The 59,752-nt window shown below is 31.4% G+C and overlaps 6 protein-coding genes across 7 annotated transcripts; 3 read left to right on the top strand and 3 right to left on the bottom strand.

Moving 5' to 3' along the window:
• The first annotated feature begins 24,547 nt into the window (after positions 1-24,547).
• LOC132742703 (cyclic GMP-AMP synthase-like) lies at positions 24,548-27,442 on the top strand. 2 transcript variants are annotated; one of them, XM_060731169.1, is made up of 4 exons: positions 24,548-25,501; positions 25,739-25,970; positions 26,166-26,566; positions 26,755-27,442. In XM_060731169.1, the coding sequence occupies exons 1-4, from the start codon at positions 24,734-24,736 to the stop codon at positions 26,983-26,985; spliced, it is 1,632 nt and encodes a 543-aa protein (XP_060587152.1). In that variant the 5' UTR covers positions 24,548-24,733; the 3' UTR covers positions 26,986-27,442. The 2 variants fall into 2 exon arrangements, with proteins under 2 accessions (XP_060587152.1, XP_060587151.1); XM_060731168.1 differs by having other exon boundaries at positions 24,548-25,507.
• A 132-nt stretch (positions 27,443-27,574) lies between these two features.
• LOC132742704 (uncharacterized) lies at positions 27,575-31,790 on the bottom strand. The gene is made up of 5 exons (XM_060731170.1): positions 31,427-31,790; positions 30,684-30,798; positions 29,881-29,969; positions 29,417-29,516; positions 27,575-27,767 (listed from the first exon to the last, which is right to left on the bottom strand). The coding sequence occupies exons 1-5, from the start codon at positions 31,430-31,432 to the stop codon at positions 27,622-27,624; spliced, it is 456 nt and encodes a 151-aa protein (XP_060587153.1). The 5' UTR covers positions 31,433-31,790; the 3' UTR covers positions 27,575-27,621.
• Positions 31,791-33,013: 1,223 nt separating this feature from the next.
• Positions 33,014-36,242, top strand: LOC132742701 (uncharacterized). Its single transcript, XM_060731167.1, has 3 exons — positions 33,014-33,238; positions 34,277-34,807; positions 36,037-36,242. The coding sequence occupies exons 1-3, from the start codon at positions 33,090-33,092 to the stop codon at positions 36,194-36,196; spliced, it is 840 nt and encodes a 279-aa protein (XP_060587150.1). The 5' UTR covers positions 33,014-33,089; the 3' UTR covers positions 36,197-36,242.
• A 5,901-nt stretch (positions 36,243-42,143) lies between these two features.
• LOC132742700 (uncharacterized) lies at positions 42,144-44,547 on the top strand. The gene is made up of 3 exons (XM_060731166.1): positions 42,144-42,413; positions 42,666-43,196; positions 44,026-44,547. The coding sequence occupies exons 1-3, from the start codon at positions 42,265-42,267 to the stop codon at positions 44,183-44,185; spliced, it is 840 nt and encodes a 279-aa protein (XP_060587149.1). The 5' UTR covers positions 42,144-42,264; the 3' UTR covers positions 44,186-44,547.
• A 5,383-nt stretch (positions 44,548-49,930) lies between these two features.
• LOC132742697 (uncharacterized) lies at positions 49,931-52,912 on the bottom strand. The gene is made up of 5 exons (XM_060731163.1): positions 52,756-52,912; positions 52,024-52,141; positions 51,175-51,263; positions 50,584-50,683; positions 49,931-50,172 (listed from the first exon to the last, which is right to left on the bottom strand). The coding sequence occupies exons 1-5, from the start codon at positions 52,768-52,770 to the stop codon at positions 50,027-50,029; spliced, it is 468 nt and encodes a 155-aa protein (XP_060587146.1). The 5' UTR covers positions 52,771-52,912; the 3' UTR covers positions 49,931-50,026.
• Positions 52,913-55,023: 2,111 nt separating this feature from the next.
• LOC132742696 (uncharacterized) lies at positions 55,024-58,106 on the bottom strand. The gene is made up of 4 exons (XM_060731162.1): positions 57,987-58,106; positions 57,446-57,534; positions 55,694-55,793; positions 55,024-55,211 (listed from the first exon to the last, which is right to left on the bottom strand). The coding sequence occupies exons 1-4, from the start codon at positions 58,099-58,101 to the stop codon at positions 55,066-55,068; spliced, it is 450 nt and encodes a 149-aa protein (XP_060587145.1). The 5' UTR covers positions 58,102-58,106; the 3' UTR covers positions 55,024-55,065.
• Between the last annotated feature and the right edge of the window lie 1,646 nt (positions 58,107-59,752).

Here is a 59,752-nt window from a genome sequence, read left to right as displayed (position 1 = left end):
AAATTGACCCAATAGTCCGGGATTTATGTTTTTCATGTTTTCTAAGCTTTATCATGACGTCGGTTTAAAAAGAATCTTACAATTTGTGATTGTTTCATTACAGGTTAGCTTTATGGCACTTTTTCAGACTTGGGTTTAACTGTACCCTACTGTAACCCAAAGTGAAATAAGCCATTGCCACCAACTTTTATGTACTACATGGTGAAGTCGACCAGGCAGTGTTGGCTCACTCACTTTAAATTTTTCAAACATGATATCCCCTTTAATTTTGATTAATGGACAGTTTTTCCAAATATGACAGCTGGACAAGTTCCATTTTTTAGAAATTTTGCAGGTTAACATTTATATTTGAAGAAAAAAAAAACAACAACTTTATAATTCTATGAAACTTTAAAATGATTTATTTCTTTTTCAATGTCAGCACTTAATGATTGGGAAAATTCTCCCTTTCTCTGAGCAGCTATAGGGAAACTTTTCTTTCTTCTGTGGTGATGGGATAATGCTAGGATAATATTTGATGGGTTTTAACAATGTAATATTGCTCTTTTTTTAATTAATTTGCTATCTTTTTAATCTACTAAATTATAATATCTGTAGAAAACATAATCATGCATAACCAATAATGTATAAACCACTAACTTTAATCATACTCTTTCTTTTTCTCTTTTTTTATTTTTAAATTTATTTAACGCTATTATGCAGTGGCCAATTTGCAAGGAAAGATTTTGGTTTATATATATACATGTAATATCGTATATATTTCTTTGACATTCGGTTATCAATATGTATTGGTTTAGCTACTTATAGAGAGTAAATATCGTAGAATTTTTATTTTCGCTAGATTTTTTTCTTTTGGGGGACGTGGTTTGTTTGCCTTTCTGCCTATGAGTCTTATTTAGTACATTTTCAATATACATGTATTGAGCAGTCAATTAACTTTTTTTCATGCAAAATAAAAACTTAGCAATGTTTTCTATAAGAATTTCAATGCGCTGAATGCTGTAACACTTATTTAGGAAAAAAATTGTTTTTTTCTTGGGTGCAAAATTTTCCCTGACAGGGTTTCAACATATTATCTGGTAAGACCCAGTGTTATACACAGAAGAAAGAATAGGTTTCTTTTTGGCTGTTAAGTTTTTTTTTTTTAGCTTATATCTTTGTTTTGAAGTAACACAAATAGAACATTTCTAGATTGATTTTCATTTTTCTTCATTAAGTTGATGTATACATGGAAATTTATATTTTATGTGTGAATTACTTGAAAAAAAAAAGACATTTGTGTAATACTGATTTCAGTGAAAAAAAAATGTGGATTTTGTTACAGTTCTGATAATGTTTTTTCTTGCCAATGTCATTTTATTCATGTTTAAAAATTAATTGGTTTTTTTTTTTGTATTTTATGTAAAAATTTATTTTTACTGATTAAAACTATTTTCATTTTCACCGTTTTCAATTTCCTTCAAATTCAGAAAGCAAAAAATTTATAAGTCTTTAAATTAATTAAAAAAAAGGGAAAAAAAAAAATGTTTAAAAACAGAAAATTAGTCTTTTTTTAAAAAAAGGGTTTATTTTTTTTGGTTAAAATATTTTTTAAAATTTTCCCAAAACATGAAATATTTATTTTTATACCATTATGAAAATAATTCTTTTTTATAGAAAAAAATGGGAAAATCCTCTTGGGACCCTCCCTTTATAAATGAATTTTCAAAATATTTTGCTATTTCATAAAAAAATGTATTTCAAACCTGTTGATATGTGATTTGAACCTGCCTTGTGTTATCATTGTTAGGGCAGAAATTCATGGAATTATTGTACTTGATATCTGATAATAGACCAGTCTGTGTTGATGTTTTATTTTTCTGAATATCTATTAATTTCTAATGTTTATCTGTGATATAAAATAACTGAGAAGTAAATTTTCTGATATAACTGCCAGTGTTTTTTTCTTTCCATATTACATTGTCATTCAAGCCAAAAAAAAGTAAGATTTTAATTCTTGTTTCAGAATTACTGAATTCCTAGGAAATAGCCAAGCAATTACAAACATGAATAAAACTAAATTTGAGAGCAGCTTTGAAAATTTTGCACTGTAAAAATCAAGTCATTTCTATGACTTCACGTGCCTGATTGGGAGTGAGGAAAAAATTTATTCATGTTTTTTCATTTTTATGTGTTTCTTGCTAAAGTGGAGGCTTGTGATTGTTGACTTCTTACCATTTTCTCACACAAATATAATGTTTGATTTTGTAAATATGGCAAAATTTATAGTATCAAAAAGAGATGGAAAAATTGGTTATTACGACTTCAGTCCTGGGTGTGCCTTTATCGTTGCATATAGGGGCATCTGGCATCTCAGTGTCATAAAGTAAACCTGGATTGTGTTTATATAAAAACCATGATCTAAAAATTTTTGATGACTGGATTTAATACCAACAAACCTGGTGGTCTGAGCACTTCTAAATTTTTGATCCTATAAGAATTGAGTTTACCATTTTGCGAGTTGTATACAAGAATATAGCTGCCATTTATTGCAGTCAAGAAATGCAGGAGGAGAAAAAGGGGGCAAATAATGCTGGGCCTAGAAACTACTTGGTAAAAAAAAGGTAGGGCAAGTTGCACATGAGGTGTGTGGTTGTGATGGTGTTATAGTGCTAGAGCTAGATGCAGTTGCCATGAAAATTTTTTATATATAATAATTGAGCCGCGACACGACAAAACCAACATAGTGCGTTTGTGACCAGCATGGATCCAGACCCAGCCTGCGCATCCGCACAGTCTGATCAGGATCCATGCTGTTCGCTTAACAAGCACTTCTATTACAAGTAGAGAAAACTGATAGGGAACAGCATTGATCCTGATCAGACTGCGCGGGATGTGCAGGCTGGTCTGGATCCATGCTGGTCGCAAACAGCCCACTATGTTGGTTTTGTTGTGACGCAGCTCATTTTATATATAATAATTATTGTTTAATTAATTAACTGTGGAGATAATAAATACCCTGAGAAATGCAAAGTCAAAAACTGGTTTATAGAATGAAAATGCATGACTTAAAAAAGATGTGTATATAAATTACGTAACACATTTGCAAATAATTTTCTTTTTTTTAAAAGTTTTTCAGAATTTGAAAAATAAAACAAAATATTGTTTGTGATAGACATATATGCACCAATGCATTGTTCTAGAAGCAAATATATTCTGTAAAAGTTTAAGCAAAGCTTTTTTTATTGAAATTTAATCATTCTAAAACCTATAATTGCACGTGAAAATGAATTTCAAATATACTTTTACTTATCATATTGTTTTAACTTTGCATTTCTTTAAGCTTTTTGCTTTCAGGAAAAATGATTTTTACCATTTAAAATTAGATGTTATGATTTTTAAAATGCTTGTGCAATTGTGCAAAGGTACTCATTTTATATTAATGTTAAAGTGATATGGAAGATCTTTTAGAAACTTTGAAAACTGAAAAATACCAGAAAAACTAGTTTAATAGAAAGAGTGTATAGTTTAACATAGCTAGATTAGAGAATGATTTAGGCAGTGCACAAAACTGAAGTGAGTTATAGAAAAAGATTTAACCCATTTCCATTTGGAATTCCTTTATCCAACTAGAAATCCTTTTAATTTGAACCTTTGAATGTAAGTGGTGATAAAGAGCTAAAAGTATGCTATGCCATCACTATAGCGTCAGTTCAGCCTTCATCTTTGTGCCATCTGACTAGGCTCTAGACTGTTTGTCATTCATTTTCAAATATCCATCTTAATTTACGATAATTGACAGGTCCAAGAATGTGAACCAGACATATTCATTTAAGAAATTTAGACGGATAAGGGCCAATTAAGAAGAAATAAGACTAAGTTTTCATCTAACATAGAATGATTAATGTTTTGGTTTATTCTCTATGCTTAGAAAAGCTATATTTCAATAATATTGTAGTTTAAATGGTTGATGCATTGTGGGAAAAATAGAGCAATTTTTTATTCAATTAAAAAAGAAAGATCTGCAAAAAAAATCTTTTAGTGATGTTTTGGACATCAGGAGGGGCAATTTGAAAGAAGCAGTATGATTTTAGTACTGAATTGAATGCATGATGATTATACTTGTTAACATCATAGTGAAAGCTTAGATTATAGTATCCCTTTAGAAGAAAAGGACAAATCAGTTTTGCTTATCTTTTAGAGTTGATGATGATGGCAGAATTGATTGTCATTCCATTGGCAGTGATTGGATTTCCCCATGCAAACAGTGCAGACAAAGTTCCGTTGGCACATCTTTGCCATCTGATCATGTTTTCCTCTGTTCACTATTCGATCAGTCCTCAAATTGTTAATTTTCTGATGGTTTGTCTAGAATAAAGATGGACAAGTCCATTTATGATATTTAGCATTGTGAAGGTTAAAGGAACTCCACTGACTTGACAAGACTGGAAATAACTGTTTGATATTAATGTCAAGATTGATGTATATCTAGACCAATAACTTCTGTGCAATATTTCAAATTACTCACTCACTCGTTTTTCCAGAAAATTATTTTAAGTGTGAAAAATAACCCAGAAAAATAACCCAAAAGTGGAATAGCATTGCAATGCTTTTCACTCAAATAGGGCTAAAAATAACTCTTAAATATGATTTTGAATTTCTTTTTGAGTATATAAATTGATTATCCTTGAGATGCATATCTTCTTTGTTTTTATTGCCTGGGCTGATCTACATAAGAAATTCAAAATTTATGTTTTTAGGATTTTGGACCTAAGTGGAGTTCCTTTAAGGTGATTGTAGCTATGTGAAAATTGCTGAACTTTATATGATAGTGAAAAATATAAAAAATTTGACACAGTAAATATATATAACGTATCAACTTGTAAGTAAATTGAAATAAAGCTTTTTTTTTTGGTGGAAGACGAAAGTATTCTTTCATTAGATTTTTTCTTGAAATTATTTTTGCAGTTACCACTCTCTGTGTGTTTTTGAAGGGAAAGTAGATTGGATTATTCTTTTCTTTCTTGGCTGAGTTTTTTCTTCAGTATTGAATTTTGAGGGTAGTTATTTTTTGCACTTTTATTCCAATGTATAGGACTTTGTGATGTATTGATTTGGTGATTCAGTGAATATTTTATGACTAGCAATGTATATCTTATGAGTGACACTATAGGCACAACTACAAAGCAAATTAAATAAGATGCAGACACTAATAAGAAAAATCAAATTATTGAAACAGCTCAAAATGAGTGATGTACAAGTGTTTAAGACCTTGAATTTTTTCTTAAAAGCGTGTAACTAATTTAGTTGTTTTACTTTACTTTACATAGGCACAGATAGTGTTTATCAAGACAGACCAACATTTAAATAAATGATTAAATAAACTCTATTGAGGATAGTTTTTGGGAAATATTTTAAATTTAGACTCATTGGATGAAAAAAGGTCAAAGACTAAATGTTGTATTGTAGCTTTCCAAGTAAATTATGTTCAGGTGTTACAAGGTATCAGTATTTAAAACAAATTAATAGGAAGCTAATGGGATTGTCCATATGGTGTCGGTTATTGGCGCCTTTAAGTAGATTTGTTTTCTCTTATGACCATAGTTTTTTCTTAGTTTGTTGTATTTCTAAGGTATATTTCAGAGGAATCTTGTGGTAATTTTGGTATATTTCAGAGGAATCATTTTTAGCTGGCTAAGAATCAAAGTCACAGGGTTAGCTGTTAGTTTAATCTGTATTATTATCAAACTGCGGAATTCTAAGAATTGGTTCTCTGGCAAGTTTGCTTGAATACATTAGGTTTGCCTTTATAAGTATTAGATCCTAATTTAACATGATTCTGTGTTTTTAAATATACATCGATTGTTACTGTAAAGCACTTGCAGGCCAGGGATGCACGTGTTTACACAATTCTGGATATGGGTAGCTCATTAGATCTATAGAGAATTTGTTTCTTTAATGAAAAGAATAATGTTTCTCCATTACCTTGAATAACTTGGAAATTAGCTTTTACATATTTGGCTAGTAGGATTTTCTTAAATTTGTTTTATGTAATTATATTCTTTATACGGTAAGATTGTATACTAAATTACCAGTAATTGTTACATTTTAAATACCATTGCGTTCTTCATATTGTAGGGTGTTGGTAGATATTTTTTTGATATGATGATGTCATAGAGTATTCAGAGATTACTAAAATAGCAAAGTGTTTACCCTTAACTTGCTGATGGGCCTAGATTTGATTTTGAAATAAGTGCTGAGACCATTCAAAGTGAAGGGTTTTCAATTTCAAGATACTCAAAAGAGAGAGCTACCAACAGTATAAAGCCTGGTCGACTGCATGGATGTTTAGGCTGGCCTGGCTCTATACTTATGGCAAATGCAAATTATTATCATTCTGTTTCAGCAAGTTAAGGGTTAATTTTTGTTGTATTTGTTTTCGTGATGTGTATAAAGGTAAATATCTTTAAATACATTAATATACATTGCTACATTTTCATGTTTATTTTATATATTTCATGTATTTAATTTGTGTTGGTTATGTCTATTAGTTAAACATTTAAGTTTGATTTACATAGATAAATATGTACATTTACAATTATTAAATTTATATAGGTAATCATGTGCCATAATTTGCATGAAAAAATGTTTTACATTGTATTTTCTTAGGTAAATAGGAACATGTAGCTTAATATTTACATGAAGATAAACTTATATATGTAAAAACTTAGGGCCCAGTTACACAGACGGTCGGTCCCCAATCGGTCATTTAATTTTAAATTTACTCGCTGTTATGATCGGTTGTCATGCGTGATTTTATTTCTGGTTTTCTGTGTAAACGGCCATCGGTGACAGAAAGCAAACTCAAACAGGAATTAGTCGATGATTAAATGCTGAAATACTTTTGGTTTTTATCGTTTGTAAATCGGAGCTAAATCGGGCGTAACGCTGATTAATCGGTGTTTGATAGCTAGTCATCAGTGGTTAAACACTTTCCGTCAGATATGGCCGGTGATTCATATTTGGTTATCTTTGTCCGATCGGTGATATCGGTGATTAAGAGCTTGCATATCTCGTGATATAGGTTGCCGTCGGTAATTTTTAAAATATTTTCACCGATCGAGAATTTTAAACGTCTTTAAAAATCCCAATCGGTAATTTTTCACCGATGAAACTTATCTTTCACCAATAGCAGTTGATAGGTGGAAAACAGGTGACCAATAGGTGATATCGGTGATCAATACGTTGTCATCGGTTCACTCCATAATTTGACTAAAAAAACTACCGATCAATCACCGATGGCTCTGTGTAACTGGGGTGTTTATATTAAATCTACCAAAGTTAACATTTGATATTATATTTACATTGGTTAACTTTAAAGTTTATATTATTCTGCAGTAAACCATTGTACTGTCACGAAATACAGCGATGGATTTTCGCTTCCTATACAAACTACATGCATCACAAAAAAGTCGGCCTTCTTTGAGTGTTTTGGTTGTGAGTGAAAATTTAACCTTAATTTTTTGTGATCACTTAAAGTACTTTAAGTAGGTTATGCTGGTCACAAAGTGCACAGTTATTGCATGCTGTCAGAAATTTTATTTTCAAGAAATAATAGTATAAAGGGTCAATTTGAATAGCGAACAGCATGGATCCTGATCAGACTGCGCGGATGTGCAGGCTGGTCTGGATCCATGCTGGTCGCAAAGGCATAATGTTGGTTTTGTCATTGCGCGGCTCAAATGCTTGTGACGACATGGCTGAGTGGTGATGACTGCTGAATTCTGAATTTTAAACTTGACATACTCAAAGTTTCATCTTTGTGATCTCCATTTTCTCACCCCTTACTCTGCTTGAATCAAAAGTTATTAGCAAGCCAGTCTGCACTTCTGTCCAGGTTCTACACTGTTGGCAAATCAACTTGAAATTTTTATCTAGATATCCCTAAAATTGATAATGACATTGTCAAAAATTGGAGCTGCAAGTACTTATTACACAAATTCATCATGTTAATGAATAAGTGGGACAGTTATTTCCATGACAGGACTGGCAAATCCTGGTCTACCTGACAGAACAGCAGTTGTTCTGTCAGTCACCTGAAATAATGCATTGATAGATTAATTAGGGTGTTTTCAAATAAGAAAATGGTAATTTTAAAAGATATATGAACAATGAATAAGATAAATTTATGCTTTTTTTGTTAATTCAACAAATATTCCTGATTTATAACTTTATAATATTTTCCTAAGTATTTAGATGCTTATGCAATTTGTTATGGTAGATTCTACTGTAAACAACAGATTCTTGTGTTGGGTTTTTTTAATGTTTTTCTCTTCTCATGTGAGAGAATGATAATTGATTACCAGTAGAGAATGTTTATCACTTTATATTTTATCAAGTACATGCTTATAAATAAAAAAAAAATTTTCATTGAGGTAAGTAATATATACAAACACCATGCATGTTACAAAGATAATTTGAGCCGCATCATGACAAAACCAACATAATGGGTTTGCGACCAGCATGGATCTAGACCAGCCTGCGCATCCGCACAGTCTTATAAGGATCCATGCTGTTTGCTTACAAACCCTATAACAAGTAGAGAAACTGATAGTGAATCAGCATGGATCCTGATCAGACTGTGCAGATGCGCAGGCTGGTCTGGATCCATGCTGGTCGCAAACCCATTATGTTGGTTTTGTCGTGACGCTGCTCATTTATTTTAAAAACAGTTCACTTGATTGTAGCAATACTTTAGAAACTATTAGATAAACACTAAATTTTATACATCCTCCTATCACTTAGCAGTAGATTTAAAACCATATAAATGCACCAAAAATTATAGAAAGTTTTCACTTAATTATAGATATTATTGAAGGATAAACCATACTTTCTTAATTAATCTTTGCAACTTATTCTTTATTGCCAAAGTAAGTAGTAAAAGATATTTATTTTCATAAAAAAGCCATGGTAACTTATAATATTACCAAAGTTTGTCAAAAAAGATACATAGAAAAAGCATGATAATTTACAATATTGCCAAAGTTTGTCATAAAAAACTTAGAAAATCCATGATAACATATATTATATTGACAAAGTTGAGCTTTTTATTTTCACAGAATGTCATGATAACTTAAATACTTATTTACTATAAGTATCAAAGGGGGATGCTCCGGCGTCCGTCGTCCGTCGTCATGCGTCAACAATCGTCTTCTTCTCTGAAACTACTGGGCAGATTTACTTCAAATTTGATCTGTAGCATCCTTGTGACAGTCACACTTGAATTTGCTCATGTCATTTCAATTGGCCCCTTTTAGGGGTCAGCAGAGCTAAGAATAGAAAAACCTTTAAACATCTTCTTCTACAGAACTAATGGATGGATGATCACCAAACTTTGTCTGTAGCATTCTTGGGTTGTGTTTTATCAAGTTTGCTCATATTAATTTGATTGGCCCTTTTTAGGGGTCTCTAGGGCTAAAAATAGAAAAACCTTTAAACATCTTCTTCTACAGAACTAATGGATGGATGATCACCAAACTTTGTCTGTAGCATTCTTGGGTAGTGTTTTATCAAGTTTGCTCATATGAATTTGATTGGCCCCTTTTAGGGGTCAGCAGAGCTAAGAGTAGAAAAACCTTTAAACGTCTATTTCTGGCTACAGAACTAATTGATGGATGATCACCAAACTTTGTCTGTAGCATTCTTAGTTAGGTAGTCTTTTATCAAGTTTGCTAATATTATTTTGATTGGCCCCTGTTAGGGGTCTCTAGGGCTAAAAATAGATAAACCTTTAAACATCTTCTCCTACAGAACTAATTGATAGATGATCACCAAAGTTTGTCTGTAGCATTCTTGGGTAGTGTTTTATCAAGTTTGCTCATATTATTTTGATTGGCCCCTTTTAGGGGCTGCAAAAGCTAAAAATAGAAATACTGTTAAATGTCTTTTTCTAGAGAACTAAATGATGGATGATCACCAAACTTTTATCTGTAGCATTGTTGGGTAGTTTTTTATCAAGTTTGCTAATATTATTTTGATTGGCCCCTTTTAGGGGTCTCTAGGGCTAAAAATAGAAAAAACCTTTTAACATCTTCTCCTACAGAACTAATTGATGGATGATCACCAAATTTAGTCGACAGCATTCTCAGGTAGTGTTTTATCAAGTTTGCTCATATTAATTTGATTGGCCCCTTTTAGGGGCTACTAAAGCTAAAAATAGAAATACAGTTAAATGTCTATTTCTAGAGAACTAATTGATGGATGATCACCAAACTTTGTCTGTAGCATTGTTGGGTAGTCTTTTATCAAATTTGCTAATATTATTTTGATTGGCCCCTTTTAGGGGTCGCAAAAGCTAAAAATAGAAATACCTTTAAATGTCTATTTCTACAGAACTAATTGATGGATGATCACCAAATTTTGTCTGTAGCATTCTTGGGTAATCTTTTATCAAGTTTGCTCACATTAATTAGATTGGCCCCTTTTAGAGGCCTCAAAAGCTAAAAATAGAAAAACCTTTAAACATCTCCTACTTCAGAACCAATTGATGGATGATCACCAAACTTTGTCTGTAGCATTCTTGGGTACTCTTTTATCAAGTTTGCTCATATTAATTTGATTAGCCCCTTTTAGGGGCCACAAAAGCTAAAAATAGAAAAAAACCTTCAAACATCATTTCCTACTGAAATAATTGATTGATGATCACCAAACTTTGTAGCATTCTTAGGTAGTCTTTTATCAAGTTTGCTCATATTAATTTGATTAGCCCCGTTTAAGCTAAAGCTTAAATGCCCCAGGTCATGGCATTTCTTCAAATTATTGTTTAAACATATTCTATGCTCAAGTTTAATATGAGAATATATTGACATTCCAACACTGAAAAGCAGTTGTTTTTGGTGAGTGACTCAGGGCCATCATGGCCCTCTTGTAATTAGTTAGTCATACTTGAGTGTAAAAAAAGAGGCAATTTGTTAGTGTTCAAAAAAAGTGGCAATTTGTAAGTGTACAAAAAAGTGGCAATTTGTTAGTGTTCATAAAAGTTGTAATTTGTAAGTGTACAGAAAAGTGGCAATTTGTAAGTGTATAGAAAAGTTGTAATATGTAAGTGTACAGAAAAGTGGCAATTTGTAAGTGTACAAAAAAGTGGCAATTTGTAAGTGTATAGAAAAGTTGTAATTTGTAAGTGTACAGAAAAGTGGCAATTTGTAAGAGTACAAAAAAGTGGCAATTTGTTAGTGTTCATAAAAGTTGTAATTTGTAAGTGTACAGAAAAGTGGCAATTTGTAAGTGTATAGAAAAGTTGTAATATGTAAGTGTACAGAAAAGTGGCAATTTGTAAGTGTACATAAAAGTTGTAATTAGTAAGTGTACAGAAAAGTGGCAATTTGTAAGTATAATACTATACATGTACATATATGTTTCAGTTACTGGGATCAACTTAAAATAGTTTTAAAAGATAACTTATTTGTTTTACTGTTTCACCTAATATAAATTTTATAAAACAGAAATGATTATTTATGCAAGGGGAACAAAGCAATGTGACTCCTTCACATCTTTTTCTTTTAGGTTGAAACTTGTGTTTGTAGCTAAATGATTGACATAAAATGAATAATACCCTTTGAAAAATGATGACACAAAGATTTCTGTTCCATTAACATAAAAAATCATTTAATATTTGCTGCTTCAGCTTTTGCTTATATATGCTAATATACATGTATTTAACCTTATTTTAATATGTGTAATATTTCTTTTTTGTTGTTCTGTCAGTCATAAAATCTGTTCCTTTGAACTGAATGTTGGATTGAATATGTTCAAACTAATAGTTTGTTAAATCTTTTTAGCTGAGACTTAAATTTATCTTACACATTTAATGTAGCAGTATTTTAACTTACTTGTATTTAAGGACATGTAAGGTAGTGAGTGGTAATTATTAACTTATTTAGGTATATGTAGGTTACCTTAGCCTGCTTGATCTAAGAGTGACCAGCTTCTGTCAACCATGTAGATCCAACTGCCTGACCAGGCTCTTTATACAGTTTGTTTATTAACATCAAATTTTCATCATGATATCCCTGTCAATAAACTAAAGATTGTTTACCCTTTAAAACATTGATTAATTTGTTTAAAAGAGAATTATCTTGTCAGAACTTAAACTGTTCCATTTCTGTCTCTCTTTTCTTAGAGGAAAAAAAGTGAGTTTGTCATGGACCTTCATCCACCATTCCTTCTGTCCATCAGTAGTACACCCAAGGTTTCTTGTGGTAGCAAAGTTATTTTGACTAATATCTTACAATGTTTGGCATGTTGTTACCTTGATGGACCTAAACTCTTTATTGTTGTTATGCCACCGCAGCATCTGCGATGCGGTGGCATATAGCGATTCACCTGTGTGTGTGTGTGTTTGTTCGTTTGTTTGTTTGTGTGTGTGTGTGTTATATAGATTATATAGTGAACTTAAAAAATCTTCTTGTGAAAAACCACTAGTCCAATTTCAACCAAACTTGGCAGGATTGATCCTTGGGTGAAGGGCTTCCAAAGTTGTTCAAAGAATTTAATTCCATGCAGAGATCTGGTTGCCATGGAAACCAAAAGGAATTATAAGAATAAATTTAAAAAATCTTCTTGTAAAGACCCAAAAGGCCTAGAGCTTAGATATTTTGCATAAGGCATTGTCTGGTAGACCTCTACCTAAGATTGTTCAAATTATAGCCCTGGGGTCAAAATCGGCCCCACCCCGGGGGTCATTGATTTTCACTATATGTACATATAGTAAAAACTTAAAATACCTTTTTGTAAAGACCCATAGGCCTAGAGCTTAGATATTTTGCATAAGGCATTGTCTGGTAGACCTCTACCAATTGTTCAAATTATAGCCCTGGGGTCAAAATCAGCCCTGCCCCGGGTCATGGATTTTCACTATATGTACATATAGTAAAATTTAAAATACCTTCTTGTAAAGACCCAAATGCTAGAGCTTAGATATTTTGCATAAGGCATTGTCTGATAGACCTCTACCCAGATTGTTCAAATTATAGCCCCTGGGTCAAAATTGGCCCCCCGCCTCGGGGTCATTGATTTTCAATATATACATATAGTAAAAAATCAAAAATCTTATTGTCTGAAGGTACAAGGCTTAGAGCTTTAATATTTGTTAAATATACATAAAGTTCTACAAATTTGTTCAAATTTTTGCCCTATGTAAAAAATTAAAAGTAACTTTTATCAGTGCCCTAGTTTTTTAACAAAGTGTATTAAATTTGCCCTTTTGGGCTCAGTTTGGCTGGTGTAAAATATCCCTTTCCCCCCCAAATTTCATAGATCAATGCTTTGATATTTTCCACTCTGTTTTTTTATTGAGTTAACAAAGATTAACCACTAATCTGAAAAAAATTTAATATGCTTAATAAAATTTTTAAATTGTATAAAAAAAAAATCTTTTCCCCCTTATTTTAGTGTTTTTATTGGGGGCATGCATTTTTCTAATAAATTTTTTTTAAAGAAAAATTAGGTTTTTGTGTCGCCATTTTTTCTTTTTAACAATCAAAAAAAAGAATTAAAATTTACATATTTCATTAGGCAAGTGACTTCTTAAAGGTAGAAGGAAAAATCATTTTGTACCAAACTATGAATGTTTTTCCTGACTTTACATCTATGAAAGTTCACAAACATTGAAATAATTATGTTTTTATTCAGGTACAGTTGGTATGTTGGTATTTGCTTTGAAAGGGCTACTGAAACTAAATAGTTACTAGTAGTTTTATCATGGCAGTTGTCCTGATGAACTGCATGCTTTGTTGTTTTCTTATGTTAAAACAATTTATTGTACTACTTACAGGACTGTTCCTATTAAAACAAAGTCGATTCTGCCACCATTGGACATGAAAATTCAACCCAGTTGTCATGGTAACAAAAACAAGTGTCCACATCACAACCAAGATCTAGGTCAGTGTCAAGGTCACGGTTCAAGTAGAGGTCAAGGTCAACAGAATCAATGACTGTTGCAAAACATCGAAGAAAAAAGTGATAAGTTCAGAGGGAAAGTAGTGATGATACTGATGATTCAGACGATGATACTGAGATGATGAATAGCAAGTGATAATCTGTTGAAAAATTACTGTGTTTATGTCCTTGAATAATAACCTTGCCTGAACATGAGAACTTTGTAAGCTTGAAGGAATTTTTGGTTTTCTACTAATTGCCCATAAGGAAAGGTTAAATACCCAACCTTCAGATATCTTTTTAATGACTTGAATTCCAAATATTCCCACAGACATATTCCTTTGATGATCTTGTTTTCCTGAAATTATCATGTTTTTATTTAAAAAAATTACTGTTGCAGATAAACTTTTGACAATCTGTTCTCAAAAGGCCTGCTCACACTTGTATAAATCAGGGTCTTTCTACTTGAAAGACCCTGTATAAATAAAGGAAGCTTAGAGATACCCAGGGCTTCAGGCGTTGTTTTTTTTTTTTATTATTCATAACATAGTTATACGTTATTTCGTACTTGTGTTATTTCGTACTTGTTCGTGAGCACATCACCATTTTGATAGTATCAACTTGCTGAACAGAAGCACATAAATCAAATAGAAAGCACATAAATCGACAGACTGGAATCCAGGCTAGCTTTAATAGTGAGAACCTTTGATATATAGATAGTAGGTCATTTCAGAGTCATAAGTGTTTATGTTTATAATAATTGTGGAAAAATAAGTGTACAATTACTTAATAGTGTATGTATGATTGTTGAAATGTATTTGTTTAAATGTATTTACTGCATGATTTTTTATAAATTATCAAAAACATTGAAAATTACAGTTTTGTTAATCTTCAATTTTGATATACTTGCTGTGTTGAAAATAATGTACATTTGTACATAGGTGCGCCTGAGTAGCTATGTTGGGAAGTTGTCACATTACTTTTACAGTGTCAGATTGGACGTATGTCACAACCAACTAACAAAATATTGGAAGTTAATAGAAATTAAAATATGGACACACTTCATTTTAGATTTGTTGCTTATGTAATGCCTGATTGAATCAAAACTGATTTGAAAAGAATGAAGTAGCTGTATAATTATATAAAAGAAACATGATCTTTAATGTATGCAAATGTGATGAAGAATATCCATATAACTAAACTTTGATTAAAATGTATTTAATCAAACTAAGTTTTAATTATAGACTGGTCTTATACGACTACCCCAGCAAAACCTATTTTAAAAAGTGTCTTCTTACGTCTATAAGAAGACACTTTTATTAACAGTTAACTTCCATTTTGGGTTTAGTGCAGCTGAAATATACAGTGTCCTACTTAGGCCAATTAAATGACACCTTTTGACATGCAATGTATTTCTTCTAAGCCTCATGTTGCCCTACTGTATCTTTGTAGTTAAAGCTGCAAAATTTTACATTCTCGAATAAAGATTTGGCGCCATTCAACGTTGAATTTTTTCGCAGACTTCACTAAATCCATTTGATAAACAAAATGTAAGAAAATCTCACATGATTCTTTCGATTACAGTAACCGTGACTATAGATTTTTTTTAAAAAGCGAATGTTATATCTCGCACTTTTTCTATAAAATTTGAGCATGCACTCCTTATTTCATACTGTTTGGGTTTTTTCTCAAATTTATGGAGTCCGTAACGGGGAGGAGACCCCCAGACCCCCTTGCTTTTTTTAGGACGAACGGCCCCTGAAAAAATTTTTTCAAAAATAGAGCAAAACAAAATTTTAAGCTAGTCTTAACAAGGGGATTTTTAAAAATGCCCAACAGGGCACCCTAAAACGATGAAATTGTACAAACACTTAAAATAATTGGATGGGCTGGGTTGATTTCCATTAATATTTCCCAGTTTTTCTTTTGGGGATCTGAAACTTACATTTTTTCTCGACATACGAAGTATAGGGAAGCGTATACCGCCCCGGGGTCGGCATCGATTCAATTAAAGTTTTTGGTATAACATATTTTTCACTATAACTTTGTCATTTCTTAAGGTATCAACTTCAAACGTCAGATATATGTTCCTTATCATCAACCACATCTCATGTGACAATATTTTCAGATTTATCTCCCCTTTAACTTAGAATTTTCCTTAAAAAATACTATTTTTTTACTGTTACTTCTTTATTTCTTAAGGGATCAACTTCATACTTCAAATATATATGTTCCTTATCACCAACCACATCTTATGTGACACAGTTCATAACTCTAGCACCAATACTTTCAGATTTATCTCCCCTTGAAATTAGAATTTTCCTTAAAAAATACTATTTTTTACTGTTACTTCTATTTTTATAAAGGGATCAACTTCATACTTCAAATATATGTACCTTATCATCATCTCCATCTTATGTGACAAGGGTCATAACTCTAGCACCAATATTTTCAGATTTATCTCCCCTTGAACTTAGAATTTTCCTTAAAAAATACTATTTTTTACTGTCACTTCTTTATTTTTTTAAGGGATCAATTCATACTTAAAATATATTGTACCTTTTCATCATCCCCATCTTATGTGACAAGGTTCATAACTCTAGCCAAACTCCCTGCAGCGGTTACTTCCCCTGATCAGTACAGTAACTTTACAATTCTGCCAAGGGATGTAATCACTGTGAGGAGTTTGAACTCTAGCACCAATATTTTCAGATTTATCTCCCCTTAAACTTAGAATTTTCCTTAAAAATACTATTTTTTACTGTTACTTTTTAGCTCGACTATTCGATAAGAATAAGTAGAGCTATAGAGAATAACAGGTTACTGTCTTTTGAGAAAGGGTTTCTCAGACGAGGTTAGATATGGTCCTGGAAGGGGCGAGGCTTGCCGAGCCCCTTCCGGACCATATCTAGCCGAGTCTGAGAAATCCCTTCCTCAAAAGACAGTAACCTGTTATTCTTTTTATCATGCCTCTATTATGACTTTGCATCTTATTTTTTTAATTCGGGGCGCTAAATTTCTGAAAGTACGGTAACCACAAGAGGGTTTTACGCCAAAAAAGTAGTCCGAGGGTTTTTACCAATAATTTTATAACACAACACAATTTTTGGTACAATTTGTTTTAACAATTTATTTACTGTGTATTATCATAAATATTCAGCAAAGTCAATCAAACAATACCAACAATAAACATCATCATTGCTGATCTGGCGTAGGAACATAGTGTTCTCAAGTCACTGACTGAGAAAGGTTGATGTTCTCAGACAGGCTTTATCAGGCAGTTGTCATAGTAATGGCATGATAAATTGCAGTCACCCGAGCGTCGGCGTCGGCGTAACCACTTATGTTAAAGTTTTTGTAATAGTTCAAATATTTTCAAAGTCCATAGAGATATGGCTTTGAAACTTTGCACACTTGTTCACCATCATGACCCCAACCTGTAGACAGGATGAGGTAACTCTATCAAGCATTTTGACAGAATTATGCCCCTTTTTCGACTTAGAATTTACGTTAAAGTTTTTGTAATAGTTCAAATATTTTCAAAGTCCATTGACATATGGCTTTGAAACTTTACACACACTTGTTCAACATCATGACCCCAACCTGTAAACAGGAGGAGGTAACTCTATCAAGCATTTTGACAGAATTATGCCCTTTTTTCGACTTAGAATTTACGTTAAAGTTTTTGTAACAGTTCAAATATTTTCAAAGTCCATTGACATATGGCTTTGAAACTTTACACACTTGTTCACCATCATGACCCCAACCTGGAAACAGGAGGAGGTAACTCTATCAAGCATTTTGACAGAATTATGCCCCTTTTTTGACTTAGAATTTACGTTAAAGTTTTTGTAATAGTTCAAATATTTTCAAAGTCCATTGACATATGGCTTTGAAACTTTGCACACTTGTTCACCATCATGACCCCAACCTGTAAACAGGAGGAGGTAACTCTATCAAGCATTTTGACAGAATTATGCCCCTTTTTTGACTTAGAATTTACGTTAAAGTTTTTGTAATAGTTCAAATATTTTCAAAGTCCATTGACATATGGCTTTGAAACTTTGCACACTTGTTCACCATCATGACCCCAACCTGTAAACAGGAGGAGGTAACTCTATCAAGCATTTTTTTTACTATCAAGCACTAAGAATAGTCGAGCGTTGCTGTCCTACCGACAGCTCTTGTTTATTCCTAAAGGGATCAACTTCATACTTCAAATATATGTACCTTATCATAATCCCCATCTTATGTGATAAGGTTTATAGCTCTAGCACCAATATTTTCAGATTTATCTCCCCTTGAACTTAGAATTTTCCTTGAAATATATTATTTTTTACTGTTACTTAATTATTTCTTAAGGGATCAACTTCATACTTCAAATATTTATACCTTATCATTAACCACATGTTATGTGACAAGGTTCATAACTCTAGCACCAATATTGCAAGAAGTATCTCCCCATAAACATAGATTTTTTTATTAGAAAATGTTATTTTTTTACTCTAACTTTTTTTAGTTTTATAGGTATCTACCTCAAACTTCAAATACTTATTCTTTATTATCAATTACATTTTATGTGACAATGTTCATAACTCTTGAAGCAATATTTACAGCTTTATCCCTCTTTGAACGTAGGATTTTCTTTAAGAAATATTACAACTTCTTTACTTTTTAAGGTATCTACTTAATACTTTAAATATATATTTCTTATCATTACACACATGTTGTGTGACAAGGTTCATAACTCTAGCGTGACTATTTCTAGAATTATTCCCCTTGATCTCGGAATTTATGTTAACAATGTTATTTTTTTACCATAACTTAATACATAATTATACATAATTGATTTTTTTCATAGTTTTGTCTTCCTTACTGCGTCCAGTATTTTATTAGTCGAGCTTCGCTGTCTCCTGTGACAGCTCTTGTTTTATAACGTCTGACACACTATCAGAAAGAATAAAACAACAACATGTTCCCGTCATCAAACAAGTAAGGAAACTTACCAAAGTTAAGGTCGAAAACGTTATCCATATAACATTGATGCAATACATGCTTAATGTTTGTTTCAATGTTGATCAACATAATCGATTTTAGTTGAAGACAATCATTTTCACGGGGGAGGAAGTATTACACGAAGGATGGAGTTCTTATGATAACTTGTTCAGGAGTTCTTGTGATAACTGTCATGGAGGTCGTCGGAAAACATCTGTATATACTACAAAAACACTCGTTAAAAATGGTTATTTTCATCTTTCAAAAATGAGTTTTAGGTGCTAAATTAAACTTTAATAATTAAGCTTGTCTTACATCTTGTATTATGTGTCAAAAACTTATTCACAGGCCATTTTTAATCGCCTCTTGCTTCAAATCTGGTAGTTTTCAGTAAAATTTCCAAATTATTTGCCAATTCACAAGTTTTTACCGGTTTATTTCTGGTCTCCATCCTTGCCATACATAATTACCTAATTATAATGCAAAATTGCAAACATAAAGCACTGGCTAACAGATACCCGATTTTTCAAATGTCCCGGAGTTCTTGTGATAACTCTGAAGATGTCACAGAGTTGTAATTAGATACATGTACCAAGAAGTAGGACATGTTTCTGTCTATATAACAACACAAAGGTGAAATGATCATTTTATTAAAAACTGGAGCGCAAAACATAATCAATCCAGTAGGACTTTATTTTATAATACAATATCATCTTTTAGATTTCAGTCAAACTTAGAATGATTTTATAATCAAAAATTTGTCAAGTGTTTTCCCGTTTACGTGTCTCTTCTCATAGATTACAGATAGAAACAGGTATATGGTCTAGGCCACAGGCAATCGTTGCGTGGCTTGGATAGTATACATGTACATGACCACGCCCACTTATTTTTTATAAATATTTTTTTTTCACTAATAAATATTTTTTAAGTCAAAATGTTTTTAAAATATCTTATTTTCAATAAATATACAAAGGAAATTTGTTTTTAAAAAATTCATCCATATATACTATAAATATAGTATTTATAGTATATATGGATGACATTTTTAAAAACAAATTTCCTTTATTGATTTATTGAAAATAAGATATTTTAAAAACATTTTGAATAGAAAAATATTTTATTAGTGAAAAAAAATTATTTACAAAAATAAGTGGGCGTGGTCATGTACATGTATACTATCCAAGCCACGCACCGATTGCCTGTGATTTTCAATAAATCAACAAAGGAAATTTGTTTTTAAAAATGTCATCCATATATACTATAAATATAGTAAAGGTAGAAAGGTTCGCCAGCGGACCTAACACCAGGCCTTATGTTACCTCCCAGTTCTTTGTAATTTGTCAACCAATTTTCACCAAATAAAGTGCAATCTACGCAGAAATGATTTTTCTTTCGAAACATGTACAATATTAGACAAGTTGGAATGACAAAAGATGGAATTTTAAAGCGAAAATGCACTTTTTGTCTAGGTCGGCCATCGCTTGACCGAACTGAAAGCACAGGCAATCGGTGCGTGGCTTGGATAGTATACATGTACATGACCACGCCCACTTATTTTTGTAAATATATTTTTTTCACCAATAAAATATTTTTTTATTCAAAATGTTTTTAAAATATCTTATTTTCAATAAATCAACAAAGGAAATTTGTTTTTAAAAATGTCATCCATATATACTATAAATATAGTAAAGGTAGAAAGGTTCGCCAGCGGACCTAACACCAGGCCTTATGTTACCTCCCAGTTCTTTGTAAATTGTCAACCAATTTTCACCAAATAAAGTGCAATCTACGCAGAAATGATTTTTCTTTCGAAACATGTACAATATTAGACAAGTTGGAATGACAAAAGATGGAATTTTAAAGCGAAAATGCACTTTTTGTCTAGGTCGGCCATCGCTTGACCGAACTGAAAGCACAGGCAATCGGTGCGTGGCTTGGATAGTATACATGTACATGACCACGCCCACTTATTTTTGTAAATATATTTTTTTCACTAATAAAATATTTTTTTATTCAAAATGTTTTTAAAATATCTTATTTTCAATAAATCAATAAAGGAAATTTGTTTTTAAAAATGTCATCCATATATACTATAAATACTATATTTATAGTATATATGGATGAATTTTTTAAAAACAAATTTCCTTTGTATATTTATTGAAAATAAGATATTTTAAAAACATTTTGAGTTAAAAAATATTTATTAGTGAAAAAAATATATTTACAAAAATAAGTGGGCGTGGTCATGTACATGTATACTATCCAAGCCACGCAACGATTGCCTGTGGTCTAGGCCACATGTGACGCCTTGAAAATGTAACAGATGACCAAATTTATTTGACATATTAAGTACTATACTTCTATTTATTTCTGTTATATGGTAATACAATACTATACGATCACTTTTGAAACACTATAAGATCACTTTTCTTGTTTAAAGCTAGGCAATGAGGCACAGTAGTGAATAACCTCCCCTGAGTACTCCCTATAACTAGATAGGTCCTAAGCTATTGGATTACTCGGACTTTACCGCCTATTTCTTTGTAGCAAACTATTAGGGCTAATTATGATCATTTGTAATATTCAGATTAGATATTGCGATAAGATGTAGAATCTCTTGACATATATTAAACATTTTTTCCACAAGGTTTACATATTTGTTGATGCATGTGTAAATAATTGATTAAGACATATCAACCTGTCTTATATAAAACTCAACGATAAAAGCAAAGGATTCCAAATATTTGGACCTACTTACATTTTGGTTAACCTCAGTTTTTATCAAGGGAAGATAATCCACTACTGTCCCCCATTATATTACTCTGCCTAACACAGAAGTATTTGGAATTATTTGGCACTTTTGCCAACGTAAATTTATCTCATTCTGTATGTCAATTGCTATTAACAAGTGTTCTGTTCACGGACACGTTTATGACGTCACATTATGACGTCAAACTTGAACGAACACTTGAACGTGAAGGTTTGACGTCATGAAAGAAGAGAAGCCCTCTGACCACCATTGCGGTAAGCCGTTGTTTTCACTTCTCGGAAGTTTTCCAATTTTCTTTTATTTCCCCCAACTTATTTATTTTATATGTATGTAAATCATTAACTTTTGATGTCTTAAACATTTAATACAATTAATAAAAGTTACATTTGCCTTTATTCTCATTTCTTTTGGAAAGTTACACAAACGGTCCTGTGATATCGAACCGAGATTCTTCTTCCCCCCGTTTACAAAATGAAAGAATTTGTGTAAGATTTGGTAAAATCGAAGACAAATATTTTATATTAGAATGTGTTTTATTTATTGATATACGAACAAAAGTAGATCTATTTTGATAGACGCTTTTGGATAAGACCTACTGCAGTATGCGCAAATTGATTGACCTTGTAAATTCAGAAAATAATATTTTACTCTTAACCTTGGATATCTATAATGCTTTTAATATCCGAAATTCGGTCCTATATGCAAATTAAAGGTATTCAAATAAACCATTGAATATAGATTTTGATATAGGTAGATTCTATATAGTCATAAGTAACATAGATAGTAATATATATTTTTATGGAAATAAGCACCATATATTAGTATGTTAATATATATTATCTTTTATCTGGGTAGCTAAATATTTCTAGAACAGAACATGTAATTCATACAATCATTTTAACAGACTGTCTGTCTATCATTAAATGCGTTTTAAATATGATGTAATTATGTCATCATGGACTTATTAGCCTTATTTGATTGAAATAAATTGTCTGTCTGTCTGTCTGTCTGTCTGTCTGTCTGTATGTCTGTCTATTATTAAATGCGTTTATTAATATATCTGTTTTATATCGTCGTTAAAGTCAAATACAGTAACTCGTATTTTCTTCAAAAGTGTCTTCTTACAAATGTGAAGAAGACAGCCCGCTACAGTAGGCAAAAACAATTTATCCCCGGCTTCGTCTCGGACAATTTGGTGTTTTTCCTAGCAAACTGTCTTCTTACGTCTGTAAGAAAACACTTTTAAAGAAAAGCTCGTACTGTATATATTAAATAAACAATAATTATTGACAGCTTAATAAGATCTTGAACAACATCAGAATAAACCTACAGTTTATATTGTTTGTCTATATAGAGGGTTTTCGTTAATTACCGTAAAGTATCTAAAAGCAACGATCCTCGATGCGAGTTTTGTGATTATATAAAAGAGGGTAAATCATTTAAAGATTAAAGATAAAACATTCCATTGATTGTACAATGAAAATGTACTGTGTGTACTAATATGTAATGGGTGTACTGAGTTTTATATTGGTCAATCAGGGGATTAACTTAGTTTATTAAGAACAAATAAGAGATATCCTTCGGTGCATGACAAATTCCTCTTTGTACACATATAGATGTTTGTTGTAACAGTACTACAAAATTTTCTGTTTTTCCATTTTATGAATTATAAAATAGTTTATCAAACGAGCTTTATATTAATGCGTATAAACCAAAACTAAACAAAAATTGATGACGATGATATTTTTTACGCACACAAATAACGTCGATTGATTTGATAATTATCAGAGGTTAATACTTGGTTGCTGCTAGCCGTTATGCGATAATGGCCCGAAGATGTGCATAATGACCTGAGGGCTGCAGACCCGAAGGACATTATGAACTCGAGGGCCATTATCGCATAACGGCGAGCAGCAACCAAGTAGTTACGTCTTAAATATGTCCGAAATACGGCGTTTAACCATCGCCGCTTATCTTGGTTGTCGTCCTTTCTAAGAAACGGACAGTTGTCAATGTAAACAAATACCTGTCATGTACAGTTTAACCATCCGATTAACTTTGAAAACATGAGAACACAAAATAAATATAAGGAAATTTTGTTTTATTGTTATTTTTGTCGATAAATACAGTATCCTTCTCTTTACATTTTTGTGAGAATTACATTTAGATCAAGTATCAGTTATTTATGAAATTTTTTGATCTCTTTCCTACCGTCAATCTGAAATCATTTTTAGAATTTATGAGGGTCATGTATTGTCTTGCGTTAATAAATCTTTAATATTAAGCTTTTCTGATTGTGATTAACAATGCCATTTAAACTTTAAATTTTTGTGTGTGCAAGTGACTACAGTTCATTCAACGTCAGCAGCTATCTTGAAAATCACTGAGAGTTGATTACGTCATTCTGCTCGTGCGCTCATTCACTCGCTCATTATGGAACAATAATGCCGAGTAGCAAGGCGGCCAAAATTGCATAATGACCTAGATCTTGCCATAATGGCCCTGAAATATCCTAGATTTTGTTACTATATATAGTTACATAGGTATTAATTATGTTTAATGCCCTGATGATATAGAAAACGGTCGCCATTATATTTAAATGAGAAATAATATATGTCTTGTAAAGACAGTGATTTTTCAGGTGAGCGATATAGGGCCTTTTTGGTCCTCTAGTTATAAACATGTCACATATATGTGTGTACATTTTGTTATACTTTCATTTAGAGAAAAGCTTTAAATGCAATAAATTAAAAGTAGTAGTTAAATTTTGCGAGATAGATACATTTCAATATGAGAGAAAAAAAAAGATTTTAAGTAAACATGCATATCTTAAATCGAAATATATGATTAGGCGGGTGAATAAACTGATAGGCCTATATCAAGCCTTTGTTTCAAAGATATAATTGTGTAAGAAATTTGAAAAAAAATATCTTCAGATAAGTTGAATCCCAAAATGATGCAAACTCAAACAAAGAAGATAAAACAATTTCAACGTCTCAAAGATTTTCAAATGAAGAGACCAAGCCTCGAGATGAAAAAATTGCAGTTAAAATGGAAAAGCTAAAAAATAATATAAATTTTGAAAGGTCTCTTACATCTCCCGGTGATAAATATCCGATCCGACAACAACCTATTTTGAGGGAGCAAGCCAACACTCGGGAAAATAACAATTCATCAGTAAAAAATAATGTTGTTAAACAATATAGTTCGTTAACGCTAAGAAGAATTGGAACTGCGTCTGAGAGTAAACTTGTTAAACAGAACTGGCGATATCTTGGTAAATCGACATCACAAAAAGCAGATAAACAAAAAAGAGGACAATTAAAAAACAAGGATCATACTGATCTTAGTAGTAGTATAAAACCCAAGGGATGTAATGAAACGGTAAATAGCAGTGAAACAACAAAGAAAAATGAATTATTAGATATTATGGCAAAAGAAAACGTCATTGACAATATTTCAGTATCACATTTACGATTATCAAAATATCGGAAAACCGAACTAAATAGCCAACATCTTGACTCAATTCTCAAATTCTATTCTGAAAAAGTCACAATAGATGTTGATATTAAAAATGAAACACATGATAATATTAATGAGCTACTTGACAAAATTCTAAATAAAAGAGAAAACAGAGCTCGTTTTTCAAAGGAGGCTACCACCGAAGGTTCATATGCTGTTGGAGTAAAAGTAGGAAAAGCAGAAGAGTTAGACTATAGTGTTGATATCCTAATCAATTGTCAAGAACTAGAACTAAGTGATGAGCCGGTTGACTTCGAATTCGAATGGGATGACATTGACAGTCATGATAGAAATAAAGTAAACGTAATACATTTTTAAACTGTCATTTTCATTTTAGATTTGTTCAATTGATTTATGATAAAAAAAAAATTCAGTTTTTCTCCGAACTTATTGATTAATGCATTTCCATTAAGTTTGTAAACAAATTAATAAGCTGTTACTTTAATTCTTCTTCATATCTATATTCATTTATCCAAAAGAAATTTACACTCATATGCTGAAGTTTTAAACGCTAATAATTCATTACTATACTAGATTCCATCGACCTTCGTACACACAGGGAAGCGATATTTTCCAAATGAGAGGAGATCCTTACGTCCAAACCCTAACGAACCCTACGTGCCTGATGGCTTTAAAGCTGTTTATGTTTCTCGGCGGGTTAATTCAAGATTTCCAAATTGCTGTGTACCGGATAGAAAACGGACGATGATTTTGCCATACTATCTCCTGTCCGAGTTTCACGACTTTGTCAATAATGCTGTGTATGGTATGTTTACTTTATTCTGATAGCGTAAGTGGTTACATAATCGTCACTTGTGTAAAAAGTTCATATGGCATATCTGAAGTGCTCAAATTGTAAACATATCGTATATTTATTTCAACCAGAACAAATGTCCCCCAAATTTCTTTCATTTTCCACTGTTATTATCCATTCTTTGCATACCAAAAATGTAAATTTCAGGACTTGATGCAGTTAGTTTAAACCGTGGTGCTAGAGGTCCGGCTGTAACGCTGACAATCCAACAGGACGACGGGCCAAATATTTCCGTAGATATAACTCCAAAATTAACCTTATCAAATGAGATAATAAGTGTCACAGACTTTGGGTGGCCAAGACGCGACACTAAAAAGTGGCTCACGAAAGAAAAAATAGACATTGTGAAATGTCAGCAGATATATTTGGTGCCTAAAGGAGATAAATACTGGAAAATTTCGTATGCAAACTGCGAAAATGAACTTTTGAGAGATATTGATGACGCAAACACGTGGCGCAAGGCATGCCTTAGAATTATGAAAAAGAAGTTGATGCAATGGAAGTCAAAATCGACCGGATTAAAAGAAATTTCCTCGTACCTATTAAAGGTATTTAGTTTTTTTAAATCTGGTTCTTCGTCTCTTTCTACATGTCAACATCGGTCTGTAAGATTACATACAAGATAAATTCAAACAATCTTTACTTATTCTTATCAGCATTTTTGATAAACATAAAATGTGATTCATATACAATTTAATACATAATATTATATGTAGGACATAAATTTGACTTTCAGACAACACTTTTGTGGCTGTGTGAAATTTTACCAAAGGATGAATACTGGTACAAAGAAGAACTAGCCAACCGCTATCTGAACTTTTTACAAGAGTTTGCACATCGTCTACATAAACGACACATAGGGGAGTATTTCAATCCGACCGTAAATCTACTTGAAAACAAGGATGATGACTGTATCGATGAACTTAAAGATTTAATAGAAGAAGAAATCTCTTTGTTCAACCAATGAAAACAGTTTCGTAAGGCAATATCTTCGGTATTTGAAATCTACCCACAAGATGAAAATATTTGCAAACACTTGCTGTTCGTATAACAATCATACTTAATCAACATTGCATAGGCCAGTGAAAGCATGATACGTTTTGATGACTTTTTGTAGATAGCTTTTGCCAATAAACCTGTAACAATAATTTCATGATAGAGCTTAAAAAACAATGTGTAAAAACAGTGAAATATAGTGTTTATTATAAGAATTTGGACGATGTAGGTCACTGGACCATATTTTATAAAAAAATATTTTTTTGACGTATACTATATACACTCCGAGGCACTTATAAACCTACACTTTTTGGCATACATTGGTTATTTCTTGACGGATTTTGATTATCTACAAATACCTGCTCTAAATACTTCTATTCTATGCATACAAAGACTGAAAGGCACCGGACTGCGCCGAAACATCGCTTCATCGGAAAGCAATCAAATTGCTAAAAAATGAAAGCAATCAAATTGCTAAAAAATGATCTTAATGGTTTTATTAGACTAAAATCAATATCTATAATATATTTTTATATATAAGTGTATTGAAGGCATACGAGTATAATATTTTACTTTTTAATGCAGTGCTACAAATGTATTATATTCATCATTCAGAAAATTCAACATATTTGTCAGATCTCTCGCACGGCGGTGGGTCACCATTTACGACAGGACTCTCTTTGAAGTAGTCTTGTGTGTAACATAGTGCAGTTACCATTTTTGCAGGCTTATCGGGTCTTACTTCAAAATATCCTGTAAAACAAACAAAAGATATAAACGACTTTATTGATGACACAACGTATGTTAAACAAAAGCTGACGACACAACATATGTAAAACAAAAGGTATAGACGACTGAATAAATGAGACAACGTATGTAAAACAAGATATTTAAACGACTTCATTGATGATACAACCTATGTAAAACAAAAGGTTTAACGACTGTATAAATGACACAACGTATGTAAAACAAAAGGTTTAAACGGCTTCATTGATGATACAACGTATGTAAAACAAAAGGTTTAAACGACTGTATACATGACACAACATATGTAAAACAAAGATTTAAACGGCTTCATTGATGATACAACGTATGTAAAACAAAAGGTTTAAACGGCTTCATTAATGATACAACGTATGTAAAACAAAAGGTATAGACAACCTTTTAAGTATAAATGACACAACGTATGTAAAACAAAAGGTTTAATCTACTGTATAAATGACACAACGTATGTAAAACAAAAGGTTTAAACCGCTTCATTGATGAACATCGTATGTAAACAAAAGGTATAAACGACTTTATTGACGGCACAACATATGCAAAACAAAAAATCTGTATTGACGGCACAACGTATGTAAAACAAAAGGTATGAGCGACTGTATAAATGGCACAACGTATGTTAAACAAAAGGCATAAACGACTTTGTTGACGGCACAACATATGTAAAACAAAAAGAATAAACGGCTGTATTAACGACACAACGTATGTAAAACAAAAGGTTTAAACGATTGTATTGATGATACAGCGTATGTAAAACAAAAGGTATAAACGACTGCGTGCGTACTGGTGCCAATTTATAAAGTTCTATAAAAAGGATAACTTCTACGTAGGAGATACCAACTTCTATGCTTGGCATAGAAAGAGAGATCTAAATATTATTTTGAAAGCTTCGCATTCAGAAAAATTGTATTGATATGTTGTTGCATAATGTCATTTTAGGTTCATTACTAATGTATATTTATATGATATACAAAAAACACACACACATTTGTTTCACTCTCATATCGTTATTTATCACATATCCTTGCCGCTTCTGCGGCTCCGTAAAATGGCATTGCACGGCCGTGCATATATTTTAACGTAAGGTCATTTGCATTGTAGAAACATATAAAGACGCGCTGAATGTTAACGTTGCACTATAAGTGCGTTCTAAGCCATTTCTTTACACCGTAGTAACAGTTGTTATTTTGGATGATATGTGATAAATAAAATATTATATCCTTGAAGGTTCATTACTAAATTCATTGAACCCATTCTGTAAAGTAATATTATAGTCGAAGTTCATATGTTTTAAAGTGGTCATTTGCATTATACAAACATATAAAGACGCGCTGCATGTTAACGTTGCAATTTAAGTGCGTTCTTAGCCATTTCTTTTCACCGTAGTAACAGTTGTTATTTTGGATGATATGTGATAAATAAAATATTATATTCGTGAAGGTTCATTACTAAATTTTTATTGAACTTATTCTTTTAAGTAATATTATAGTCGCCAGAGGCTTGCGTGATATAACTATATTCAACTTGTTCAATAAATTCAGTACTGAACCTACACTTATTCAATATCCTCTTTATCTTTGATGTGGTATAATTCAAATGTTCAAAAAAAAATCTTCATTTACCCGTGATGATATAGAAACTATCTGGACGTAAGCGAATTCCACACATAGATCCAGATGTAGCAGTAAATAACTGATCTATGTTCACAGTTTCACCAGGAGCCTGGAACACAATAGAACATTTAGAACAATTCCAAATTTTATGACCTTATAATTGAAAACGTAATACTTTCTTTGAATTTTTTGTACCAAGTAAATTCGTTATTTTGTCTGGACATAAAACAGAATTGATTTACACATAAATATATTTTATTTCCGCCCATTGTTTTCTCCTTTAGAGTACGCTTACTTTTTATTTCTTCTTACTCCCTGCATTTGAAATGGAACTGCTCCAACAGGAAACTCAATAAAATTAAGAGTGAAATATTTACAACACTATAGATATAATAGACACCTCAATGCTTTATATAATTAAATTGTGCATGTATATATTTTCTCATAACATTTTTATTGAAAATGATTATTACCTCAAAAACGTACTTGTAAAGTATATCAACATTATAGGCAAGTTGAAACCCTTCTACAGTACCATTGCCTTTGATTTTAAACACAGCAGCTAAAATAATCAAGAAATGAAGGCCATTACAAACAATAATTATTTTGCTTTAGATAGTACATGTATACGTTTATTTATTTTTCACCCGGAATATCTTAGACCCATGTGGCAAAATCAGATATGAATACAATTTTTGCGGCAAGTCAAAATTACATGCATAACAAATACAAATTTAAACAAAATTGGTGATAAAAAGTAAATAAACAAAGGTAATATAAGTGACGAAAAAGTTACATTATTAGAAATAATTAGGAACCTCTTCAAACATAATGCGTTTTAATATTAAGGTTCCCCATTGTCCCCCAATGTCTTGATTGGGTGTATCTTAAAAACGTATGGATGTGTTAGCTTTGTATTTCAGCCACAAATTATAAATACTATGGCTTTTTACCTTTGTATTTCGGCTACAGATCATAAGTACACCATGTTATTATTTGACTTATAATATAACAACTGATTTCGAAAATTTAGTCTAATGCCTATTTGTCTCTCGCCAATTATGTTGGATTTGTAGTCGGTCACTTACGGAGAAATTGGTAATAACTTATCTGTTATCTAAGAAAGCCAGTAAGAGTTGGATCGATATGACAAAATTGTTTCTAAATCGGAAAGACATCAGTGAAAAAACTAACAAAACAAGCGAAACAAAACGATATGTTGATATACCACAAGACCATAACTTCTAAGAAGATTTCAATTCAAACGAAAACGCACCAAATCCCGAGGTTCGTGCGCAATAATCTATCTCTGGATCGAATGGAGCACAAGTACAACCACAAACATATGAGAAAGTGCTGCTTATGACCAAGATAGCTAAATAACATAACATCTGGAAATATAAAAAATATAAAATAAAATTAATGTTTGCATGAACGAAAAAGCAAAATACTCATTCAAAGGAATATAGGAATGCAAACAATACAATTTAGTCATTCAGTGACTAGTACTTTTTTCGTATCACTGTGTCTTTTTCAAATGCATTTTCTTTCAATATAAAGGTACCTTGGAAATCTAATGAAGCATTTACAAAAATGTTGACAATTAATAGTTGTTAATAGCAATTGTGATATTCGTTCAGAAAAAACCCACTTATATACCCCCACACACAAAAAACACCATAAAACATAACAACAACGAAAAAAACACACCAAAAACAAGAGAAGATGGAATTGCATGCAAAATAAATAAATAACTAAATGATAATAAAAAATATAAAATAAATCAATAAATTATAAAACAAAATAATAATAATAATATCTTTATTTCCTCCAAAAGAAGAGCACATTTTTACAATTATACAATTATAATGGAACAAGTAAAATATTCAATTACAATGCAAATAATTACAGAAGATCTATGGTTACAGTATGGAAATTATAGATATTTAAATATATACACACATTAATATAATGTATTTATCTATTTTTACACACATGTAAATAATACTCGAAACTTACTTTCATTTCTGTCTTCAGTAAGATCCTATTCAAATCTGGATTTAAAATTCATACTTTGGTATCACAATTGATATTCATAACACAAAAATTATGATTAAAAATAAGGACTAAACAATGGGGCATTGTTTTTATATAATTTCAAAGCCTTATTTAATCCAATATTACGCATATTTGGTGCATAAACAGGGCGCTAATGGCAAAGTTAGCAATTAAGATGTCCTTATCAATTCGTTAATGCTAAATCGTGTATATAATTTTACAATGATTCGGAAGCTTTATACATTTTATGATTGGACGTGTATATATCATAAATGTTTGAAGGCCGAATTTTATATTATTCAAAATACTTAGTAAGCACATTGAATAATTATACAATGCTTGAATTGTGGTTTAATTTTAGATAAATAGTTTTCTTAAAATACATTAAGCCACTTTTGATACATTATGTATTTTCTTGCCCGATTGTTTGCTCTTCTTTTTAGATAGACAGGATAAAATTGTTTCACACAATAAAGTTTGCATGATCTAAAAATATGAGAAAATAAACGTTTTAAATGGAATCAATATGAGTCAACGATCTCTTTTTTGAATTATTCTCACTCGAAACTTTTTTGTGCTTCTTTCAAAGGTAAGATAATTCACAATAAAGGCGGCCTTATTATTCTGCTTTGTGAAAACTTAAAAAGAAATAGAGCGATCAGTATTTTTTCTTTACCTAAAACAATGCAAAAACAGATTGTCTTTTAAGAATTTAACCTCTTTACTTAAAATCGAAAATAAGTATTTTGATGTAAAAATGAGATTTTTTAGACTGATGTAGTCACAACCCTCTATATCGTCATCCTTTTGGTTTTCTTTTAATATTTTTGTGTGTTTCAATAATTATCTAAGATTCCGGAATACTTAAGGAAATTGTATGAAACAGTTTTCATTCTGCCTTTATGTCTATATGGCCAATGAAGAGAGTTTGATCTGGATACAATTACATTGTAATCACAAATTGCGTGGTACAGAATAAAATTTGGAAATTTCTATTGCTAGTTAAAAGGACCTCCAGAATGGTAATAATCTATTATAATGTAGCGAATAGTTTGTAAGACTAACGTTGCTGAAAATAATCGTAAAACAACGCGTAAAGAACAAAGTGTTTGTTATGCTTGTTAACGTAAAGAATGTTTTGTTATACATATTTGGTTATTTGTATTTTTCTCCGTATACAGATATGATATACTTTAAGGGACCAATGGGCAATTCGTCGAAGTGTAATGTTTCAAAACACTTGTTTGTGGAGCATATAGTAAACAAGATCGGAATAAAATACTGATTTATAATACCTAACACAAATGAAACTTGTACGAGGACAAGCCTAGAACGTGAAGAAACTTGAGAAAAGAAATGTTCAAAACGCCTACAGCTAGGAAAGAAAGAAATCGTTTAAAAAGATTAAAGTGTTAAAAAAACGCCAAGAAGAAATATAACTGAGACGTGTGTCCCGTCTTTGTAACGACGGTATCTATTCATGTATTTGGCCACTTACACTGACATGCACTCGTTTTTTGACATGTCTTATCGGTTTGTTAAAGTTTCTTTCGGACTATCATTTGTTATAAAGATATTATAGAATATACGTGTAGTTCACAATAAAACAACAACAAAAAACGAAATGACGATGGACAAGTTTCTTCTAGTTTGTTCATTAAGCGTAATTTTGTACGCAGGGTTTACATGTGGATCTAAAAAGAAAGGCGTCGTTGCGTGGGCTACGGGACTATTGTGTGACGATTTCAAAAATCTTAACAATATCGCTTGGTGGTAGGCAAATGTTTTATATTTGTACATCATTTATTCTTTTTTTTAAAAATTTTCATTCACATTGAAGATTCAATCTTTTTCTGACTAGTAAATGTGTCATCAGACTACATAATTACAGTGTCCGTTGTTAACTTCCTCTTTATTTGTAGATTATGTACATTTTTTCTCGTTTCTTGATAAAGGTAGACCATGGGTAATGGGCACCACAAGGAACTGTAAAATTGACAACATAGGACAGTTATATGTCTTCAAGGTCACCTGTATGCAAAATTTAAATAAAATTTACCGTGCGGTTTATGAGTTATGGATATATTTCTGAACTAAGACTTTGCCATTAGAAGGGCTTATTTTCATAAATGAGGAAACTCTAAATAATCTGTAATATCATCATTATAAAAAATGTTTTTCTGTTGCTCATTGTTAAGAAACAAATAATGACATTCAGGTTACAAATTACACAAGCAAAATGTTTGATTCTAAACAAAATGTTCTTATTATGTATAAAAATGTTACTCTACCCCACCCACTTTAAACACTAATTTTACCATTTCCCTATCTAAAATGCCTTATTCAAAATATCCCTAAAATTTATCATAATAAGGGGCTGTTTTCAAAGTTTGCCTAAATTTTTTAAAGGTATATTGGTTGATCATGCGAAATATAAAATACTTTTACCGTGAAGTGTTTATTTTATCAAACTTTGAAAATATCTGGTATCATATTTGCCATAAATTTTGGCATTATTTAGCGAATAAATACCTACAATAATTATATAATTTAAATCAAACCCTTTTTTCTTCCACAAGGGATCAGAGAGATACATAAATAATGTTAAAAAGAAAAAAAAGAAAGAAAAAAAAAAGTTGCCCCTACTGGGGTTTGAACCCACGCCCTTCAATTTCAATATATTCTATTCTATATTCTATTTGAATACTCTTCAAAGTGGAGGTAATGCATTACCCATGGTAGGCAATTAAGTGAATTCACAAATACAAGACAGGGGCGGACCACGTCATGTTTATTTGATTTTTCTTTCAGGTATGACTATAAAAACGACCTCACTACTTACCACCAGACTGTGACTCAGGCATGTCCTCACTCTTTTCAGTACATGCCTGAATTCATTCCACTGATTTGGAAATCTAGATGGAATGGCGCAATACACATGAATATTTCAAGCAACGCACCGTATGTACTAGTTTTGAACGAACCCGACCAAGCCGTCCAAACAAATATGTCTGCCCAACAGGTAGCTGATCTTTGGCCAGAAATTGAAAAACACTCTCATGGAAAACCAATCCTAAGTCCTGCCCCGGCACATCATAATTTTGTGTGGTTGGATGAGTTCTTTCGTGTATGCAATGGCTGTCGTATTGATTATGTAGCTGCGCATGCGTATAGCTGTAATGCCAATCACATCATGTCGTATTTAGAAAAGCTGTATCATAGATACAATAAAGAAATTTGGCTCACGGAGTTTGCGTGTCCAAAATCTACGGATGAACACCAACAACTGCATCTGATGAAAACTCTGTTACCGAAACTTGAGGCGGCACCTTATGTGCTAAGGTAATAAAAATGAGTTTTAGTGAACTATAATAGAATCCAATAAAGAAACATTCGACAAATACATTGTTTTTACCATTACTACATTGTACTCACAAAGGTAAATTGATTTTATCACAAAACATATGCATGAACCTTTGGCGATGAAGTAATAAGTACTCTGTCAAACACATCTGCGGATGTTTTTTTTTCTCAAAATTTTACCATTTCATGTTTCAATTCTGTTTGGACCGGTCCTATCGGGCGCAGAAACACCTTGCTTTTCCAATACTGTCCTTGAACCGGCTTAGTCAAACCGAGCCTACAACAGTTTCAATTTTGACGTTTTGGACATTCAATCGGGATTTTTATTTTTTTCTCTTTTTTTTTCTTAACAATCTATAATTGTTATCAGGTAATTGTTATTCTCAAAACGGTTTGACAGTAAATAAAGTAGAACAAATAAATGTATGTTATTGTCACGTCTTTTCTGTTTGTTTTTTTTGGTGTTTTTCTTCTTACTGGAACTTTTTATTTCTATGAATGATAATGAAATTGTGATGTTCTTTGTTTCTTTATTTGCAGCTGTCTGTTCTCTGTTAGAATGTCATCAGTTAAAACTTTTTATGTTCTTCTGATTATTTTTTTCTTTGCTTTTGTCATGTGACCACAGAATCATTATATTTGTAATTATTGTATGTAACGAGATACTGTACATGTATAAGTTACCGAAATAAACTATTTCTTCTTCTTCTTATGAAAATGACCCTAAAATCGTCGCAATCAAAGGTCAAAATTGAGAGTTAATGAAATTGATTTATTTTTTAAACGAACATTTATCATTTTTGACTTCACTATCAAATTCTTTCTGTGAGCAAAAATAATAACACATGTATTTAAGCACTTACTCGTTGCAATGAAATTTTATATTCAGAGAAAAAGATTTGCATTCTCGTGTACAATATGGAAACAAATAAAATCAAAATTGTTATCTTTTTCCTAAATATTATACCTGATACAAACGTTTTACATCTAGATTAAAAAAGTGTCAGTTAGCTTTTAAATAATTTGATACTCACGATGACCACAGCCGTCCTACAAACAGTACATTGACCTCCTTAGTGGAAACTATAACATTTTGTTGGACCGCAAAAAGTTCGAGCCGAGTAACAGCGATAAATACTATGATGATTTTTCAATGTCACATATAATTAAATATTAAGAAATAAAACTAACGTATCTTATTATTGCAGGTATTCATGGTTTATGGCGAGAGTTAAGCGAATATTTGATGGTGGATTCATAACTCCCGCTGCTAGTCTTCTGCACAATGATTCCTCCACTCTCACAATGATCGGACATTACTACAATAACTTTAATGGGACTGGACATTCGTCACAAATTGTTGGTTAATTCAAGTATTGTGTAATCACAAATCAATAAATTCTTCTCATACGCATTTTAATATTCCTGTGTTACATACGCTGTATATACCGCTTTTGATAATATTATTGCAGAGATGCGCACTATTCCAAAGGAATGTGACACTCTGACTTATCGCATTCGTTTTCCTAAAGATAGCTATCAAAGGGGTTATATGCTACCCATATTTATGCCCTTGCATTATATTTGGTGATTGTTATTGTGGTTATCTGACAACAGACAAGGACATCACTATACCTTTATCCACTATGCCTAGAAAAACATGGCTAATAAATAATAAAAAGGCAATGGGGACTGTTGAAATAACAAAAATGACAACACTTTGTGAATTGTATTTTCTCAACAGATTTGATTGAAGAAAGAATTACCTCCGATTTATTGTAGTGAAATTAAACTGATTATTCAGTAAATTCAACATGTTTATCAGATCTCTCGCACGGCGGTGGGACACCATCTACGACAGGATTCTCTTTGAAGAAGTCTATTGTATTACAATTCGATGTTAACATTATAGCAGGCTTGTCAGGTCTTAATTCAAAAGAGCCTGTAAAGCAAAAAAAAAAAACGACTGTGTTAATGATAGTTTATGTAAAAATTTTATTGAAATTAGTTGAAAATAGTACGAATCTTTGATCTTGAAAATGGAATATAAAAGAACAGTTTCACGAATAACTAGAAATAAATGTACATTATGAGAGAAGCCATTGATATAACAGGGATTGCGGTATTATTATTATTTTGGTTGGTAATATCAACATAATATATTGAATGTGATGACACGAAATATTCTTCATTCGAGGACCTTTATAAAACATATATCCTTTACCTGCCTACGACTATTAAAATACTTTTTTATGAATATATGATATAAAAAAATCTAATCAATAAAAGTTTCGCGTTCCTGAAAATGAAATGAAATTCACATAGATGTATTTTCAATTTGAATTTTTGCACAATTCCAATCACAATACCCCACATAAACAACAAAACCTAAATCAATTATACTTATTCCCTGCGGTCTGGAGACCGCAGGGTATTGGTACGCGTTTAACTTTTGAGGCATGGAGGAGCACGTGACCTGTTTTCGGTACATGGAGGAGCATGTGATTTGTAAACCGTACACGATTGGTTAATTGACCTTTTTGAAAACCTGGCTAAATACCGTTTGTCGGTACGTTACGGAATTACCTCTAGGGAATTAGCCAGAATTACACCTAATTAAGAACAAAAAACTATTACGTGATATTTCTAATTTTTATAATTATTTTACCGTTTAAGGTGGAAAAACTTGAATGATGTATTTGAAAATTATCTTTGTATCTCAAATTTCACAAACAATAAATTTATACTGAAAATCTACAAAATTAAAATATTCGTAGTGACATCTGCCATAATAAATAGAGATATTTTCTGCGTAAACTTGTGTGTTTACTTTATTTTATTTTTTGCTTAGAATTATTCGTAAAATGGTAGGCTTATTTAATCATTTTCTTAAAAAGAAATACATGTAATTGTTTTATGTTCGACCATCTCCGGTCATCAACGGTCACCAGTTTCCAAAGACCTTCTTCTATTTTGATCGATTATTGTCAACTATATTCCTGATACAAACGTTTATTTATTCCCCTCTCCCAAAACAATGTTGAAAATAGTTAAATGAAATATCTTTATAATAGTTTATATTATTCCCCGCAGGAAACCTTTTTACTTGTCATTGACTTACCTGTGATGATATAGAAACTATCCGGACTTAAACGAACTCCACACATACCTACGTCCACATATGTATACAGTTTATCACTAATCACATTTCCACTTGGAGCCTGGACCATAATATAAAAGCGATTTAAAATGTATATCTAAAATACATTTGATTAAATACTCAACTTTTTCTTATATTACAGTTACCTTATGAAAAACTTTTTTCCCAGATCACTAACTAGAAACGACAAAAATGTGTATTTTGACATTTCCAGAGTATCATATTTCATGATTTGTTCCTGTTGTTTCTCGCATCAGTTATTGTTGACATCATACATTTTGTTCATCTTAGTGTCTTTATAGATATTAATGTTTCATTTAGACATTATTTCATGTGTATCATATATTTCATTAACATTTGTGGTAACAATAAAGATAATTTGACATTAGGCATGCTCACGTCTCAATTATCCGATATGCTCCAGTACATTGGCAACATTTGTAACAGAACTGCAATCCAATAAAATCAATAGTGGTACAGTTGCGATTAATACACTTGCCGCTAGCTATAATGTTTAATTATCATTTTTAGAATAAATAAAATATCATATTATAACACTTATAACATAAGTGTCTAAATAATAATTACCTTAAATACATATTTGTACAGAATATCAACATCATAGGCCAGTTGTATACCGACAACAGTACCATTGCTTTTGATTTTAAACACAGCAGCTAAAATAATCAAGCATTGTTGGCAGTAATAAAATAACGATAGTATGAGTATAAGCATGAAAATCTTTGAATATTTTGACATAATTTTGTAAAATAACTATAAAATTATTCAATTAATGAGATTGTTTAACGCTATATACTTTACATAAGACTTTAACTTCTATGCAGTGTAAAAATAACGTATTAACGCACCAAATCCTGAAGTTCTAGCACAGTAATCTATCTCTGGATCAAATGGGGCACATGAACATTCATGAACATATGCGAATGTACTGCTTATGACAAAACTCACCAAATATAATAACATCTTGGAAATATGAAAAAGACAATGTTAAGAATAATAATAAGACATTCATATCAATTATTTATCTGAACATTTATTACGTTCTTTTTTTGACAGTGATTTTTTAAAAACATTATCTGTTGATATCAAACTAATAAAATGAAGTATTTACACAAAGGCTGTAATTCTTTAAAAAAAAAAAAAAAAAAAAAAAAAAACAGTAGCTATTTTGGCAGTTTACTTACACTTATTCATTCAAAGGAATGATAGAAATAATATCTGTATGAAATCTCTTGTTGGTCTGAAAAGTATTAACGGTATAAGAGAAAATAGGTATCATTTTTATCAAGATCCATGTACTCACCTTAGCATCTGTTCAATGTAGAATCCAATCTAAATCTAAAGTTATTACTCACATTGAAATTGCATTTGCCTTTTCCTTTTAATTAAATCGCAATTTCAAATCCATGATTAAACACAAAAAAAAATTCAAACTTAAAAATAAAAGAAAAAACCAAGGGCATTGTTTTCATATAATATTATTTAATTATATATCAAGTTTGATGCACAAAAAGTGCAATAATGATAACATTTGAATTTGAGAATTTAAAACAAAGACTAGACAGGTGGCGTTGTTTTCAAATAATTTCCAAGCATTATTTAATTAAATATTAGGCATTCGATAGTTTCTGATATATACTTATACAATTACAGAGCCATTTGGAAGGTTGATTAATTTTATGATAAATAATAAATGCTCTCAGCTTTAAATTATAGGTCACACACACTTTCAATTCATATTTCATTTGCATATTTCAACATGCTTACGAAGATTTGCAGATTATCTTATACCTGGAAGTAAAATAATATTACATTTGTGTCATTATGTTTAATTAGTAATAGAAAGAGCACCGAAACACGAGGCTATCTGATTTGTACGAGGGGGCGTAGCCCCCGAGTATAAATCAGATTGCCGAGTGTTTTGGTGTTCTTTCTCTTTTGTATCATAGTCAAATATAAAAACACGTTCCCTGTATCACAATATGAAACCCCGGCAAAAATGAACCAATGAACGAACATCTGGATATGACATTTCTGTCGCTTTCCCTTTCTCTGCCGTCACAATATGTAAACCCCAGCAAAAATGAGCCAATCAATGGGCATGCTCTGGAGTGCGGGTAACTAATACCCGCACTCCAGTTAACGTTCTGTACATGTATATGTATACGATTTAACCCTGACACATTTTCAACAGAAAGGTCTCCAAACTATGATACAATTCATAGATAACCATTATAAAACCTTGGAAATAAATGTCTCGCTCACTATCGCCATGGTTTCACGGGTCTTTTATGATCTCTTAATGATCTATTAACTACGCAATTAAACCTGAAAAACAGCGGATATTAATTCACGGTCTCCTTGTACGTTATAATGGTTCAGGAATTTACAACAGAAATAGACATTATGGTAACATTAGTATTTGATTAAAAATAGTGAAAGCTTTAGAAGGAAATTAAAAAGGGTCCGATTTCACATTAACGTTTTTCTCTATTTATTCTTATAATCAGGTTAAAAGTAGATATTGTTTTAGATACAGGTGTTGTGGATTCATGAAAACAGAGCTTCAAAACATTTCGGAATGAAAATCTGTAATAATTTGTTATAGCTTACAAGAATAAAAATGCTTCTGGGACAAACCTGCGACTGGAAGAACTGATATGTATTTGAGATGTCCAAAAAGCCAAAAACCTATGAAAGAAAACAAAAGGTAAAAAAAAAAGAATGTCAAGGAAAATTACAAAGGAGACGTGTGCCCCGTCTAAGTACTGACAGCGACCAAATCAAAGTCATACAAGTCTCCTGGTGATTTAAAGTGTAAGAAGCGGAAATGCAGAAAGTGAAAATGCAACTCGAAAAATATAATAAACGATAAATCAATGGAACTATTAAAATAAAAGCCACAGAGTATACTAAGATTATGAATCGGAAAAACTAATATAATGCCGAACCTGAGCAAAGTGAAAATAAACTGAGCAAAGAAACTCTTTCAAAGATACATGCCAGGATAGCGCCTGAAATAGATGATAAGCGAAAACGATACAAAAATCCATATATACATAATACATCAACAAGGATTTAACCGTACAAGTGTATGTACAGACACATGGTACAAAGAGATGAATTTAATCAATTGGACATGTTGGTTCGACAGAAAAATGTTTCAATAAAAGGGCAAACATCGATGAATATACAAAAATGGTATTACCTAATCGACCAAGATATTTCATTAAGATGAAATAGTGGAAGAATGTTCATTGTTTTTGTTTTAAAATGTATTTTATGACGTATGGAAAAAATAGAGAAAACTGAAAGTTCATGTTTGTATCAATATTTGATAAACATGTTGCATCCCGTAACAGAATGCCTTCGTTTAAAACTTTTGTATCTGCCACGTGTTATGTGAGTGTATGGCGATGGGTACATTGTATATTTATTGGCCATATAAGAGAAACTTGTCACTTGAACGTATGAACCAGCAAATAAATAGCGAGAAAGTATGACCTGATTTCTTTTATTATTATGTATCCATAAAATGATAATATTGTGGAATGTGGTGAGCATGAGTGTATTTTTTAAAACAAACTTTAAATTATTCTTTGAATTATGTCAAAATGAAATTTTCATCAATATTGTTTGTGGTTTCCCAGGTGCTATATTCACCTTAGAATGTCTTTAAATGTTGAAAAAAAGGAAAAAATTGCAAACAATTTAATGCATAAAATTTAATGAAAAAACGTACCTTACGATTGTGAATTTTTGTGTAAAAGTCAAACTGATGAATTAGGTTTAAATGACATCCTGATGACCTTCAACTAGCACAGCTACTTTAAACGAAGTTGTGTCAGAAAATACTACTCTGTGATATTTTTAATTCAAAAAGTGGGGAAATATATCCTTAAACATGAAAAAAAAATAAATGCAATAATTCAGAATTGATTGTAAATGTTGTAGATATAAATAAATATGTTGCAATTAATATTTTAGAATATATTGATAAAAATAATGGTAAATGGTTATTAAGCATAAAATATGATTTTCTGTAAAGACATTTTATTCGTGTATGTTTTCCATGTCTATGCTGTCATAATTTATATACGTGCTAAAATCTGACGAAATTGCGATTGCATTTGACCGCTTAAACTAACGAACGAACACTCAAAGCGTTCGTTTTTGACATGCCTTATCGGTTTGTTAAAGTTTCCTACGGACTATCATTTGGTGCACCGATACGTATAGTACACACAAGCACGAAATGACCAGTGACAAGTTTCTACTAGTTTGTTCATTAAGCGTATTTTTGTACGCAGGGTTTGCATTTGCATCTAAAAAGAAAGGTGTCGTTGGGTGGGCTTCAGGACTATTGTGTGACGATTTTAAAAATCTCAATAATATCGCTTGGTGGTAGGTAAAGTTTATATTTATTTTGCATATTATTTTCTTTTATTTTATTCCTTTAATTTTCTTTCACATTAAAGGTTCAGTACGCATATGACTAGTACTAATATTATCACACTACATCATTATATTTATCTCCGTTGTTACATCTTTACCTGTAGATTCTTTACAGTTAAGTCGTTATTTAAGATATTGAAAACACAATAAAAAGAATCAAGGTCGTGACTGACCACGTAATATTTCTTTGATATTTTCCAGGTATGACTATAAAAACGACCTCACTACTTACCACCAGACTGTGACTCAGGCATGTCCTCACTCCTTTCATTACATGCCTGAATTTATTCCAACAATTTGGAAATCTAAATGGAATGGCGCAATACACATGAATATTTCAAGCAGCGCACCGTATGTTATGGTTTTGAACGAACCCGACCAAGCCGTCCAAACAAACATGTCTGCCCAGCAAGTAGCTGATCTTTGGCCAGAAATTGAAAAACATTCTCATGGAAAACCAATTCTAAGTCCTGCCCCGGCACATCATAACTTTCAGTGGTTGGATGAGTTCTTTCATGTATGCAATGGTTGTCGTATTGACTATGTAGCTGCGCATGCGTATAGCTGTAATGCCAATCACATCATGTCGTATTTGGAAAAGCTGTATCATAGATACAACAAGAAAATTTGGCTCACCGAGTTTGCCTGCCCGAACTCTTCAGACGAACACCAACAACTACATTTAATGAGAAATCTGTTACCAAAACTTGAGGCGGCGCCTTACGTGCTAAGGTAAAATAATTAAGTCTTGATGATCTTGTTTGTCATAATTTGTACAGTGACAATGAAGCAATCGACAATAGCACCGTACATATCACTGTTGCTCACATCATTTAGTTTGTTTTATGGCAAAACTTTATACAAGAACCTTTGGTAATGGAATGAAAAAAGCGTTTTGTGAAACACTTCTGCAGATGTTTCTAAATTCAGAATTTTAAAATTTCATTAAGAACGTTAAATTAAGCTTTAACCTGTGCTAGGGACCGCGGACGGTATCTTCAATGTCCAGTTTCGCCCATGAACATAATCAAACTCATCTTCAGTATTATGCCATTTGGAAGTTCTTCACGGATGCCTTTTTCTATCCTTTCATAAAAATATTTACTTGTTCTCTGATGATAATTATATTGATAAATTTTGATATTAAATAAGGTCTAACAAGTAGATGTATGATTACAGCCCTGATAACCTTATATCTCATATATTTATATTGTCATGTTTAGGAATATATCTCATTAGGTAATGAGAATGTTTATGGTATTTCAAGATAGTAAAGCAAGTTAAAAATATTATATAAGAAAACACTTTCTTCTATGAAAGCTATATAGTCTATTTAAACTTAAAAGATACGAAGCTTCTTTTCATCATACGTCAGATTCTATAGATTTTCCATTTAACTATTCAGACGTTTTCAAAATTGGAACCGAATGCCGATTATCAAAATGATGTTATCATTCATGATGTCATACAAATTGTCATCAAAACAAACGAATATCCTCTGATATTTTTTCAATATCTCATCTTATAACGTAAACAATAAGAACCTTTCATTTTGTTACAGGTATTCTTGGTTTATGGCGAGAGTTAAGCGAATATTTGGTGGTGGATTCATAAATCCTGCCGCCAGTCTTTTGCACAATAATTCTTCCACTCTCACGATGATCGGACACTACTACAATAACTTTAATGGGAACGGTCATTCCTCACACATTGTTGGTTAATTAGTTCATTTTCTTGAAAAAAGTGTTGAATAAACGCATCTTATCAACTGTTTTATGATACATTTCACGTTAATTTACAACTAATATAAAACATTATTCAGCTTTTGGGACTGAAGATCTTTATAAAGCAGACATACAAGCAGGCAATATATTGTTTTAATTCAGGGAAATAAATGGAAAAAGTCATCTCCTTCATTTTACAAATGTGGTGCAAAAAGTTTAGATATTGACATAAACGATAACATGCTATAAATTGCAAGATTTATCGCATGAAATATATTTTTGCTTTGTTTTTATTTCTTAAAAAGAATAAAAGTTTTATCAGTCAATTGATATCTAGATCAAGGAGCGAGAGTTAGCTTGTATGCCGACTGTACTTGAAACAAACGGGAAATAATGCCTCAAAAAGACCGAAAAGTTGTTCCGAGGATTGCATCCGAACATGGGTAAAATCTGATTTAAAACATAAGATAAATGAAATTAATTTCGAAACAAGGTAGTCAATAAAATTGAGTTAATACTAGAATATATTTAGTCACTGTGTCCACTTCACCACACCATTATGACAATATACGTAGAAGTACTGGTGTGCAGTTATTAAGAGATAATTGTAACCTTGCGGTTCCTAAGAAATCATTGAAAATTTACGGTTTCTAAGAAATTATTAAGGGATTATTGAAAATTTAAGTGTGTAATAGATCATGGCAACATTGCAATTTCTAAGAAATTATTGAAAACTTGATGTATCGAACATATCATTGAAACTTTGCAAGTTGTAAGTAATCATTATGATCTTGCAGTTTCTAAGAGAATATTACAACCTTGCAGTTTTTTTAGAAATTATTGCAAACTTGCTGTTTATAAGAGATTATGGAAAACTTGGAGTATCAAACAGATTATCGTAACCTTGCAGTTTTCGAGAGATTATTGTAACCTTGCATTGTCTAAAGGCCTCAACAGACGGTAGGATTTAGTTGTACAGCATTAATTAGAGATAAGATGTACAATTTTCAAAGCTATACAACACTTCGAGGGGTCAACGTGAAACTAGTCTATCTGACATTTTATCATAAAATGTCTTTTTTACATATTCTGAAAAGTCTTTATAGTCCTCACATTATGTGTTAAAATCTTCCTTTTCCTGTGCATAGTTAAGGACACAAAACATATTTGCCATACTATTGTATCTAAAAAGGCTATATGTGTTCAATGCGAAACTAGTCTATCTGCAAAAAATGTGCACATAGGCTAGTTTCGCATTAATATTAACATCTCTTTTTAAGTCAAGTAGCCTATGTGAAAAAATTTGTATCAATTTTTCTATACAATTGCATTATTTCAATAGTTAAATTAGTTCAGATCATTAAAAATATTAAAACAACCTTTAACAATTATTCCAAATCACACTTTGTAGTTGGTAATGGCTTGCATTGAAATTCTGTTGGAACTATTTTTTAATAATTTTAAAAAAATTGTTCAATTCAGGCATTATGTTTCTTTAATCATGATTTATTTTAACTAAAAAGTTTCCAAAGGCAAACTGCAAACTAGTGTAAAGAATTTATGGAAGCAACAAATTGAATTATTTAAGTACATTAGCTATCAGTGTTTTTCAAAAACGTGACTGTCAGTCAGTCCAGTCATACCAGTAGCCTACTTTCCTAAATAACTGAACAATAATAACCATTATAACCATTATTTTTTGCAAATGACCAACTACTAATCTCATCCTACATGATTTCTATATAAGCAGACAAAGTAAAATGAACATTAAACTTAATATCTGAGATTAAATGTCACACAGAAATTTCACTAAGTCTGAGAACCCCTCCATAATAAATCCAATGCTTGACTGAAATTGCCTTTTGATTTATATTGATGATAATTTTCATCTTGAAATGACTAGAAATGTGTGCAATTTTAGCCATATTCCACTTTTGTGTCAGTGTAAGGAAGTCTGACATCCTCTTGAACTCTGTTCACAGTCCAACAACTTACTGGACAGAATGTTGAAGATATGGATTGAGTGACATACAAATATTATCTAACTTATGAATGAAATTTTTGGTCGCAAAAAAAAAAACAACAAAAAAACATATAAAACTTAAAGTAAAGTTAAAAATTTTAACACATATAATTCAAATAAAACTGTCATGAAAAACACAGTTAACAAGTAACCTAATTGTGTATTGCTTACATAAATTCTTGCCACTAGTTTGCCTTTGAAATATTTTTATCTTTCGGAACATAAGTTTCATTAATATTAACATGCTTATCATATCATATCAGTTTGAATAATACGAGGGTTGTTCGGGAAGTTCTGAGAATTGTTTTATAGCACACGTTGTAGTCGGGTAAGTGTAAATATAAATATATACGCATTTATTTCAATATATACTGTACAGTATCTGAAAATATCATCATCATACACATAGAAACTAAAACATAATAAAAATAGTAAATAACCATAAAACAAACACCCGGAGCACGACGACGTCATTTGCAACGTTATGCGACGTTAAAGTCCATTGATCGTCGCACCTTTTCAACGTAGTCACCTGCGATTTCGATGCATTTCCTGTTTCGGCTGATCCACTTATTAGCATTCCGTGTACAGTAGAAATTGATACGCAAAGTTCATCTGCAATAGCTCTAACTGTCGTTCTTCTGTCGCAATTTATCATGTCTTTTTACGAGTCCTTAATTGAACATGCAACAACAGACTGCCGACCGCATCTAGGATCGTCTTCGGTCGAGTTTCTTCCTTCTTTAAAACGAGCATGCCATCTCTACACTGTAGCCGGACTGCATTTCTTGTATTTTCCTGTAGGATTGATCATTTTCATTGTTTCTGTGGAAGACTTTTCCAGCGCAACACAAAATTTCACGATGCTTCGCAATTCAACGTCACCTATCGACGTCATGTTGTTTACTCAGTGGCTCTGGGCAACAACTTTAAAACAATGTTGATCAGTTGAGAATTTAAATAACGTTATGATATTTTCAGGAAATGACGTCATGACGTTCTGCTGCTGACCAGCGTTTTCGTGCATTTTTTACGTCATCAAAATTACGAAATATTATAAGTGTAGCGCGTTAAACCTTTCTTTAGAGTCGGACTGCTCCGGTGCGGCGTTATAGTGTTGCTATGGTTACTGCTATTTCCGGCTATTTCCGAAAGCTGATTCTATTCAATTTTTAGGAATAGTTCCGTGATTACTAATCTTAGTATGTGCAAAATATTACGTCTTAGAAACAAAAAATATAGGAGATATGACAAAATTCTCAGAACTTCCCGAACAACCCTCAAACGTGTATACAAATATCCAAGAAACTTTCTTATAAAACGTTTGATATAATACATCTTTACGTCTAGGCTTCTTCACCTGTATGCGGGAAGGGCCGGACATAGTTATGGAAATGAGCTTCTGTCAGGTCAATGGTGTGATTTTGTTTCTGATATTGCAAGGAGAGGGGGGTATTAACTTAAGTGACAAGATCCATAAAATAATGATATTTGAGCAGTTTTCCATTTCTGAATTAATTTTTACATCATTATAGCAAATCAATGTTTACATACATGTGCATGTTTTTGTTTCTGTTTCTTTCTCTAGTCCAAAGCAGATGGAATACATTATTTGGGTTACATCTCCCCAACACTAGAGATGATTTGTTGCATTGTGATAATTATGCCTAGTCCTAAATGTATGCATCAAAATGAAATTTTAAATGGCACAGTGGGTTGACTGCTTTCTATTTTTAGCTCTTCGATATGTTTCGATAAAAATGTCGAGCTGTACCAATGGCCGAGTCGGTCTTGTTATTGTTGGGAATGTGAAAAATCTTGACTGCACTCTAAAACGCAAAAACGTTTAAAAGTTTGAAACTTTGAATATTTGCTTATCAATGTAAGATTCCATTGTGACACAAGGGGCATTCATATAATCTAAAAGCTATATTTTTGGAGTCAGATGCCCCTTTTTTACAATACAATTTTTATTATAATTGTTTATTAAGTTTAATGATTTAAAGAACATCTAAGGTTTCAATATGAAACTTAGATTGCTTACATATCATGTCAAAAGAAAGATGTAAGACAATGACATTATCCTGTAAGCAAATTTTTTAGTGGTTATGCCCCTTTTCAACTTGGAAACTCTTATTAGTTATGTTCCCTCATTGGATAGAAATTCAATATGGCAAAATTCATCAAGAATGAACTGAATGACATGTTATGGTGCACAGATTCATCAAAGACTGGTAAACAGGATACTATTCATACACAGCAGTTTGTGAAAACAAGTCATGTAATTAATACTGATTTCTATGACACAGTAATATATAAAATATAAGCAATGTTTCTATTGTTTGCACTGTATGAGTTTAATTAACATTAATCAATATTATAAAATAAACATTTAATTGCCATACATTTAAATCCTAAATATCACTTGGACTAGTTTCGCAAGGACTAATTTCTAGTCAGTTTTTTTACAAAATTCAGAGCGAAACTAGTCTATGTGAATTTTTCATAAGATCATTAAAAAACTGTTTTTCTATCACATATTGTTATTATAACATACCCTGAAGCACTAGTGTGCTTTTTTCATAAAATCACATAGAATAGTATTGCATTCAATCTTTAAGCCATATATGACAATATTCTGGCGCGAAACTATTCTATGTGACATTTCTTACTAAAACATCATTTTTAATGAACAGATTATCAAAACTGAAATAAGTATGGTTGAAGTTCTCTTAAATACATACTATATCTATATTATATTGAAAAATTCTGAAAATGTAACAATTGAGAAAGTTTTTTCCTTCTCCTGAACATTTTTAAAAAATGCACATAGACTAGTTTCGCGTTGAACCCTCGACTTGCATTCAGACGGTAATTCTACACTGTAAGAATCATCTGAGGTTTCCCCTAAAAAGGATCCCTTTACATTGATCCTTTACATACTTTAGTCACTAAATACTTTTTCGCCATGAGTAATGATTGAAACACCTCCATTAAAAAAAATATTTTTTTAAATGTGCAGCCTGCCCGAGACTCAAACCTGAGACCCTCGGAATACCGTACTGCGGCTCTACTGACTAAGCTATCTGGCCGCCTACAAACTACCTCCACTCCCCTAATTAGAGAACAATTCAATACCGTGACATAATCATTTTCGGAATAATTTGGGATTCGAACATAACACAACTTTGGGTCTCCTGAAGAGTTTTTCAACATCATTTTTACCCCATCTTACTACTATGTTTACCTTTTAGCCCTAATTGTTCTGGAATTTCATTCATTACACCCATTATCAGGAGATAATTTGGTTATCTGTTACTTGTCATTGTGGGAGGTCTGTAAAAATCTGTACGACAAGATTTTCAAAATAGAACATGTCCTATCCCTTACATCTAGACTTAAGGTTTCCGAAATCAAGAAATAGTAGCCTTCACTCATTGAAATTTGTTTGTACATCTTAGTTTTAATTGGTGTTGTACTTCAAAATCCTACCGTCTGTTGAGGCCTTAAGAGAGTATTGGAAACTTAAAGTTTCTAGAGATCATAGTAACCATGCAGTTTCTACGTGAATATTGTGATTTTGCAAATTCTAAGAAAATAATCTGACCTTTCAGAAAACTGAAACGATATCTTAACGTTTTTTAAGAAAAAACTACCTAATATTCCATAATATGTAAGCGAAACGTAAAAAGCAGGAAATGAGGAGAAAGGATTCAAATAAGGCAAAAGAACATTATGTCTTGGAATCACAACATCTAAACATATCTTTCTGAAGGTAGAAACATTTACAATTTACCGTTTTGATATAATTTTGATCAATTAGAAATTTCAACATATTCATCAGATCTCTCACACGAAGGTGGATCACCATTTTCAATCGGGTTTTCTTTGTAGTAGTCATATATTTGACACTCTGACGTTTTCATTTTAGCAGGATTGTCAGGTCTTACTTCAAAATATCCTAAAAAAACAACACAATAAACGGCTGTATTAATGACACTGAATATATGTAAGTTTTGATCAAAATAAGTTAATTTTGCATGAAATGATTGATCCTGATATGGAACATAAAAAAGAATTATTGTTGCATTAGGATTTATGTCTTTATTATTATCATTATTTTTTGACAGACAATAGTCACATGATTATGTGATTTTAACACATCTTATGATAGCACGAGATAATTTGCCTACTTAAATATCTATCTTAGACTAGGAGAACATGAAATAATATCTAGTAAAACATGAATAGATTGAAAACAAAAATATAAGATATTTAAAAACAATAAAATATGCACATCTTCCATTTTGTAAAATTTATATTTACAATTTACGCTCCAATAAAATACTTAAAATATTTATCCTTTATTTACCTGTGATAATATAGAAACTATCTGGACGTAAGCGAACTCCACAGTTAGCTACATCAGCATATGTATACAATCTATCAGTTTCCACATTTCCACTTGGAGCCTAGATCATATAATATTACATGATCAAAGTGTACATTTAATTATTGTACGTATATATATGATTAAATACCCAACAAAAACTTTATGGTTACCTAATAAAATATATTTATTTATATTATAGGTTTTTAGTCTCTGAAAATGAACACGAGGCCAGACGGAATTCAATTCAATATTGCTTTGTTATGGGGAGTTTGGATTTAAAAATAAGATTAGTTCGATATGAATTTGTATGGAATTGTTTTGGACCCGGGGAATGCTATTGCATGCTTTAGTTAAATTTTATTCCTCCTTATTACATTACTGGCTTTTAAAACTACTTTTACCTTATGCTTTAGTAAATTGTGAGCACTGCCCTAAACAAACAAACAAAAACAAAACAAGCAAACAAATGAAAACAACAAATTAAAAATAATCTATGTACTAGCTGTTGCAATTTTCTTTTAAATGTTGTATAAATATTTTCCCTAGTATTATATTACATATGATAATTACCTTAAAAGCGTATTTGTAAAGTATATCAACATCATAAGCTAACTGAGAACCGTCAACAGTACCATTGCCTTTGATTTTAAATACAGCAGCTAGAATAAGCAAGTAAAGATAGTAATCACAAACCATCATAACAAACAATAAAAATTGCATATGACTATAAGTTTATATAAGAAATATACAAAGCTCATGAACGAAGCATTATATAATTACCTGTGGACCGAATACAAATGGGAGTTTGTAAAGTATTAATCAGTTTAGATTTGAAGAGGCTATGCTCTCTGCTACATATTTATGGGAATAGTGTTATTCCATATGCCATTGCTAGAAGATGGGCCGGGCTATTCAAATCCGGAAACAGATATCAAAAATGAACCCTGATCTGTTCGTCCAGCAACAGCAACATCTGAAAGTGATATTACTACTGTAAGGCCAAAACAGGGAACGCTTGCGAAGTGCGTCAAGAATGCTGGCTGAAAACACTATTATATAATATCGGGATTGGTGATAGAAGAGACGTGCTTTTGCATTGAGCTAAAGGGTGGTTGAGGGAGGGGGTGGGTAATTTGATGGGTTGGACTAACAATTTTACACAGAAAGATCACTTAATTACAGCGTCACATAGATTAATACTTTTAACTGTCCCTCGTAGTTAATCTTATTTTAGTTATTGAACAACGAAATGCGTTCCGGACCATCTTAGGATTATGAGTTTTATAGCTAAAACTTTAAAAATAAACTTTTATAATATTATGTTAACTAGTAATAATGTTCATTATATGCATCCTGAATCACAAGACAATAGCTTTTGAGTACAATCAAATTCAAACTAAAACATATTTGTAAACGTACAGAATCCTGGATTGAAATTGCAGTAATCTATCCCCGGATCAACTAGAGCACAGATACACACCCCAGAAACATTTGAGAACATACTGCAGATGACCAAGGTAATTAAATAACATGACATCTGAAACGGAAAATGAAAAAGCAAAAATAAAAATGCAAAGAATAATGAAAAAGTATACACATAATACTGATTATAGTTACTTCTCCCGTGGACGAGCGGTTAAAAACGTAGACTCATTTGCCCCTTATAGCTGCAGGTTCAATCAAACATTTGTCCATGTGGGGAAGGTATCAAGCTATCAAACGCCGGAGGTTCTACTCAGATGCCGGCTTGTGCCTAAAATAATGCACGGAGTGGTACATGAGGTCTTCCTTCATCTGTTAAGCTGGAAAGTCGTCATATGACCTTCAAACGCGTCGGTCTGACTCAAAATAAAAAAAAACAAAACAAAAAAACAAACAAACAAATAAACTAAAAGAAAGTTTTTCGATGTAATAGTGCCCTTTTTGAAATGATGAACTGTCGATATTAAATTATTTTGGTCAAGTGAATCAAGTATTTTAAAAAAGGTTTTCAATTGTTTAATTATAATCGATCACTTGAAGTTTTGTTGCGGCAATTTATGAAACATAATAATATACAAAATATTTGCATTTTATTTATATTTGTACCGAAATAACAGTAAACAACAGCATATGAGAAGAACAAATACCATTTTAAATATTGAAACTTACTTTTCTTTCTGTCATCTGCGGGATCCAATTCAAATCTAAAGTTATAATTCACATCGAAATTACAAATGACTCTCTCCATAAATCACAGTTATATCTTCCTATTTATAAGCACGCAAATAAACTTGACAATACAAAAATACACAAGTAGACTGTCTATATATAATTTACATCTGTCATTTAATGACATATAACGTATATTTGCTGCTGCACCAATGGTAACATTTTACTATAAAGATGTCTCATTTAATCGTTTATGTTAATCCTGTATACAAATTTGGATTAATTCAGAGTTTCTTACATTAATAATTGTAAGTTTATAATATATATTTTATATAAGAATTGTAAATGCTCTCATCTTTAGATTTAAGGTCACTGTATATATTTGAAATGATAAATGCAAACGAAGCAATTGACATAATTATGAACTGTTAATATAGATAGATCTCACACTTGTTAAATATAATTCTTTCATGGTTTGTCGTAATGTCTGATAATAAATATAATCATCGTACCTGTTGATTGTGTAACAGACATTCCATTATTTACCAGTTTATTTTGAGGGAATTCGATTACATAAACCGTAAGAATCAAAACAAAATAGCATTTATAATAACGAAAGCCTAGGGCAAGAAGCGAACCGCGTTTTGTTTATTTTTTGCTCGATTTCACTGACAACTACCTAACGTCAGATTACGGTTCGGGAATGTCCTCATTGCTTTCAAAACATATCTGAATTAACGTCCATTAATTTGGAAATCTAATAGCAATACCATTGAAAATTTTTTAGCACCGCGCAGTATGTTGTAGTTCTGAGCAAATCAGACTAAGCTGTCCAAATAAACATGTTTGCCCAGCAAGTATATTGAAAACATAAATGGAAAACCAATCATAAGTCCTACCCCGGCACATAATAACTTTCAGTGGTTGGATGAGTTCTTTCATGTATGTAATGGCTGTCGTATTGACTATGTAGCTGCGCATGCGTATAGCTGTAATACCAACCATATAAAGCCTTATTTGGAAAAGCTCTGTCTTAGATACAAGGATTTTTTGCCCACGGAGTTTACATGTTCAAAATGTACCGGTAATCAGCAGCAACCGATGAAAACTATACTATCGAAACTTTCACATTAAGGTGTCATTATTTTGGTGTTTGTATAGTATTTTGTCATCAGAAATTGAATCAGTCGCCAATTCATTGTACGACAATTGCCACCAACAGTTTAGTTTGACGACAATACATACCATTTGCATGATGTTTTTGTGTGTGAAGAAATTGACAATTGTTTTTATAGTAATCATTATTTTCAGGAAAGCCTGATAATGAATAATGTCTCTGAAGTAAATGTTTGCTAATAACCTTACATCTTAGAAACATTAAATATAAATTTGATACTTTATTACACATTTACTGATATCGTAAAGTTTTTGTTTTGTCTATAAAAGCTGCTGATTTCCTATAAATTATTATTAATAGACAAACACAGTCAAAGTAAAATAGTTTTGCTTTAAAATTATTTTATCTTGATTATCACCAGATGTCACTTTGTTTAAAAAAAATGTCTTGGCAGTCGTATATACATTTTCGTTTCTTTCATTTTTTTAATTATTCATTGTGTTTTCAGATATGAACGGACCCACCATATCCGTTTGATGTATGCCTTGGAAGAACTGCGTGTTTGCAGGGTATTTGTCACCAATTAGTTGTTGTGTTTTAATTGAGAAAATGTGCTTAAGTTAGATCTAATAAAAGGTCAAAAGAAAAAAAACACTTTGAGATTTACTTCTTTCCTGTTCTGTCTAGACCGCATAGACATTCACTATATGTAAAATAGGTTCATTTGGATATCTTTGTTGAACCGTGTAGATACTTATATTGGTGTTCCAATAAATTTGTTGACGTTTATAACGTTTTATAGTTTGGGTCACGATGGGGAGCAAGAATAAATTATCAATTCACATTTAAACCAATGTAACCTCATTTGGTGGGAAAGCTCCATTAATGCGTGCCTGTGCAGAACCATCGGTGTTTCTTTCATATTATTTATTGGCATTTGTTGCTTTTCTTGTCTTTGAAGCTTACAGTGCTTTGCCATTGAAATTGTGTTCAAAACAAGTCCATATTATCAATGGTATTGTATAACTGTATGCAATGTTAACATGTTAAAAATATTTAAGAAAAGTTTCCAAGCTTGATGACAGGATGGATTAGGACTGTTGAAATGTAAACATTTGCGGGATTGTACTTACTTAACACATTTGTTCGAAAAAGGTTCAATTTAACTTTTTATTGCAGTGATATAATATTGATCATTCAGAAAATTCAACATGTTTATCAGATCTCTCGCACGGAGGTGGGTCACCACTAACGATTGGATTCTCTTTGAAGTAGTCTTGTGTGCTACAACGTGATGTTGTCATTACCGTAGGTGTTTCATCCCTTAGTTGAAAATATCCTGTAAACAAAGCAAACAATAAACAAATAATTGATGACGCTGTATATATAACTATTTATACATGTATAAAAACAGTTTTATAACTATAACAAGAAGTAAGTAATGGTCATGTTTAAAGATGCTACTGACTTAAACGGGCATGCAGTACCATTATTATCATTATTATAATTAACTTACATTCGTAATAATAATTAAGATAACTAAGATGGCATAAAATATTCCACCTACAAGTTAAAAAGAAACATTCTATGTTACACCTACCTCAAAATATACGAAGACTTATTTTAGAAAAAAGGGTCAACAATCTAAACGATTGAAAGCTTCGCATTCCTAACATGTAATGAAGTAATACCAGAATTAAAAATAAAAGCTCAAAATTAATAACACCTTGCCTTTATTTGCCTGTCATGATGTTAAAAATATTGAAAATATATGCGTGTAAACAACAAAACCAGTACTAACAACACCTATCCTTGACTTACCTGTGATGATATAGAAACTATCTGGACGTAAACGAATCCCATACGCAGGTCCATCAACCATTGTATACAGTTTATCAGTTTTTACATTTTCACTTGGAGCCTAGGCCATAATAATACACCGATACGTAATGAATATTACAAAATACAATAATTAAATAATAAGTTTTCAAAAAATAACAATTGTCTTACAAAATAGATTTATTTTTCTTCCTAAATCATTAACTTGAAGCGACAGACATGAAAACAATGCTTGTTGAATACTTTATTTTTATCATTTGCTCTTGTAATGTTAAGCATCAATTCCAGTTTACAAAATACAGTTAATTGTCTTTATATTATATATTAATGTATCATACATACAAAAAGAAACAAGTATAAAAGGCATAAATTCTAGTTAATACTACACATTTCTTACTGTTAATTGTCTTTATATTTTATTTTATAGTAATGTTTGGTATACACAAAATGAAACAATTCTTGTAGATTCGGATTTAAGGTATCCTTTTATTAAATATAAGCCTTTGCGTTGAGCTAACCAATATTGTTTACGCTCATGCATTGCTACAGTATACAGTTAAGACGTATTTAACGATTTGTTAGAAGCAATATTCAGATTAATTTGAAAACATAGTTTTTGACAATTCGATTTTATATGTACAGTATCATTTTCTTACATTTTAGCATTTGTAATGAATCTGCTTTGAAATGAAAGTAAATTATATCACAGACATTTGGGGTTTGGAGCTCAAAACGCCTTTAAAATCCAAATAAAATGCATATTTGTCAATCCCAGCACATGTACTGATCATATATATCAAAAAAACTTAATATAAGCCGTTTTGAAAAAAATTCATATTTCAACATCTATAATAATACACAAGATAAAAATGTTCGCCGGAAAAAATCCGCACCCCTACCGTCATAATCACCATGTATTTTAATCCATTTCCAATATTTTCACATAATCCTTTGGTCCATCGACACAGAAGATATAATTCTTCACGATGATGGTCAATTTTAAACTTCAACGGTAATATAAACAACGCAACAGCCGAAATAAACATCAATATTATCGCCGTTTTTTTCCAACGACAAAATCTTTCGATAAATTCAATGGACCAGACGGCTATGAACGAAGCTATCCGATTATGTGGTTCCCAAACTTAAAAGCGCTGCGCATTTTGCACACGGCAAAGCTGGGGCCACATAATCGGATAGCTTCGTTCATAGCCGTCTGGTCCATTAAATTTATCGAAAGATTTTGTCGTTGGAAAAAAACGGCGATAATATTGATGTTTATTTCGGCTGTTGCGTTGTTTATATTACCGTTGAAGTTTAAAATTGACCATCATCGTGAAGAATTATATCTTCTGTGTCGATGGACCAAAGGATTATGTGAAAATATTGGAAATGGATTAAAATACATGGTGATTATGACGGTAGGGGTGCGGATTTTTTCCGGCGAACATTTTTATCTTGTGTATTATTATAGATGTTGAAATATGAATTTTTTTCAAAACGGCTTATATTAAGTTTTTTTGATATATATGATCAGTACATGTGCTGGGATTGACAAATATGCATTTTATTTGGATTTTAAAGGCGTTTTGAGCTCCAAACCCCAAATGTCTGTGAATTATATCAATACTGGTACTTTTGAGATTTTCGACACTAGCCTCTAGCTAGAATGGACCCTTTTCAGCGTTTTCTTAAAAAATCTTCTTATAACATTAGTGCCTAGACGATAGTTACCTTAAATACATATTTGTAGAGGATATCAACATCATAGGCCAGTTGTATACCGACAACAGTACCATTATCTTTGATTTTAAACACAGCAGCTGAAATAATAAAGTATTGATGGCAATAAAAAAATGTTGGTAGTTTTAGAAATATTAAAACTATTGAATGAAGCATTATACATGTATGGGACCGAATTTTAAACCAGGCCTTTGTAGTTGATCTAAGGTGAGTTTCTGATTTTCGCATATTCACAACAGACCTTACACAGTATCACATTTAGAAAAATTGGACATTGTTCTGAAAGTTATTATTATAATCTAATATTGATTTACCTTATGATATATCGTTAATCTATATCACAAGACTAAAAAATTCTAAGCAGTTTACCATTGAAACAGAAACATATGTATGAACGCACAAAATCTTGAGTTTGCAAAATAACTTTATATAATTCTGTAATTAAAAAGATTAATCTGATGGCGTTACTCTATGTTATATCGTTAACATTTATCACAAAACTTCTTAAAAGACTACAAAAGTGTAAACGCACCAAATCCTGAAGTTCTAGCACAGTAATCTATCTCTGGATCAAATGGGACACATGAACATCCATGAACATATGCGAATGTACTGCTTATGACCAAACTAATCAAATACCACGACATCTGGAAAACAAATGGAAATTAAGAATAAAGTTCAGAAGGAGTAAAAGCATACAAATACTAATTCGTCTGAATGTAACTTACGTTATTGTTTAAAGGAACTCCACACGAAGGACCAAAACTATTTTTCCAGTTGGTGTATCTCTGGACTGATAACTTGTGTAAACAATTTCAAAATTATCTCTCATTCCGTTTGCCCAAAATGATAATTTTTATTGCTCAAAAAAGCCAAAAAATGGCAAAGCGTTGCATAACATAGCTTTTCACTCAAACTTGGCTAAAAATTATGCTAAAAATCCATTTTTGAAGTATATTTCTTAATAATATGCAGATGTGTCCATTTTAAGTTAATCGCTATGTAAGAATTTCAAATATATAAACAAATGTGGTTAAAAAGAATGATGTATTTGCACAAAGGTTGTAATTTATTTAAAAATAAAAACTGTCTCTTCAGTTGTCTTAAAATAGTAGAATTTAACAAATGATATAACATATGTGTATGAAATCTATGGTTGTCTGAATTAGAAAGTCACAAAATAACATAATTAGAGAAAACATACCAGTCTCGATCACTTACCTGTACTTCTGTCTTATGTTAGATCCAATTCAAATCTAATGTTATAATTCACATTGAAATTGCATTCCTGAAAAGTCCTTTCGATTCAACCCTCATTTTAATTCCTTAATTAAACACACATCATTCAAACTTAAAATAATTAGAAAATACAACAAGGACGTTGATTTAATATGTTTTAAGCGTCATTTATCTATTTTTAACGTATGTTTGATGCACAAATAGTTCAAAAAGTGGTAAGTTTTAACTATTTAAAATGAAGATTAGACAGGGGACATTGTTTTCGTATGATTATCTCATTAGCTATTACGCATATATGTTTCATGAATAGTGCGGAAATGGTAAAAGTTGGCAATTAAGATGTCCCATTCAATCGTTTATGCTAAATCGTGTATATATAATGTTAGATTAATGATGAAAATTTCTTACTTTTATGATTACTATTGCATTTATTTTTAGTATAGAGTAATAAATGCTCTCAGCTTTAGATTAAAGATCACACGTCTAATTCATATTTCGTTTGCATATTTCAAAATGTTTACGAAGCAATTTTGCATAATTATGCTATGCTAGGATTTTATTTCATTTAAAGTACATAGTTTCCATAAATGTCAAATGTTTTTATACTTTACAACCGAAAGGTATGATAATTAGTGTATTTATAGCCAGATGACATTTCTATGATAGAAAATGTAAACGGAATTGAGCTGATTAATAACCTGTTTGTAGCATACAAGAATTTGGAAATATCTATACTTGCTAATACATTTTGAAAGGATTTAAATTTCATAAAACAACTTTTATTATTTATAAAGCATAATTGACGAAGTATATATAGACTACTCTAACATATCAATAATCTTAAAACGACGTATAGGGCACAGAAATAAAATTGCAATAAAACGTTAAAGAAAGGTGAGCGTATCTTTTTTTCTTATTTTTTGCTATGCTAGGAAATCTTATGAGGCAATATTGATCTCAGATCACTCTTATAGAAATTTCGTGTTTTGATTTTTAAACATATTATAATATACCATTTTTTTGTAATTTTTCGACATTTGAAGACCAATATATACAAAA

Source organism: Ruditapes philippinarum, unplaced genomic scaffold (genome assembly GCF_026571515.1).
Source record: "Ruditapes philippinarum isolate M1 unplaced genomic scaffold, ASM2657151v2 ctg2004_1_1_1_1, whole genome shotgun sequence".
Taxonomy (NCBI): Eukaryota; Metazoa; Mollusca; class Bivalvia; order Venerida; family Veneridae; genus Ruditapes; species Ruditapes philippinarum.
Note: the sequence above shows the minus strand (reverse complement) of the source record. Positions and strands in the feature narration are given on the sequence as shown.

What these genes read in the sequence shown, in the direction of transcription:
- LOC132742703 (XM_060731168.1), top strand. Translation starts at nt 24,734, where the DNA reads ATGGAAAAGCTAAAAAATAATATAAATTTTGAAAGGTCTCTTACATCT. An exon ending in TGTCAATAATGCTGTGTATG is followed by an intron (nt 25,971 to 26,165) that starts GTATGTTTACTT and finishes TGTAAATTTCAG; the next exon opens with GACTTGATGCAGTTAGTTTA. An exon ending in TTTCCTCGTACCTATTAAAG is followed by an intron (nt 26,567 to 26,754) that starts GTATTTAGTTTT and finishes TTTGACTTTCAG; the next exon opens with ACAACACTTTTGTGGCTGTG.
- LOC132742704 (XM_060731170.1), bottom strand. An exon ending in CGCACGAACCTCGGGATTTG is followed by an intron (nt 29,970 to 30,683) that starts GTGCGTTTTCGT and finishes TGATTATTTTAG; the next exon opens with CTGCTGTGTTTAAAATCAAA. An exon ending in TAGTTTCTATATCATCACGG is followed by an intron (nt 27,768 to 29,416) that starts GTAAATGAAGAT and finishes TTTGTTTTACAG; the next exon opens with GATATTTTGAAGTAAGACCC.
- LOC132742701 (XM_060731167.1), top strand. Translation starts at nt 33,090, where the DNA reads ATGACGATGGACAAGTTTCTTCTAGTTTGTTCATTAAGCGTAATTTTG. An exon ending in CTTAACAATATCGCTTGGTG is followed by an intron (nt 33,239 to 34,276) that starts GTAGGCAAATGT and finishes TTTTTCTTTCAG; the next exon opens with GTATGACTATAAAAACGACC. An exon ending in GCGGCACCTTATGTGCTAAG is followed by an intron (nt 34,808 to 36,036) that starts GTAATAAAAATG and finishes TTATTATTGCAG; the next exon opens with GTATTCATGGTTTATGGCGA.
- LOC132742700 (XM_060731166.1), top strand. Translation starts at nt 42,265, where the DNA reads ATGACCAGTGACAAGTTTCTACTAGTTTGTTCATTAAGCGTATTTTTG. An exon ending in CTCAATAATATCGCTTGGTG is followed by an intron (nt 42,414 to 42,665) that starts GTAGGTAAAGTT and finishes GATATTTTCCAG; the next exon opens with GTATGACTATAAAAACGACC. An exon ending in GCGGCGCCTTACGTGCTAAG is followed by an intron (nt 43,197 to 44,025) that starts GTAAAATAATTA and finishes ATTTTGTTACAG; the next exon opens with GTATTCTTGGTTTATGGCGA.
- LOC132742697 (XM_060731163.1), bottom strand. An exon ending in CAATTTCAATCCAGGATTCT is followed by an intron (nt 51,264 to 52,023) that starts GTACGTTTACAA and finishes TGCTTATTCTAG; the next exon opens with CTGCTGTATTTAAAATCAAA. An exon ending in TAGTTTCTATATTATCACAG is followed by an intron (nt 50,173 to 50,583) that starts GTAAATAAAGGA and finishes TTGTTTTTTTAG; the next exon opens with GATATTTTGAAGTAAGACCT.
- LOC132742696 (XM_060731162.1), bottom strand. Translation starts at nt 58,101, where the DNA reads ATGTCGTGGTATTTGATTAGTTTGGTCATAAGCAGTACATTCGCATAT. An exon ending in TGCTAGAACTTCAGGATTTG is followed by an intron (nt 57,535 to 57,986) that starts GTGCGTTTACAC and finishes TTATTATTTCAG; the next exon opens with CTGCTGTGTTTAAAATCAAA. An exon ending in TAGTTTCTATATCATCACAG is followed by an intron (nt 55,212 to 55,693) that starts GTAAGTCAAGGA and finishes CTTTGTTTACAG; the next exon opens with GATATTTTCAACTAAGGGAT.